Source organism: Humulus lupulus, chromosome 3, assembly GCF_963169125.1.
Source record: "Humulus lupulus chromosome 3, drHumLupu1.1, whole genome shotgun sequence".
Classification (NCBI taxonomy): domain Eukaryota; kingdom Viridiplantae; phylum Streptophyta; class Magnoliopsida; order Rosales; family Cannabaceae; genus Humulus; species Humulus lupulus.
Genome location: NC_084795.1, coordinates 235,851,650 through 235,923,738, shown reverse-complemented (window position 1 = coordinate 235,923,738; position 72,089 = coordinate 235,851,650). Strand labels below are relative to the sequence as shown.

General features: G+C 38.0%; 2 protein-coding genes and 1 long non-coding RNA gene across 4 annotated transcripts; 2 read left to right on the top strand and 1 right to left on the bottom strand.

The window, feature by feature from the left end:
* Positions 1-43,953: 43,953 nt before the first annotated feature.
* Positions 43,954-46,083, top strand: LOC133823491 (uncharacterized). Its single transcript, XR_009888364.1, has 2 exons — positions 43,954-44,235; positions 45,853-46,083. It is a non-coding gene; the product is annotated as an uncharacterized LOC133823491 (long non-coding RNA).
* A 3,842-nt stretch (positions 46,084-49,925) lies between these two features.
* Positions 49,926-52,798, top strand: LOC133823489 (lipid phosphate phosphatase delta). Of its 2 annotated transcripts, XM_062256293.1 has the most exons (8): positions 49,926-50,367; positions 50,498-50,593; positions 50,709-50,783; positions 50,890-51,020; positions 51,369-51,472; positions 51,555-51,683; positions 51,868-51,983; positions 52,243-52,798. In XM_062256293.1, the coding sequence occupies exons 1-8, from the start codon at positions 50,206-50,208 to the stop codon at positions 52,660-52,662; spliced, it is 1,233 nt and encodes a 410-aa protein (XP_062112277.1). In that variant the 5' UTR covers positions 49,926-50,205; the 3' UTR covers positions 52,663-52,798. The 2 variants fall into 2 exon arrangements, with proteins under 2 accessions (XP_062112277.1, XP_062112278.1); XM_062256294.1 differs by lacking the exon at positions 49,926-50,367 and having other exon boundaries at positions 50,508-50,593; positions 50,723-50,783.
* A 778-nt stretch (positions 52,799-53,576) lies between these two features.
* On the bottom strand, positions 53,577-58,305 carry LOC133823490 (serine/threonine-protein phosphatase PP2A-4 catalytic subunit). The gene is made up of 11 exons (XM_062256295.1): positions 57,983-58,305; positions 57,255-57,311; positions 56,835-56,918; positions 56,336-56,407; positions 56,011-56,082; positions 55,637-55,677; positions 55,221-55,287; positions 54,573-54,764; positions 54,387-54,476; positions 54,196-54,303; positions 53,577-54,090 (listed from the first exon to the last, which is right to left on the bottom strand). Exons 1-11 carry the CDS (start codon positions 58,073-58,075, stop codon positions 54,025-54,027), a joined length of 942 nt encoding a protein of 313 aa, XP_062112279.1. The 5' UTR covers positions 58,076-58,305; the 3' UTR covers positions 53,577-54,024.
* Positions 58,306-72,089: the final 13,784 nt, after the last annotated feature.

Here is a 72,089-nt window from a genome sequence, read left to right as displayed (position 1 = left end):
TCAGAGACTTAGACGGGCATGATGTCGATCGCTGATCTAGAGTCGCTTAATAGATCACTTGAAGGGACCCAGTCCATGCATTCAAGAAGTATTGTTGTTGTAACTTCCCTATAATAAATGGATATTTATTAGTCAGCTACATGCCCCCTGGTCTTCAGGGGACGTTTCCTTGCATATAGGAATTACAGGCGTTAAAGCCATTAAATTTATTTACATAAAGAATAACTTCCCAGAGACGTGTGGGAGAGTATTATGAAACTTCCTCTATAAATAGAGAAGTCCTGTACCTTTGAAAGGGACCGAAATTTTGTGATCTTGAGGGAAACTCTGGAGAATTCATTCTTAAAGAATTTCCAGAAATCATCTTAAGTCCTAATAACAAAGACTCGTGGACTAGGCAGAGTTAACTGCTGAACCACGTAAAAAATCATGTTTGTGTTATTATATTTTTCTGGCCATAACTAATTATTGTTTACGTGCTCTATATTCACTGTTGACGAAAAATGGCGTCAACAGTTTGGTGCTTTCATTGAGAGCCTTAAGCATTCAGTCCCTGAACAAGTTATGGCCGCTAACGATCAAAACGTTCCTGAAGAAAACTATCCGAGACGCCCTGGGAAACAGCCAATGGTAAACCCAGATGCTGAAGAGAGAAGGGAGTCCTCCGATTCTCAAGGACCACCCGCACCTCCAAGGGATGAGGACATGTATTACAATCCTGAGCGGTACGTTCCCATTGTGGAACTTGAAAACTGGCAGCTAAAACAGCAGTTGGCAGAAGCCAACAAGCGGAATGAGGAATTGGCTAGGATAGCCGCAGAGGCAGAGGCACAGGCGGCTCAGCCCTCGCCTCCGCGTGAAAACCAAGCCCCTCCTCCGAGGGACATGCATGTTCCTCCCCGCAGGCCTCGTGGGCGTCCACGAAAAAATGCTGCCACAAGAAGGCTGGAACAACCTCCGACACCAGCAAAGCCATCCGCTCCCCCGAGACCCCAGAGAAGTACCCAAGCTAGGGCCCCGGTTAATCCACCTGCGGAGGTACCAGCGGGAACTGAGAACAACCGAGCCCCTGCAGAGGCTCGGACTCAAGTCCCTGGAAACACGCCGAATGCAACCAACCCATCTCGAGCAAACTCCGAACCATGCAGGCCACGAAATGGGTGGCATCCACCGTCACCCATACGATTCCCTCCATTGCCTATAAGATATCCTTCACCTCCTCGCAGGAATTCTCAACTAGTTCGAGATGATGAGGAAAGATGTGCGGGGAGGAGACAAGGGAACAGGGAAGCTTTCTGGGAGCGGAGAGGCGCCCTATCTGAAAAAAGTCAAACGTTCCAGTCTCGCACTGCAGAAACGAGGCGGCATGAAAGAGACCCATCCTAAAATAATCATGCGACAAGTCTTACAAGTGATGACTCTGGAGATACCAGATCAGTCAGTATGCATGATCGAGGTCGAAAGAATACTGGGAGCCACAGGAATCGCTCCGACCTGTGGGAACACTTGAACCAGAATCGGGGTAATGTTAACCCGACAAACCCGGACCTGAGGGATCGCTTAAATAGGCGTAAAGACCCCCTGCGAAGGCGCGAACCTGGAATTATGATTGACGACAACCAATTTTAGGCAAGACCCCTCGCGGACCCAGTCCAGGAAAGAATTGATCAGTTAGAAAAGGCCTTCAGGCTTTTGAAAAATGAGTAAGGTCAGGGTCGATATGAAGATTCTGACTAGGAGCTTGAACCGTTTGCTCCCCATATTTCCAACACTCCATTTCCCCAAGGATTTCGGATCCCTCACGTCCCAACATTTGAGGGAAAGTCCGACCCGTACAGCCATTTGAGTACATTCAATACCATAATGAGAACAAGTAACGCGGGTTACGAGCTCAAATGCATGTTATTTCCAGCATCACTGACAGGACCAGCAAAAAGTTGGTTCGAAAAATATAGAAGACACTCAATAACTTCTTGGGATCAGCTGTCTAAAGACTTCAAGAAGCAGTTCAGAGCCATGATGGGGGTTAGACCTGAGGTATCAACTCTGACTAACGTTCGACAGCAGCCAGGTGAGACATTGAAAAGTTACCTTACAAGGTTTAACTTGGAAGTTGCCCGAGCTCAAAATGTGGATGACAGCGGTCATCTAATGGCTGTCCAAGCTGGAGTAATGCCAGGAAGTGCTCTCTGGGACGACATGTAGAGAAAATCGGTGAGGTCCCTAACTGAGTTTAACAAATGAGCACAGAGGTTTGTCAATGTAGAGGAAGCGAGGTCGACACTTAATGTGATTTCCCAGCCCGTAACTACAACAATAAACATAAACTCTGCCTCAACCTCGACGGATCCACCAGCTTCAAAACCTGCTGCGGAAAACCCTTCCAAGAGAAAAAAGAACGAAGGGAGTAACCCCGAGGCCGAGGGAGGAAAGAAAAAGAAGGGGGAAAGATATTTCTCCGTGTACAGAGTGTACACCGAGCTCAACGAGTCTCGGGAGAACATATACCTAGCTAATGAAAACCAGGTCCCCTTCAGGTGTCCAGACCCAATGAGAAATCAGAAGTCCAAGAGGGACTCCAGCAAATATTGCTGATTTCACAGAGACACCGGGCATACTACTGATGAATGTCGACAGCTGAAAGACGAGATCAAAGGATTGATCTCGAGAGGTTATTTTAGACAATATGCCAAAAACCAAAATATTAATCAAGCATCTGCGAGCCAGAGGGCAGCTGCGCCATAGCCCGCACAAAACAACAATTCTCGAGCTAGGGAAGAAGATAGGCCCCCTCCAATTGATGGAGAAGACGTGATAACCATCTCGGGAGGGTCCCATCTCGCGGGTATGGGCAGAAATGCCCAAAAAAGATATGTGAACGAGCTAAAAACTGGGGACAGGTCTCCTTATGAACCTGAACCTAGAGCTCCAAAAAATCAAAAGATTGAATCCCAGCTAATAACCTTCACTGAGGACGACGCGTCCCATGTTCAGTTTCCTCACCATGACCCACTGGTCATCACTCTCCAGCTCGCAAATAAGAGAGTTCACCGGGTTCTCATAGTCAATGGGAGCTCGGTTAACATTCTTTATAAAGCCACCTTGGAGAAAATGGGACTCACTCTTTGCGACCTGAAAGCATGTGCAACAACACTGTATGGCTTTTCAGGAGAAGGGACAGCTTGCATGGGGTCCATCAAACTCCACGTAACCTTGGGAGACTACCCAGTCTCAACAACCAAGATGATGGAGTTCGTAGTAGTAGACCTACCTTCGGCTTACAACGTGCTGCTCGGAAGACCCGCCCTGGTTGGGCTGGGGGTAGTCTCGTCTGTAAGGCATCTAGCCGTTAAGTTCCTGACCCCTAGTGGCATCGGGACATTGAAGGGAGATCAGTTGGCTAGAAGGGAATGCTACAGCATTTCCTTAAGAGGAAAGAAACAGACGAGCGCACAGGCACTCGTCATTGTCCAGAATAAAGATGGGACGGTCTTGGAGATTGATGAAGAAATCGATCCGAGGGTTGAGGAGAAAGTTGATCTCGAACCGTTAGAAGAGCTCGAAGAGATCCAGCTCGAAGAGTCCGATCCCTCGAAAAAGTTAAAGGTTGGGAAACACCTCCAGGAAGAGACCAAATAGCAACTAATTTGCTTTTTGAAGAGAAACCAAGATGTCTTCGCATGGTCACATCCGGACATGGTAGGAATAAGTCCGAACATAGCGAGCCATGCGCTAAATATTGATAAAATCTTCCCTCCGAAGCAACAAAAGCGAAGACAGCTGGATGACGACAGGAAAAAGGCACTGAAGGAGGAGGTCGACACGTTAAAAGAAAACCGATTCATTAGGGATGCTTTTTACCCTGACTGGGTAGCCAATCCAGTGTTGGTCCCAAAACCTAATGGGATGTGGTGAACCTGTATTGACTATTCAGACCTCAACAAAGCTTGCCCGAAGGACTGTTTTCCCTTACCGAGGATTGATCAGCTCGTGGATGCCACGGCGGGGCATGGACTGATGTCGTTCATGGATGCCTATTCTGGATATAACCAGATTCCCATGCATGCCCCCGACCAGGAACATACGAGCTTCATAACGGACAAGGGGCTATACTGTTATAATGTCATGCCATTCGGGCTCAAAAATGTTGGGGCCACATACCAGCGGCTCGTGAATATGATGTTTTCGGAACAAATAAGGAACAACATGGAAGTTTATGTTGATGACATGCTAGTCAAGTCTCAACTTAACGATAACCATGTTGACGACCTCGAAGAGTGCTTTGGCGTGCTCCAGAAGTATAACATGAAACTAAATCCTCAGAAGTGCTCCTTCGGGGTATCATCAGGAAAATTCCTGGGCTTTATTGTAAACGCTCGTGGAATAGAAGCCAACCCAGACAAGATCCAGGCCTTGATCGACATGCCCTCACCTAGAAGACACAAAGATGTCCAAAGTTTGACCAGGAGGATGGCAGCGCTAAGTAGGTTTATTTCGAAATCTACAGACCGTTGTCTTCCGTTTTTCAACCTTTTGAGGGGAGGCAAGAAATTTGAATGGACGGAAGAGTGCGAGCTGGCCTTCCAGGAGCTTAAAAAGCACCTCGCAGAACCCCCCATATTATCAAAACCTATTACGGGAGAAGTATTGTACTTATATCTTTCCACAACCGAACACGCAATAAGTGCAGTGCTCGTGCGAAAAGAAGAAAAGGTATAGAGGCCCGTATATTACATCAGCAAAAGATTGCTGGGGGCAGAGTCGAGATACCCCTTGATGGAGAAGCTAGCTCTCGGCTTAATTCATTCATCTCGTAAACTTCGACCCTACTTTCAGGCGCACCCCATCCATGTATTGACTGATCAACCACTTAGGCAACTCTTGTCTAAACCAGAGGCTTCAGGTCAACTTCTTAAATGGGCGGTTGAACTCGGACAATTCGAGATCACCTACCACCCGAGGACGACCATTAGGGCACAGGCATTGGCAGACTTTATAGTGGAATGTACTGGCATGACCAACAATGAAGTTATAACCCCGGCCCACGAGCTGTGGAAACTTTACGTCAATGGGTCATCTAATGAAAATGGATCGGGGGCAGGGGTTATTTTGATTACTCCCGCAGGGAGCAGATTTCATTCTACCTTAAGATTCGACTTCAATGTATCAAATAACGAGGCCGAATACGAGGCTTTACTGGCAGGACTTCGTATAGCCAAAGAGCTCAAAGCTAAAGCAATACATTGCTACAGCGACTCCCAGCTTGTGGTTAACCAAATCTTGGGAGAATACCAGGCTCGTGGCACAAAAATGGCAGCTTACTTAGAGAAGGCAAAATCCGCATTGGAACATTTTGAGTTTTATCCGATCAAACAGGTTCCCCGAGAGAAAAACTCAAATGCATATGCCTTAGCTCGGCTCGCTACTTCCGCCGAGAATGATGAGCTAAATGTTGTGCCAATAGAACACCTCTTGGCACCTAGCATTAACGAGCCGGAGGAGGAGACGTGTGTATGATTGAGTCCGAGCCTACCTGGATGACCCCGATAGTCGAATATCTCGAGACCAAAGTCCTTCCAAAAGATCGGAACCAGGCTCGAAGGTTAATATATCAACTTCCCCATTACACCATTTTGGACGGAAAGCTGTATAGAAGGGGATATTCCATGCCATTACTTCGGTGCGTGACTCCACCCGAAGCCAAGAAGATCATTGAAGAAATTCATGTAGGGTTCTGTGGAGACCATACTAGGGGGCATAGCCTATCCAAGAAAATCATACGCCAAGGTTATTTCTGGCCTACCATTAAATCGGATTCTTTTGAGTGTGTAAAGAAATGCAATAAATGCCAGAGGTTCGCCACGATTCCTCAAGCTCCACCATCCGAGGTGACCATGATGACTTCCCCATGGCCATTTGCGGTATGGGGAATCGACCTCATAGGCTCTCTCCCAACTGGCAAGGGCGGCGTGAAGTATGATGTAGTCGCCGTAGATTACTTCACAAAGTGGACAGAGGCTGAACCGTTAGCAACAATAACGTCCAAAAAGGTCCTTGACTTCATGGTAAAGAACATCGTATGCCGATATGGAATGCCGAGGAAAATTGTATCCGACAACGGAACCCAGTTCGATAGCGACTTGTTCACCAACTTTTGCGAGAAGAATGGAATAATAAAGAGTTTTTCGTCAATAGCTCATCCTCAAGCGAATGGCCAGGTCGAATCTGTAAACAAAACTCTCAAGAGTTCGCTAAAGAAAAAGTTGGAGGAAGCAAAGGGACGATGGCCTGAAGAATTGCCCCAAGTCCTATGGGGATATAGGACTACAGCTCGAACATCAACGGGACATACCCCGTTCTCTCTGGCATACGGTTGCGAAGCTATGTTGCCTATTGAGGTCGAAATCCCTATAATTCGAACCCACATTTATGACCAAAGCTCGAACCACACTCAGCTCAAAGAAACATTAGACCTGATCGAGGAAAGAAGAAACGAAGCTCAGCTAAGGAACGCTGCCTACCAACAGCGAGCTACAAGGTACTTCAACAATAGAGTTCGGGATCAAAAGTTCGGCATGGGAGATTTGGTGCTACGGCGTGTATTCTTGGGAACACGAGATCCAGCAGCTAGCGTGCTCGGGCCAAATTGGAAAGGACCATACCAGATAGAATCAGTCATCCGGCCCAGTGTTTACAAGTTAGCGAGATTGGATGGGAGCCTGGTACCGCGAGCATGGAATGGCGAACACCTAAGACCTTACTACCAATAGTATAGGAAGGATGTTGCCTGTAACCATGCTTGTTTATCTGTACTGTTTTGTCTACTTTTGGATTTCATCAAATAAAGATTTATTTCGTTCAATATGTTATGTTTTTCTTTATTTTTGCAATCTCTCTTAATTTAATAACCTATGGTCACACTCATAGGATATTAAGGGGCATCATTAGTATATATACCATCAGCTTGAAAAATAAAATAACATACACGAAATGCATGCAAGCGTTTGGAGATAACCAAATGCGCCAGTTGGGATGGTTTGGATATAACCAAGCTGTCAAAAACGTACAAGTGTTTGGATGTAACCAAATGCGCGAGCTAAGGTAATTTGGATATAACCAAATCATTAAAAACATATAAGTGTATGGATTACAAACCAATCACGACCTTAAAAGGTTTGGAGCAAACTAGCTAAAACTAATCGGTGATAAGTTGGAACATAAACCTACTTCGAGTTAAGTCGAGATCGGAGGGCTAACCGAGGACGAGAAAAAGTAACTAAAAAATGAGATATAACTAAACCGTTCGTATTACACACCATACAAGTACTTTCGAAGTTCATGGTTAAAGTAATATCTGATCTTGACGAATAACGAAATCAGAAGCAGGTAATTCGAGCAAACTGTGCATGAAGGCATTGAACCTCGAGCCTAAACCTAGACTATGTTTGTGCGAATAAACAAACATACGCGACTTTAATATAAAATGGGCAAAATATTTCAAAGCATATGTATTAAAATAAAAAGAAATTGTATCAGCCCTATGGGCATAAATTAAAGCAATTACAAAATTAAAGGGACGCAACCCCGAGGTGAGGTTCAAGAACGAGCAGTTCCCTTGGCCTTCTCAACATCAGCAGCGCTAGACCCCTCAGAACGAATAGCATGACTATCCTTCTGAGCAGCCTCCCGAGCAGCCTCATCCGCCTCAAGTCGGGCATTCCACCACTCTACAAACTTTTCCTCAAGAGAACCTAGGAAGCTGGTGTCGAGGTCGGCATTATCGACCCAAATCTTGTACATGGCTTGGTCGACCGCTTTTTCCTTCTTCTCTTTGAACTCATTAAGGAGGCGGGCCTTCTCATTTTCGATTATCTCGAAAGTGGCAGCTTTCTCCTCCTTGAGTTTGGCATTAGCCTTCTCCAGCTCCGCAAGACGAGTTTTCATCTTTTCAAGCTCGGCCTTCGAGTCTTTGAGTTCATCAGCCGTTTTAAGCTGGAGATCCCTCGACTCTTGGGCCAGAGACATGCTCGTGTGCACCTCATTGGTCAGCTTATAATTAAACTGTGCCGAGACGACAAGGGCCTGAAACACAAAGATTGAATTAGAGCACAAGCCAAGACATAAGCAATTAAAGGTGAGTGGCGAAATTTACCGCGACAGTAAGTTCAATACTCTTATCATAGAGAGTATTACAGTCTGGAGCCTTGTTCACAAAATCCCAGTGGTCTGCGCCGAATCCTGAAAGACTCTGACCCACTCGAGAAAGGACGTCCGAGCCAAGTACGGCTCTGTGGGTCCTAGCAGTACCATCAAGCACGAACTCTTCAACATGAGGTCGGGCCGACGGCAGGAGTGCCTTGGAGATTGAGGGTTTCTTCGGGGGTCGGCTGAGTGTTGGGAGAATTGTGGCTGGAGGAAGCGTGGCAGGCGCGGTCGAGACAGATGCATCGACCTAGGCATTCGGATCCTCAGCTGTGCTCGCAGCAGTTTGAGCCGATGGGGTCTTCTCAGTGCGCCTGGGGATTTTAGATGGCCGATCTGATTTCCGCGAGCCTCTCGGGCGCTTACTCTTTTGAGCTCCCTCATCGCTGAAGAGCACGGCGTCAAGGTCAGAATCCATAGCACCTACACAGTTCCAATCGAGGTTAAGCATAGTGCTAACAAACTTGGTAGATATATAAAAAAAAACAAAAAAAACCAAGTAGAGAAAGACCTAACTGGAACTCTCCCCTGAGCTTGAGCTCGGAGACCATGAAATTCCCCCATCTTCAGAAGAGGCGGGGGGAGTACCTTCCCTATATGTGGATGTCAACCTCGAAAGGTCCCTATAATCATTGGTCCCGTATTGGACGGCTATTCCGTTCCATACCTCGTTCAGGCTATACATAGTATCGTATTGCCCGAGCCAGCTATCGAACCTATGAACCTGTTCATCTACCCAAGTCCACACATAAAAGTGGTTCCTATCGTCTTCGCACAGATCTAGCCTATCGAGTTTGTGCTTTAACAGGGTGGGGGACCACATTTTCGAGCTTAGGATGACTGTACCTTGATCATCTGAGCCCAAGCTCGAGGCTTCGTCGTTGGCCTCGTTCCCTGATTGCGGGCTCCTTTGGCGAACTGGAGGCGGGGGCCTCACCTCTCTCCTCGGGGGGAGGACGCCTGTTGGCAAGGGCACAAGCTCCCAGTGGGCATATTTTTAGTTAGACCATTGGCCAGAATCCTTATTAAATCTTACGGTCAGGGACAAATGACAAGATGGTACCGAAAGGGTGGCAGGCGAACGATCGTGGGCAGATTCCCAAGGTACTCGAGTACCTTGGATGAGCAATACCCAACTGACGCATGTCCATACTCGAACATGTGTGACGGTGCAGTTCCCGAAGAAAGTAGTTCAAAAGTTTCCTTCTCATAGGATTCGAACAAATACTTTTGAGAGGGCAAAATGTTACACCCAGATTTCGAGCTCTGAGAATTGTGATCTCGAAAGCTGGATTCGTCAGGTGTGAGCTCACAATATTTAGAATATGTATTTGCAGCCTAGGCACTGAGTCTTCACAATGGTGGCAACCTCGAAGATAGGTAACCTCGAAGTTCTCATAAGCTCGAAAGACTGACATCGGAAGGCGTCCGTTTTCGAGGTTGACCTCGGATCAATTGGCCCGAGCCTGGGCATGAGTGTGAGCTTGGGGAAAGGCGGCCCCGGTGATATTCACCCTTTCTGAGTTGATCTTGAGAAAGCCAGGCAACTCATTCTTCATTCAGAGACTTAGATGGGCATGATGCCGATCGCTGGTCTCGAGTCGCTTAATAGATCACTTGAAGGGACCCAGTCCATGCATTCAAGAAGTATTGTTGTTGTAACTTCCCTATAATAAATGGATATTTATTAGTCAGCTACATGCCCCCTGGTCTTCAGGGGACGTTTCCTTGCATATAGGAGTTACAGGCGTTAAAGCCATTAAATTTATTTACATAAAGAATAACTTCCCAGAGACGTGTGGGAGAGTATTATGAAACTTCCTCTATAAATAGAGAAGTCCTGTACCTTTGAAAGGGACCGAAATTTTGTGATCTTGAGGGAAACTCTGGAGAATTCATTCTTAAAGAATTTCCAGAAATCATCTTAAGTCCTAATAACAAAGACTCGTGGACTAGGCAGAGTTAACTGCTGAACCACGTAAAAAATCATGTTTGTGTTATTATATTTTTCTGGCCATAAATAATTATTGTTTACGTGCTCTATATTCATTGTTGACGAAAAACGGCATCAACATCAATAATATGTTACAAGGTGTGACAAATCACATTTGTGTGAAAAATCACATTTTGTCACATTATTTAATGTAACATTATATTATATGAAATAATATATCAGTATGTTCTTGTCGAGAGGGTGCATACTTATTTTATTATACCCATAATACGCATCCACTAATGAGAGTATTCCATGTCCTGCTGTTGCATCAACCAGTTGGTCTATTTTGGGTAGTGGGAAGCAGTCTTTGGGACAGGCCTTGTTTAGATCTGTGAAGTCCATGCATGTTCTCCACTTCCCATTTGGCTTTGGGACCAGCACGGGGTTTGATACCCAATCTGGGTAGTAGGCCTCCTTTATAAAACAGCTTTCCTTGAGCTGCTCGACCTCCTCCTTCAGGGTTTGAGATCGGTCTTTGTCAAGCAGTCTCCTCTTTTGTTGCACTGGTGGGTAGTTCTTGTCCACATTGAGGACATGGCTTATCACGGATGGAGAAATTCCAACCATGTCCTTATGTGACCAGGCAAAGACGGCCTGATTCTTCTTAAAAAATTCTACCAATCGTGCCTTAATTTCCACCTTTAGCTCATTCCCAACTTTAATTACTCTAGTCGGGTCCTCCTCATCTAGTAGGACTTCGTTAAGATCTTCGACTGGTCCTACCCCCATGACGTCATCCCCAAAGTGAGGATCAATGTCCTTTCCCTCACTTTGGGAAACTTGCTATAATAACAAATCTTCGTTAATAAGAGCCCCCAGCTCTAGTAGAGTGTTTCTTCCAACGTCAACTTCCATGTTGATAACCTCATCGGTTCATTCCTTCTCTTCGCGACAGGTTACTACCATGTTGTTTATGCATGGTCCTTTCTTTTCCTTGACCACTGATGCATTATAGCATTCTCATGCCTCCCTTTGGTTACCTTGTATGCATCCTTGCCCTGCGCTTGTGGGGAACTTCAAAGATAGATGCCAAATAGATACTGTTGCGTGTAATGCCATCAGGAGGGGTCTCCTGAGCACTAAATTGTAAGCCGATGAGCAATCTACCACCAAGAATTATGTCATCACAGTCTCGTGCCTAGGGGCATCCCCCACCATGACCGATAGTCTAATAGTTCCTGCTGGTGCTAGGCATTCTCCTGTGAACCCATATATCACTTGGGAACACGGTGTCAGGTCCTTGACCATGAGCTTCATCTTCTCGAGGGATGATTTGTAGATGATATCTACTGAGCTTCCCGTATCCACCAAGCATCTCTTCACTCGAGCATTGGCGATTTTAATGGTAGGTACCAAAGGGTCATTTTGGGGGTACCTCACGTGCCTGGCGTCATCCTCGGTAAAAGTGAGAGTTTCACTTTCTTACTTTAGATTTTTTTGGAGACCGCTCCTCGACTGCCACGCACTGGGAAGACTCCCCTACCTCATGTCTGAGGGCCCTTGCATATCGCTCATGAGCATTGTTAATGTTACCTGCAATGTGGAGCCCCCCATATATGGTATCCAGTGTGAAGTCTACGGTCGCTGGCTCCAATGATGGACTCCTCTGCCTTCGGAATTATGGGTTCCTGCTCGGGGTTTCAGTCTTGACTCGATACCTCGAGAGTTTTCATGATCAGAGAAGAAACTCTATCTCATCCTTCAATTATTTTCACTCGTTTGTGTCGTGCCCATAATCATTATGGAAATGACAAAACTTATTCTTGTCTATCTTTCCTTCGGAACGCAAGGGTGGTGGCTTTTGGTATGGTACCTCTTGGTATGTTGCCAAGTAAATCTCATCCCTTGATGTAGTTAGGACGGTATAATTGGTGAACCTGGACCAGTAGGGTTGATGCTTAGGTTGTTTGTCAGCGGGTGCTGACTTAGCTTTCTTTTCTCCGCCCTGCTCAGCACCTGAGGTATTCCTCTTTTTACCATTGCCCCCACTGTTTCCCTAAGGGTTTACGCCATTCTTATCTACCTTGACAGTGGTTGGATGGTTTATGCCTTTTTCTTCATTCATGATCACATCATCTAGCTTCATGTATTTGTCGACTCGGTCCAGGAACTCCTGCAAGGTGTTGATGGGGTTCCTGTGTATGCTATCTCACAAGGGACTACAATAAATTATTCCCGCCAAGATGGAAATGAACTTCCCTTCATCTCCTACTGTGGACGCTCGGTTTGTCTCTCTCATGAATCTTTGGATGTATTCTTTGAGGGATTCATCTTTACCTTGCTTGATGCCAGCTACCTGATTGGCATAAACTGGTTGAATCCGTCCGGCACTGAAGACCTTGCAAAATTCCTTCCTGAACTGCTCCCAGGATGTGATGGATCCAGGTTTTAATTTCCAATACAATTCATGCTGCTTTGGCTTGAGCCTCCCTCACCGCCTGAGCAGCAGCTTTAGTGTTAGCTCGGGCTAACTGAGTAGCCGCCTCTAGGGCCACACTAGTCTTCTGGTGTCTTCGGTCAGCTTCCTGCTTCCTCTGGATCATCCTCTGGACCTTCTCATCCATCTCCCATTGTTGTCATTTCATAGTCACCCTCTAAATGGCAATTTCTGCAACAAAGGCCTCCTACCTCACCAGAAATTGCGCCATCTCCTCCTGGTGAGCATCCTATGGATCTTCTGCATCAGGTTGGTCTCCAACCTCAACCTGAGGTTTGTTAATGGGATCGATGGGATCCTGAATGTTGGAATCCATGGGAGTCATCTTCTTTGTCTGGTTGGGTTTTGGAGGCATCGTAAACTAATGAAAGTGTGTTTCTTGATTTGGTACTCAAAATGAAAGCACCAAAATGTTGACCTGTGAAATTGGCCAACGGTCGTATGTACAGCATACGACACCTTTTGAACAAAATAAATATAATAAAAGACAGAGTAGGAATATCTTAAACAAGCACTAGAAATTTTATAATGGTTCAGGCCTGTTCTGATGAACAGTAATAACCTAATCCATGTAGCTTTTAGTGTTGAATCACTCGACAATTACACCGATGAAAAAAAGTATTCACTCGTTCTAATTTGCCCAGAATTTCTCCCCAAATGTTCTTCAGATCTCAAAAATTCCAGAAAAAGCAATCCTTTGAAATGAAGCCCTGGGTCATTTATTTATAGTACCCAGGGGTTGTTACATGATCAGTAATACTGGGATCGTGGTTTGGTACACGATTATCAGGTAATGGAGATACGTGTCCACCTCCCCATGATTATGAGATCATGGGTTTCTTGTTGTTTCTCTAGATCGTGGTAGATAATGCACGGTTGAAACCTCTGGAAAAATGTTAAGTCTTGGTTGGTCTATGAGACCTAGGTGCTACGCCCGATGACCATCTGGGTGTTGGACCTGTGATCTTCTGGGTGTTGGACTTGTTTGATCTCAGTTTGAACGAGTGCGAGTATTTCTCAGTGAAGTGTACTTGGGATTTTAGGTCGACCACCCAATGAAGAATAGGTTAGGCCGACCACCCAGGTGGTTCTTAAGCATGTCAGGCCGACCACCCCTAGGGGCTCTTGGGCATACTGGGGCCAACCACCCTTAAGGGTTGGGGTCAGGCCAACCACCCCCGGAGGGTCCTTGGGCATGCTTGGGCCGACCACCCCTAGGGGCTTGGGCAAGGCCAACCACCCCTAGGGTGTTTAGGCCTGGTCGAATTCCCTATAGGTCCTGGACCTATCTTTTTTGCTCGTCGTTCTTTTATCAATACTTTGTCGTTTTTCCCTGATTTGTGATGCCACGTGCCGCATTCTCATTTTCCATGTCATCTTGGTATTTTTGAGGGATAACAATAGGTTTTTCAAATTATTAAAATAATAAATAAACCATAGTTTATAATTTTCCTATTAATTCTAAAATTACCATTGAAAATTAATCCAAAAAATTAGACGTGGATACCGGAATTTTAGTTGCACAAGGCTCCGCCTCATGACCCTCAAAATAAAGGCTCAGAATGAAAATAACCAAGACCAACCTTGCGCCCTGCACCAAAGGCCTCGCAAGGCACACACCTCTCTTGGCGAGCCTCTCCTCGTGCCCAAGCTCAGGTAGGATTACCCCTCAGAGATAACTACACATTTCGCACTAAGGGTCCCAAGCGGGTGGATATCTTGCTAATAATGGCCCACTTCGCACCAAGGCCTCGCGAGGCACAGCCTCCCGCCTGCACCACAGCTCTGTCTCCCGCGCAAGGGTCTCGCGCCATGGCCCCGTCTCACACGCAAGGGCCTCGCACCACGGCCCTATCTCCCCCGCAAAGGCCTCGCGCCACGACCCCGTCTCACGTGCAAGGGCCTCAAGCCATGGCCCCGTCTTGTGCACAAAGGCCTCGCGCCATAGCCCCGTCTCACGCTTAAGGGCCTCGCGCCACAGCCCCGTCTTGCCCGCAGGGGTCTTGCCTGCACGAGCTTGTCTCACTCCAAGGATCTCATGAGGCTCTTGCCTTCCACGCCCTTTGGGGCCATATCTTCCATGACAACCCATAAGTTCTACAACACTTAACAAAATGTAAGAAAGTTTGGTGAAAAGGCGTATCTTTGAAATAGGAAAAAGAACCATCAGGTACAAGGCATGCTCATGAGTACGGGATGTACGACCCTGAGGAGAACAAAGGCGCGACTCTGACATCCGTGCCTGGCAAGTAGTGGAAGTATGATGAGTAGTGGCATGACCTGCATGTATCTGACCACAAACAAGCACCGACACCACGATCCTTTGCACCACCACGACCTGTGCCACTACCATGATAGTGTACCCAAGTACCTTCTTGTCCCCTGGGACCACCTTGTATCAGAGGCCATTAGAGCCAAGCTATAAATAGACCTCCACCACTCAAACTAAGGGGTTGGAAAATTCTTGTAATGCCAGGCTATTCAAAGAGCAATATACATGTTTTCTTTCATTACTCTACTAACGTTGTTCACTGAGTCTCCATAAGTTTTCCTAAGTTTATAAGTTCCTGGTTAAGTCATTGAATTTTCTGACCTTATTTCGTTGACAAGTTCTCACCGTCAACATTAGAATTAATTTGCTTCTAATTAATTATTAGGTGCAACTAAAAAGATTAACCTAATACAATTAAGTCCAACTTAGGTAAATGAGTCTTAAAAATTCGAGCTTGCATGGAGGAGAGTTGGGTTCAATATATTGTACCCACTACGAAGGCTCCCTAACTTCCACACAAAGCCCTAAAAGACAGGAATTTGAACCTTCGTTTTATTAATTGTTATTCAATTGATTAGACTCAATCTAGTAATGCAAATAATATGGGTCTTCACAAGTGGAACGACCCATAAGAGGGAAATTTAAACTTTAAATGTTCAATTGGGCCCAAATAAAACCTATCAAGATTATGAGTCATTTTATTTGATATTTTTCCCATTATCTAAAATAATGGGTCATCACTATAAGCTCATCATCTAAGCACAAATTTGCAAAAATGATAATTATAATGATGCATGACATGTTAATTAATTGGATGGGTCTAGCATACAATCTGTTGACCCACGATTTAGCCAACTGACACGGAGTCAAAATATGAATGATATAGACGAATATGTATAGATAATAACGTAATGACAAAAGTAAAGAAAACACAGTAATTTATAGTGGTTCGGCCCCAGAATCTGGTAATGACCTACGTCCACTTAGAATGATATTGATATGGGATCAAAAGTGTGATTAGAGAACTTGGGTTCAATGAGTTTCAACACTCCTCATAAGCAATACAAGTTTTCACAGATAATTTCTATAATCTCTATGATTTCCGGGCTCCAAAAATCCCTTCCCATGAGCCATCTCTTGCTTTTTATAGGCTCATGGAGGGTTGCCCAATATTGTTACAGATATTATCCCCTGAATCATCGGATATTCAGAAGATTGCATGAAATAAATTTGGGATTCATAAGATCTTTCCGTAAATGTTGCTTTGCCAGCGGAACCACCGACCAGTCTGGTCGTGGTAAAGACAGGTCTGTTCTGCTTCTGGTGTGTTTCCTGGTCGATACTCTAGCAGACGCTCCAGGTGTCAGCCACATGTCATGAGATTATTCGCCACGTCACAAATGCTAATTTATTGAATAACATTTGCCCCCCAAAGTTTATTTACTACGAACAGTAAATAAACTTTGAGCGAACGACCCTTCGGTAACCCCTCCTGACGTGTCAGAGCCCTTCATGTGTTTTTGAAAAAAGCAAACCACTCCTGTCTAATCAAGGCTTTTCAGTTTCCCAGAAACAATTTTGACGGCCATTACGCTTCCCCATACTTCGAAAATGGAAAAATAATGATCACGCCTTTTGAATACCAAAGACAAACTTATATAAGGTTACTTGAGCCATTTCTTTCCTTTTTACGCACGTCATCTCTTTGTCGAAAAACCCTAAAAACCAGAGCTTTACTCTCTCCGGCAAACCTTCCTTTGTGCTGTAGGATCAGACGGTGGGCTCATTGACTCCCGAAACTCTCACTTCCATCTTCACGACCACTTTCCTTGGTAAGTTACTCTGAAACTCCATGCTTCTAACCTTTCGTGGTGCATGCTTTTAAATGGTGTACTGTTTGAATCTATTGGTTTCTGGTTTTTTGAACGCCTGTAGATAAGATATTTTTGTAGGCAAAGTAGGCTTTTGAGTAGGTTTAAAACCCATGGTTAGTGCTTTTTAGGACGTAGGATCGAAGTAGCATTTCGATTTTTTAAACCAGTTAGAAATAATTTCTTCCCGTTGTAAGGGGAGTCGAAAAAGCTTTTCAGGAAAACTTTTCACCTTCACCCTTTTGGTCCGTTTTTTAAACTGTTTGCATAGAGAGACTTAGTTAGAATGCTGCTATATAAAGGCTTAGCTTTTATACTCGACCAGCGTTACTTTAAGAATCTCCTAGATTCCTCTGACCTCGCCTCCCCATTCTTCTGTTTGCAGATTTTGATGCCAGATTTGTGGGGAGGCGAGAGACCCATCGACGACGACCTCCTCGCCCAACTGCTCGAGGGAGAAGAACGACCAGCCGATCGCATCCACCAGATACCTTTCTCACGAGCCTCATCCAGACCGCACCCTTCTCCTTCAATGGCCCGTTCAAAATCTTCTGGCAAGAAAAGGCCCGAATCTGAAAGTAACCCTTCTTCATCTGCCCAGCCTGATTCGCAGGCGGGGGCTCCCTCGACCAGCGGTCGAGAGAATCTTATTCCTGACCCCAATATCCAAACCAGGGCTCGTCCTCGTCATCCCAATTCGCCTGATGTCGAGTGGTACACTCCTCCAGCCAGTTCGATGACCCTTCGGATGGTCGCGAACTGCTTCAGAAAATACCCCCTAACGGGGGTAACCATTACACGTCCTACTGCGGAGCAGAGGGCCAACCGTCCAGGAGGAGCAAACAGCGCCTGGTCCCGGTATCACATTGAAGCGGGGGCTTATCTCCCTCTTCATCCTTTCTTTGTGGGGGTGGCCAATTATTTCGGCGTCGCTCCCTTTCAAATAACCCCCAACGGATATAGGATGTTGGCTGCACTCTATGTCCTGTACAAACTTAACAAATGGCCAGAACCTTCACCTCATGAGGTTAACTACCTCTTTGACCTCAAGTCCAATCCTCAACACAACGGGACGGGCTTTTTCCACTTCTGTCATCAGGAAACTGGCCGGACGTTTTTGAGTGGCACCACCCACATATCAAACGTGGGACATTACAACAAGGAGTACTTCTTTACTCCGGATATATCCAGTGACAACTTGGCTTTCGCGAGAGGAGGTACAAATTTGTCTTTGCCTTGGTCGATACTTTATCATATAGTATTTCCTTTCGTCATTTCTCAAACTCAATCTGCTTTTCAGGCCCCTGGTTGCGCCCGACCCCAACACCAGACATGGTGTCGAGGTCTGACACTCTGGCCAAGATGTCTGCCGCAACCAAATGTGTCAAGACCTTGACACTAGAAAAGAATTTGAGGTCGTCTGGCCTTCTGGCTCCTCGCCATGACAATAGAGGGTCCGAAACGGACGAACCCACTGCTGGGGGGGTTCCCGAGCAGCAACTTCCTGTGCCCTCTCCAAGGAGGAGGCCAACAGGAGTTACGATCAGGGAACCCACGGGCAGCCCTTCTGCAGAAAGGCCTTCTACTCCCCAAGGCAAGGGGAAAGAAAAGGCCCCAGAACCAGTTGTTGACTTGGAAGAGTCTTCTGATGACAATGGTAACGTTATTTCGCTTTTAAATGGTCTGCCAATCCCCTGTCACATGTTTGACGGGGATGGCAACTTTACATATGCTCCAAATCTAGGGCCAAACTTCTTCATGCCAGAAAATGAGTATATGATTAACAGAGTCAATAGTATAGCGACCAGTAGTTGTAGCTCGGGTATTCACTTTATTATCTTCTTTCTGTTGTATTACTTACTTTCACCTTTTTCTTCCCTTACTAACCTCTTGTGTTTATTTTCATGCAGATATGTCGACTCCCAATATCTTTGACATGTACCAGGCCGAAGAGGAAGAGGAAGTCCCTCAACTTCAACGGAGGTCAAAGAAACGTACTGGTGAAACCAGTCAAGGCCCTTCAGCCAAGAAGAGTCGACCAGAAGACCTTCCTCAGGGCACACCAACTGGGCAAAGTCCTGCGCCAACTGGGCGAACTCCTACCCCTCCTCCAGCTCCTTCTGAACAGCAAAACACCCCTACTCGGTCCAACCCTCCACCTGCGCCTGCTAGGGAGCATCTTTCTCGCGAAGAGGCTCATGAGGCCAGGCTCGTGAGCCTTACCATTCGATCCGCTAAGGATCGAATTGAACGCATAGGCAAAGGTGAGCGTGTTGGGGCTGCTATGATCCAAGCTGTAGAGCTACCAGTCGATCAGATCCTGAACAGGACTCTGAACGAGATCTCCAGCGTAAGTATTTCTTTATTCCTTGAGTCTTTGTTTTTTTTTTTTTTTTTCAGTTCTCGTGATAAGTCTTGACTTCTTTTTCTTTCGTTTACAGGCCTTACTTTCGGCCATTACTGCTCGTACCCGAGCCCAGGCCTACTTTGAGCAGATTGAGGCTAAAGTTCTCGAGAAACATCAGGTGAAGGCGGTTGAGGAGCTTTCGGCTGCTGAGGCCAAACATGCTAAGGAGTTGGAGGCGGTGGTCCGAGAGAGGGATGTAGCGGTGACCAAACTGTCCGCGGCTGAAGCTGCAAAAGATGCAGCGGTTAAGCTGAGGGAAGAGTACCGGTCGTACAACAAAACTCATCTCCGCGAAATCAAGCATCTGGAGGGGGTAGTCAAGTCTAAGGATGAGACTATTGCCACTCTCGAGGGCAAGGTGCAGCAGTCGGAGCTTGACAACTCCAAGAATCTGGAAAAGTACAAGAGGACGACACTCCGATGTTTCTATAACTTCTGGAAACACAATCAGGGTGCTGACTTTAGCTACCTTTCAAAGGAAGTCAGAGTTGCGGAGTTGGCTCGATGCGCTGCTCAACTGGCTGAAGAGGAGGCAAGAGCCGCGATTCCTGCAACCCCAAGCGTCGTTGGTTTGGACGAAGAAGCCATCGAGGAAGAGACTGACCAGGTTGTTGCCCAGGATCCTCCTGCCCCCCATGCCTCTTAATTTATTTAACTGTCTTTCTTTCTTTTTGAACATGTGACCCACGGGTCGCAATGTAAAAACAACAGTTTCTTTTTAAACTTTGCTGCACGGGCAGTAAATCTTTTTGTTTGAACAATTACATTCAAGCAGTAATGCTTGCGGTGTAAAGGCTTAACTCTTGGTGTTATAATATTTTTACTTATTATAACGTTTGTCCGTATGACCGAACTCAGCATAGTACTTTGTCATGATTTATCAAAACATATATTTTGAAAAAATACTCTAAGTACTTGAAGCATGCTTTCACTCATTTTGTTCATGTGTTTACATACCTTGAGAGTATGCTTTGCTATCGATGTGCCTTATATGCCCCCCAAGTGATCGAGGAGCTTTAGGTCCTTGGTCACTTGCCTTGACCATGGCCTGTCCGAACATTCCTGTTCGTGCGGAAAAATGATACTTGTAATACAGCAAAACAACACACGTAATGAACAAATACTTGTAAATGTAAATTCACAAAGGTTGGCAAGAACGACTGGCTGAGCACAGTCCCTTATAATTTCGTATTAAAAATGGACTAATCATGTCTTTACGAATGATTCTGAAACAGAATCTTACATATACGAGCAGTTAGCCATACACCGTGGCTAACCCTCTTTGCAAAACTTGTAAAAATTAATAGAAAAATTTGAACAAGCCAGTCCTTTAAGAAGGGCTGTTTATTGGTAATACTTGCGCAGGTGTTCTCCATTCCAGTAACGTGGAACGAGATCTCCGTTTAAGCGTGCAAGTTTGTAGGTGCCTGGGTGAAGGACTTCTTCAATCTGGTAAGGTCCTTCCCAGTTAGGTCCGAGCACGCCAGCAGTGGGGTCGCGGGTATTCAAGAAAACTCGTCGTAACACCAAGTCTCCGACGTTGAATCTTCTTTCTTTAACTTTGGAGTTAAAGTACCGGGCGACTTTTTGTTGATAAGCAGCAACTCGGAGTTGAGATTTTTCTCGTATCTCATCAATTGAGTCTAAGGACTCCAGCATTAGCTGGCTGTTTTGCTCTTGATCGTACGTTAAATGCCGATGTGAGGGGGGATTTATCTCGACGGGTAACATGGCCTCATACCCATAAGCTAAGGAAAATGGGGTACGTCCTGTGGCTGTTCGATGAGATGTTCTATACGACCAGAGGACTTCAGGTAGTTGTTCTGGCCATGCCCCCTTCGCTTCTTCAAGTCTTTTCTTCAGGGTGTCCTTGAGGGTTTTGTTTACAGCTTCGACTTGCCCATTTTCTTGGGGGTGTGCGACTGAAGAAAAGCTCTTAATTATCCCATGCCTTCCACAGAAATCGGTGAATAGGTCGCTGTCAAATTGGGTACCGTTGTCTGATACTATTTTTCTGGGCAAACCATACCGGCACACAATGTTCTTGATGACAAAGTCGAGAACTTTCTTGGTTGTGATGGTTGCGAGTGGTTCAGCTTCGACCCATTTTGTGAAGTAATCGACTGCCACAACTGCGTACTTTACTCCTCCTTTTCCTGTTGGCAGTGATCCAATTAAATCTATCCCCCATATTGCGAAAGGCCACGGGCTCTGCATCTGCTTTAGCTCGTTTGGAGCTGCTCGTGGGATTTTGGAGAACCTCTGACATTTGTCACACCTTCGTACGTACTCCATTGAATCCTCGTTCATCGTTGGCCAAAAATAGCCCTGTCGGAGAATTTTTTTCGCCAAACTCTGCCCCCCAGCGTGATCTCCGCAGAAGCCTTCATGCACTTCTTTCATGAGTTCCTTAGCTTTTTCTGACGTGATACACCTGAGCAGTGGCATTGAGTATCCTCTTCGGTACATAACACCGTCGAGCAGTATGTACCTAGCAGCTTGTCTTTGCAGAGTTCTGGCCTTGTTTCTATCTGCTGGCAATGTCCCATTTGTCAGATACTCCAGGTAAGGCGCCATCCATGTATCTTCTATTCGAATTTCCATGCTGGCTTCGGCCGCATCAATGCTTGGTTCACTTAATCTCTCTACTGGGACTATGTTCAAGGTGTCAGCATCTTTAGCACTTGCAAGTTTGGCCAAGGCGTCTGTATTCGAATTTTGGTCTCGCGGAATCTGCTGGAGGGTGTATTTTGTAAACTGCACTAGCAAATCTTTTGTTTTGTTAAGGTAGGCCATCATTTTTAACCCTCGCGCTTGATATTCTCCCAGGACTTGATTCACGACCAGCTGGGAGTCGCTGTAAATATCGAGTGCTTTTATATTCATTTCCCTGGCCATTCTCAGTCCAGCGAGGAGTGCTTCGTATTCCGCTTCATTGTTTGACGCTGCGAAGTCAAACCTGATTGCGCAGTGAAATCGATGCCCATCGGGCGTTATCAATATCACTCCCGCTCCAGCGTGAGATTCATTAGATGATCCATCTGTGAATAGCTTCCACGAAGGAGTCTTGTCTTGAGGCATGGGCGCCTCAGGCTGTTCGCACAACTCGTTGCTGGGGAGTTCGGTGAACTCCGCAATAAAATCGGCTAAAGCTTGCCCTTTTATTGCTGCTCGCGGTGAATAAGTTACGTCGAACTGTCCCAATTCGACTGCCCATTTTAACAGTCGTCCAGCCGCTTCAGGTTTTTGGAGGACTTGCCGAAGGGGCTGGTCGGTCAGAACCATGATAGGATGGGCTTGGAAGTACGGTCGCAACTTTCGGGAGGCCAAAATTAGGCAATATGCTAATCTTTCGATCGGCGGATATTTCAATTCTGCACCGATAAGCCTTTTGCTGACGTAGTAAACAGCTTTCTGCACGCCTTCTTCTTCCCGTATCAGTACAGCACTAGCAGCAACTTCGGTAATCGCCAGATAAATATACAAAGTCTCTCCTTCGATTGGTTTTGATAGGATGGGAGGTTGCGACATATGAGCCTTTATTGTCTGGAATGCTTGCTCGCAGTCTTCCGTCCATTCAAACTTCTTATTTCCCCTAAGTAGATTGAAGAATGGAACGCACTTGTCAGTTGATTTTGAGATGAATCTACTAAGGGCAGCTATCCTTCCGGTCAGACTTTGGACATCCTTGATCTTTTCTGGCGACTTCATATCGATCAGGGCTTTTATCTTGTCGGGGTTGGCCTCGATGCCCCTTGAATTCACTATAAACCTTAAAAACTTTCCTGACCCGACTCCAAAGGAACATTTGAGGGGATTCAACTTCATATGGTACTTGTTTAACACATCAAAGCACCTTCGCAAATCCCTCACATGTCCTTCAGCCTTCTTGGACTTTACCAGCATGTCATCCACATATACCTCCATGCTTACTCCGATCAGCTCCTTGAACATGTGGTTGACTAGTCGTTGGTAAGTCGCACCTGCGTTTTTTAGTCCAAAAGGCATTACCTTGTAACAATATAAGCCCGTATCGGTCCGAAAGCTGGTATGATCCTCATCAGGTGGATGCATGCTGATCTGATTGTAGCCTGAATACGCATCCATGAACGAAAGGATCTCATGCCCAGCAGTTGCATCGACTAGCTGGTCGATCCTCGGGAGTGGGAAGCAGTCTTTTGGGCAGGCTTTATTGAGGTCTGTAAAATCCACACAGGTCCGCCATTTGCCGTTAGGCTTGGGGACCAGCACCGGATTGGAGACCCATGATGGATAAAACGCCACCCTGATGAACCCATTCTCTTTAAGTCTTTCGACTTCTTCTTTCAAGGCTCTTGATCTGTCTTTATCGAGCAGCCTTCTTTTCTGTTGCACCGGTGGAAAGACTTTGTTTATGTTCAGGACATGGCTGATCACTGTAGGATCTATTCCGACCATGTCTTTATGTGACCAGGCGAAAACTTCCTGGTTCTCTTGCAAGAATTCCACCAGCGCCTGCTTTGCGGTAGGTTCTAAATTCCTCCCAACCCTTACGATTCGGGTCGGGTCTTTTTCATCGAGCTGGACCTCCTCCAGGTCCTCGACGGGTCCAACATTTTCTTCAAAATCCCCAAAGCGAGGATCCAAATCTATATCCTCACTTTGGGCAACACCCTATTTGGTGACTTTTCCACCTGATTGGGTTTGTCTGTTTTCCGTCATCTGCAATCGTTCTGGGGTAGCGCCCCTCGATGCTCCACTTTTTGCCTTTGTGATCGAGGCGTTATAGCACTCCCTGGCTTCCCTTTGGTTTCCCAAAACGCATCCTTCCCTTGTGTCCGTTGGGAATTTCATGGCTAGATGCCACATGGAGATGATGGCCCTCAGTTCAACCAGTATGGGTTGTCCAATAACTGCGTTATACGCTGAAGGACAATCGACCACTACAAAAGTGGCGAGTAATGTCCTTGAGGCAGGCGCTGTACCCGTTGTCACTGGGAGTTTGATCATTCCGGCTGGTGCGAGTCCTTCTCCAGAGAAGCCGTATATGGTTTGATTGCAGGGCTCCAAGTCCTTCACGGACAGCTTCATGCGTTCCAGCGTTGATTTATACAGGATGTTCACTGAACTTCCTGTATCGACCAGTACTCTTTTTACCATCATATTGGCCATTTGGATGTCCACGACCAGCGGATCGGAATGTGGGAACCGGACGTGTTGGGCATCACCCTCAGAGAAGGTTATCCCGCATTCCTCTGAGCGGGCCTTTTTCGGCGCTCGGTCCTCCACAGTCATCATCTCGATGTCCTGGTCGTGGCGTAGAGTTCGAGCATATCGTTCTCTAGCCTTTCCGCTGTTTCCTGCGAGGTGCGGGCCTCCACAGATGGTTAAAAGTGTTCCGGCTACGGGGGCAGGCTGTAATGGTGGCGAGCGTTGGCGTGTGGACGTCTGCTCGTTGCCACCTGGAGCTTCTTGTTGGGAAGTTCCCGAGGCCCGTACGTACCTTCTCAATTGTCCTTGTCTAATGAGGAACTCAATTTCATCTTTTAGATGGTTGCATTCATTGGTGTCATGTCCGTAGTCGTTATGGTAACGACAGAATTTGGTAGTGTCTCTTTTTGAAATGTCTTTTCGAATGGGCCCAGGCTTCTTGTAGGGCACACTAGAGCTTGTGGCCTGGTAAACCTCTCCTCGAGACTCAACGAGGGCAGTGTAGTTAGTGAACCTAGGTTCATAACGATTACCCTTGGCTCGTTTATTGTCGGAGGTGGAAGGCTCATTGTGTGGCCGTTTCCCACCATTCTTGCCATTACCGTTGCCGTTTCCGTTGCCCTTGCCGTTGCCATTTGGTTTGGTGCCATTGGCGGCTTTGGCGGGTTCGGCAGCCTTCTTACCCTTGTTCGAGGGTTTTCCATCATCGACAATGGCTTCTTCGAGCTTGATATACCGATCAGCTCGGTCTAAGAACTCCTGGGTGGTTCTGACCCCATCCTTTCGAAGACTTTTCCATAGGGGCGAACGGCGCCTCACTCCCGCGGTTATAGTCATCATTTTTCCTTCGTCCCCGACTGTCTTTGCTCCGGCTGCCGCTCGCATAAAGCGCTGGATGTAATCTTTTAGTGATTCTCCATCTTGCTGGCGGATCTCAACCAGTTGGTTTGCTTCGGTCGGGTGGACACGACCTGCGTAGAACTGTCCGTAGAACTCCCTTACGAACATTTCCCAGGAAACTATGCTTGCTGGTGGGAACTTAAAGAACCATTCCTGCGCAGCTTCAGAAAGTGTTGCAGGAAAGATCCTGCACCGAGCGTCTTCGGACACTTTCTGAATGTCCATCTGGATTTCAAACTTATTCACATGCGATACGGGATCCCCGTATCCATCAAAGTTTGGGAGCGTAGGCATCTTGAACTTGCCGGGAGTCTCTGCATTGGCTATTCTTTGGATAAATGGAGTGCCTTTTCTCCTATCGTGATCGATGTAAGAGGTCCTTCCTCCGACCAGCTGTTGCACAGCCTGATTCAGTGCGTCTATCTGGGCTTGCAACGCAGTAGGAATAGCTACGGTCTCTGCTGTTGGGGGGATGTTCTCACCATGCTTCTCTCGACGATCATTGAGTATGTCTCTTAGATCTTCCTCTCTTCTCCGTTGCTCGCTACCTCCGAGTCGGTTGAAGACATTATTTTGCCTGGGTTGCCCCCCAGCATCTTCTCTATTTGGTTGATCATCTTGAGGTATTTGGCTCCTGCTCTTACCTCTATTTCCGTTCCTCCCATCAGCATTGTCCTTGCCTGAGTCAGCCTCGTTGTAGCCGTGGCCATCTTTGAACTTTGACTGGCTGTGGTAAGACTGGTTGTTCCCTCTATTCCCGTCTCTGGCAGAAACACCCCAAGCGTTAGAGGGTGGCCTGCGCTGGTCGCGATGTCCCCGTGCATTATCATGCCGTTGGGATCCACGGACCGCAGAGCCTAACTCCGAGTCTCTCCTGTTACCAGGAGGGTAGTGACCCCTGTTCGCTTGGTGTGGCCCATCATTCTCGCGGCGTCTAGGACTACGAGGCTGTCGCTCGGCCCTATTTTGCCTTTGCTGCGGGGGATTACCTCGAGCAGCGTGGGATGGTGGATCTGCCTCGGGGTCCAGTGGGACGTCGTCATGGGGCATCTGGGGCTGTTCAGGCCTTTGCGGATTTGCAGGATGGACTGGTGGGCTAGGATTGGGACCTCCCTGGGGTGGCCCAGTTTCAGGTTGATTAGGCTGTGAGGCAGGCGTGGCCTGATTTCTGGCCAACAGCAAGGCCGCTTCAAGGGCTGCCATGGCCTCAGTCTGGCGGCGATCCACCTCCGCTTGTCTCTCGCTTAACTCCGCCCGCTGACGATCAAGTTCCTGCTGCTGCCTGGCCATAGCTTCTGCGGCAGTCTCTTGATTGGCTCTCAGGCTAGCCAACTCTTCCTGCAACGTGCCCAAGGTGCTCCTCAAAGTCGCATCGTCCATTTCCTCCTCTTCAAAATCTAGTTGTGGCTCATCTTCCGCCATGCTTGCAGGGGGAGGAGGAGGTGGCGGATTCGACGGTGCAGCGGCGGCGGTCTGAGCAGCTTTCTTCCCTGCTTTCGCCATTAGTTTTATCAACAACGATGAATCGTCCTCTCAATGAAAGCACCAGAATGTTGACCCACGATTTAGCCAACTGACACAGAGTCAAAATATGAATGATATAGACGAATATGTATAGATAATAACGTAATGACAAAAGTAAAGAAAACACAGTAATTTATAGTGGTTCGGCCCCAGAATCTGGTAATGACCTACGTCCACTTAGAATGATATTGATATGGGATCAAAAGTGTGATCAGAGAACTTGGGTTCAATGAGTTTCAACACTCCTCATAAACAATACAAGTTTTCACAGATAATTTCTATAATCTCTATGATTTCCGGGCTCCAAAAATCCCTTCCCATGAGCCATCTCTTGCTTTTTATAGGCTCATGGAGGGTTGCCCAATATTGTTACAGATATTATCCCCTGAATCATCGGATATTCAGAAGATTGCATGAGATAAATTTGGGATTCATAAGATCTTTCCGTAAATGTTGCTTTGCCAGCGGAACCACCGACCAGTCTGGTCGTGGTAAAGACAGGTCTGTTCTGCTTCTGGTGTGTTTCCTAGTCGATACTCTAGCAGACGCTCCAGGTGTCAGCCACGTGTCATGAGATTATTCGCCACGTCACAAATGCTAATTTATTGAATAACACAATCTATATGGCATGTTACTAATTTATGCATGTACACATTTATTACAAAAAAATGAACAGCTAAAAAAAATAATTAATCAATCATTTTCATGAAATAAATCATTTAATTAATCACAATTAATTTTAATTCAATCAATCTTCAAAATATTAATCAAATAAAAATTAATTCAATTGTTCTCATTTGAGAAAAAATATCATTATTTTCTTTTTAGAAAAAAAATTATCAAAATGACATTTACTTGCACAAAAATATACAATTCATTAAGGAATTAAAGATATAAATCCAACATAAATGATTTTGTTGATTGTCTCACATATATAAATATATATTTGTTTTCCAAAAAAAATATTTCCAAAAAAAAATCGGTATATCACTTAAAATATTATATATATATATATAAATGAAAAACTTCTCAATGGTTACTACCCATAGATGGGGTACTAACAATTATGATGATGTGGCAATATAGTGACTTGGTATAGCAAGTCACCAACAGGTAAATATTTTTTTTCTACATTAATTTCGAATTTAGTTATTATTATTTTTTTGCCATAATTAATATTATTTCCAACGAATGAGAAACACTAGCTATATTTAGAAATTGACATACATTTGAAAAATAAAAAGTTTACAATATTATATTTTCATAATAAATACACGTTTTTCATCAGGTGACCCTTCTAAAAATTTGAAAAATCAAAATTTATTTTTAAAAATATTAATCAACAACTATCAATATGGTTCATTGATCTTAATCCAATGGTTAATATTAAAGTAACAATCCATGGGTAGTAATCATTAAGAGTGCACCCATACATATATGGAAGACTTCTAAAAATAAAACTTACCTAAAAAAAATTTCAGCCATTAACGTGAGCTAAAAAAGATTCTCAAAATAATTATTTTTGTGCAATTTTCAAACTTTGATTTCATGTATAGAGTTTATGGGTTTTATACAACAAAATAAAACACACATAAACAATCATAAACATACAAAAATCATGAACAATATTCTATTAGCATCACACTTACATAAAACTTAAACATCCAAACAATTATGCTACCATCTAATTAACCTATCTAACATGTCAAAAAATCACATACATTTATATAAACATATAAACTAGCAACTTGGCGTTGAAGCCAGTTGTAGGATCTCGTTTATATAATCTATATGCATGCTCCCTATTGCCCAAAATAACATAAAATAGAAAAGATAAATATATGCATAGAAGTGATTTTCATACAGAGACAAGTAAATACAATAATAGAACAATTAGAGTACTTACGAGATGCATAGCGGAACAATGGTTACACCCTTTGGATTCTAACATTTTGTCCTTGTTGAATGCTAGGTATTGCAAGGAATCCAAACCGCTTTGAAACAAGACCATGGTCTTCGAAGTCTTTCTCGAAAACAACCCAGTGTTTGTGTGGGAAAGTCTCAACACATGAGAAGAGAATTGCTAGAGAGAAAACTACGAGAGAGTGGACGGCTAGGTATAGAATATTAGTAGTGAATTTTTACCTTGTCAAATTCATCTTACCTAATGCATTCAATAACACTAGTATATATAGGCAATTAGCCAGGACATAAAATAGGTTTAGTTACCCATTTTATTTTAATTATTTAATTATTACAATTAATTAAATACTTGTCAAAATTAACCAATTATAATTTTGACCTTTATTTAATTTATTTTATTAATATTAATACAAATTTATCAATATTAACAATTGTCTCAATTGGCTATAATACTCTCTTTTTGAGACTTCGCAATAAAAACCTCAAATTTTCTTCTATTTCTTTTCTCTCAAAATATCAATAAATAATTTAACATTATTTATTTTCATTGACCTAGTCAATATGATATTTTTATAATTAATAATTAAATTAATTATTCAAGACTATTATTTTCATTTTGATAAGAGATGACACAGGGACCATGGATCCATGAACTCAAGCTCCAATAAGTTACCGTGAGTTTATTTATAACAAATAAACTCACTACCTTATTAATTTCTCGTGACTCCACTATAGACTCAGAATTGCACTCTTGAATTCATAGAACGCTTTACACCAAATGTAAATACGTTATTCATTGTTATAACCATAATCGTCATTCAATCCTCTATAGATGATCTACTAATGAGACACGTGCAAATTACTGTTTTACCTCTCATTGGTATTGTATCTTTAAGTCCCACTAAGTTCCTTGTAAATGATATCTCCGTAAACTTAATTACAGAAATGAGTACTCTATCATTTAACACTTGAACCAAGCTATAAGGAAATCATTGTTTCACTTCTTAAACAGAAGCTATACATTTCATGTCTATGATAAATACTCTCACTCAATTATTCTACCAAATCTCCAATATGTAAGTATGAGCTAGTCCGTACGGTAAGCTGGTAATGAACAAATCAAAAGACTTGAATAATACAATTAGCTGAATATTAATCACTCAAAATTAAGATTGAATTGACATATGGTCAACATTGTGATATGATTAGATTAGGTAATAACGATACTTACTTATCTTATCAATAATCAATATCGGTCCAATCCAATGTAACAAAATACGTGTGATCTTATCTACTTTGTTAATGTCTTGGATAAGACATCACACCCCGAATGTGTAAGTAGATTATATCGTAGATTACTATATCAGTGAAAATCCAATGAACTGACTTAATCTTAGAACTTGTTCTTTTGAACAAATAATTAAAATTATAATCCACCGTGACTTATTCACTATAATTGTAATTATTTATATGTTCGAGATTTTATAAATGTTTGTATTATTCCAATAATTATGTAATAAAACAAGCAAACAACATTATTGTCAAACTAAATAATTTATACTTCTTTTATTGACAATATAAAATCGCATTACATATTTGATATGGTTTTATAAAGACATAAAACCCAACATAAGGTTCCATCCAATTGCATCCAATTAACATAAAGAAAAAAAAAAAAGACAAACACGATAATAAAAATTCATTAAGAATTGTTCAATTTATAATTATTTATATTTTAAATCTATACTAATAAATAAGTCATAAAAGAAATACTTATGCAGGATTTCTCTCTTACTTTTTTGAACAAATCTATGTAAAAACGTTTTTATTTCTTGGGACAAAAACAAAAAAATAACACTTTCCTTTAGTTTATAATGATAAAATCTGCTTTATTATTTGACCATAAAAATTCAAAAAAACAAAGAGTGTGAGATTTCTATGAGAGAGAGAGTAAGACAAGAGAGATGGAAAATGTTTTTATTAGAGTTATTTTTGTTCATTTCACCATTCAAAAGCATAGTTTTCTTTTTTTTTAAATAAAATCAAATCAAATCAAAGCATTAGCATAAAATATTTATAGAGGGTCTATTCAAACTTTCTGTCAAATTTTCCATTTAAAATTATAAACAAAAATTGAGTATATAACCTTTCAAATTAAGAGCAGTCCTAACAACAACTTCTTATTTTAACCTCTTAGTTAACCTCTTCTTCTGAAAATACATGTCGAAGTATTTTTTTTCAATTTTTTTACGGTAGTGTTCAATGTAGTTACAATATATATCTTGCAATTTTTTTGAAAAATTCTTAATAGTTTACAGTATCGAAAATAAGTTTGTATTTTTTCAAACACGTGTGGTAGACCAGAATATCAAAAAATATCAGGAACTCTGTTTTCGTCATTGTAAACTATTTGGAAATTTTTTAAAATTCACAAGAAGGATGTTGTAACTACAACAAACACTGCTATGATGAGAAAAAAACTCCAACATGTATTTTTGGAGACGGAGGTTCACTGAGGTTGACCATAACACTCCTCTTCAAATTAATAGATAAGAAAACATCTTCAATTAATGATGTAAATATAATGCTAAATCATCACGAAAAATAAATAAATGATATATTTGACACAAAATTTATAATTATGCTTAATGCACATAGATGCAAATTAAACATGGGAAAAGTTGAGAACTGCCCACTTTTAGGAGTAGTTAACTAAAACTATACACTAAATATATTTAGGTGAACTTTACCCATTATTATCATGAAACTTCTCAAATTATCCTTATTTGAGCACATAGTTCTAAGTGTTTTTGTAATGTGTATTATATGTGTCATATTATAGTTAAATTAGAAATGCATTCTAATTGTAGTGTGTCATATATATGTGTGACAACTATATTTATAGGAATGTATTCAATCTATGAAAAATTATTATTTAAAATATAAAAATCAAGGCTTAAAATGTAAACCATAAATCTTAAAATGTAAACAACAATCATTTAAAATATAAACCTCAAGACATAAAATATAAACCATGACCCTTTAAAAATTTAACCTCAAGACTTAAAATCTAAACCACAACTCTTCAAAATGTAAACCACAAAGCTTAAAATATAAATCATCATTCTTTAAAATTTAAACTACAAGCCTTAAAATTTAAACCACGACTTTTAAAAATTTAAACCATAAAACTTAAAGTTAAACCACTAGACTTAAAATCTAAATCACGTCCATATAAAATATAAATCATAATCTTTTAAAATCTAAGGCACGATTCTTTAAAATTTAAATCACTAGTCTTTAAATTTTAAACCACAAGACTTAAAATTTAAACAACGTCTCTTTAAAATTTAAACCACAAGGCTTAAAATTTAAACCACGAGGTTTGAATTTAAGCCACAACTCTTTAAAATTTAAATCACGATGCTTAAAAGTAAACCTACTTGGCTTAAAATTTAAAGAACAACTATATAAAATTAAACCATGATCATTTAAAATCTAAATCATGACTTTTTAAAATTTAAACCACTAGTCCTTAATTTAAACCACGACTCTTTAAAATTTAAAACCACAAGGCTTGAATTTAAACTACGACTCTTTAAAATTTAAACTATTAGGCTTAAAATTTAAACTATGGTCATATAAAATATAAATCATGATCATTTAAAATCTAAATCACCACTCTTTAAAATTTAAACCACGACTCTTTAAAATTTAAACCACAACTTTTTAAAATTTAAACCACAATGTTTAAAAGTTAAACCACTAGGCTTAAAATCTAAACCACGATCGTTTAAAATATAAACCATGATCCTTAAAAATATAAAACACGACTTTTTAAAATTTAAACAAGGCTTAAAATTTAAATCACGACTCTTTAAAATTTAAACTGCAAGGCTTAAAATTTAAACAACAACTCTTTAAAATTTAAACCACAAGGCTTAAAAGTTAAACTACACGATTAAAATCTAAACGCAACCATATAAGATATAAATCATGATCTTTTAAAATCTAAACCACAGATCCTTAAAATTTAAACCCCTAGTCTTTAAAATTTAAACTACAAGACCTAAAATTTAAACCACAAGGCTTAAAATTTAAACTACGACTCTTTAAAATTTAAACCACAAAGCTTAAAAGTTAAACCACAAGAATAAAATCTAAATCCCAACCATATAAAATATAAACCATGATTCTTTAAAATATAAACCACGACTCCTTAAAATTTAAAACTAGTCTTTAAAATTTAAACTACAAGAGTTGAAATTTAAACCACAACTTTTTAAAATTTAAACCACAAGACTTAAAATTTAAATTACGGCTCTTTAAAATTTAAACACAAGGCTTAAAAGTTATACTACTAGGCTTAACAAAATAAAATGTATAGATTTTTAGCTATTAATTTAACTATGTATTTGTTGTGTTTATTTGTTATTAAATATTATTCAAAGCTATTAACTAATAGTAAAAAGAGTTGGATATGATGGTTATGTTGCTTCTTATGCTATTCTAAGGGCATGTGTTTGACTCTTGGCAACTACAATTGATACAAAAAATAATTGTATAGCATGCTTGGACACCTTGTGTAGAGAAAGGGTAGAATGGGAACATTCATTATAAATCTGGGTATAAAAGTAATAAGATTAATAAATTGGTAAAAATTAAAATGGTTATCTAAGAATGTACACCTAATCTAATTTCTTCATTAAACATAAATATAAAACTATAATTAAATTCCATTTAACGTTTATTTCTGAAAAAAAGAATTTATTGAAAACATATCAATAAATATATTTTTTAAACTAATTTTGTCTTTTAAATAAATAATTTTTTTTTTAAATATTATCTATTGATATGTCAAATTTAACACATGTTATACTTTGTGTTAAATTTGGTACAACTTTTAGCATTTGTCAAATTTGACGTAAGTTTTAGCACACTATTGAAGAAACATTTTTTTAAACAATATTAAAATATAATATTATATCAATGATTTTGTACTCTATTAGAGATGCTCTATACAATTGCTAAGTAATAAAATTTAAAGAGATATTGGACTTTAAATTTAATACAGATATATATGTAATTTAAAATTTAATACACATGTATATGTAATTATTGCACTTAAATACTTAACTTTTAATTTTGATAGCATAAATCCCTTCTGTCCATTTTTAGTTCCGTTAGATGATGCAATATTAATGAGACATTGGTTGTATAAACATTGCACTTAAATACCAAACTTTAATTTTTATAAATATTAAAATAAAAAATCTAAATTTTAAAAAATAATTAAACCCTAAATCTAATTAATACAAAATTAACACCTAAAACATTAAATTAAAAAAAATAAAAATCAATTTAACATCTACTTTAAAAATTAAAAACTTTATACAAAATTCAAATTTTTGTAAAACAAAATTATTTCTAATTTTAATATATATATATATAACTCCAAACTAAAACTAAAATAAGAAAACAAAAATTAGAAATAATTTTGTTTTACGAAATTTTGATTTTTTTTTTAAGATTTTAATTTTTAAAACATTTTTTATTTTTAATTTAATGTTTTAATATTAATTTTTTATTAATTGAATTTAGAGTTAATTATTATTTTTTATATAGCAATTATTATCTTTTTTTAAATTATATTTTATTTATTTTAATATTTATGTCATAAATATTAAAAGTTAGTATTTAAGTACAACTACTGCATAAACGTATGTATATGTGCTACCAATATCTCATAAATATTGCATTGTCTAACGAAGGCACTAACGACAAGTACCTGGATGTAATTAAACATGGACGGAAAGTATTTATGCTCTCAAAATTAAACATTAAGTATTTAAGTATAACTGTTACATTAACATAGATATTTATGCCATTATTATTATTTTCAAGGTTTTTCCATCCAATTATTCCCTTAATCTTTACATCTTATCTTTGTTGGAACAAAATAATGAACAAATATAATTAGTTATTATTATAATAATTATTAGTTATTATTATTTTGTCAATATTATAATAACTAATTTAAATAAGAAGTTAGTGTTGATTTGAATGGGCAAATCTCTTTCTACAATTAAAATGAGTTTTGTGGTCAACTTTGATAAACGCGTATAATGTGTGGGCCAATAACCATTCTCTAATCAACTAAATTTGCAACGGTCACTCTTTCATTTTTCTATTAAATTAATGATAATAATAAACAAAACTATTAATATATGATCAGTTTTTAAGAAAATTGTTATGTACTACGTATATTTTTTTATTTAAAAAATACACATACAGATTTGAAATGTATTTTCAACTAAAGATGAAACTACACTATTTTTTATATATGTGGTTTAAACATATATCATATCAATGTATATATTTTTGTGTATAAAAAATATGTCTTACGGGCAATTTGTGTTATTGTATCGTGTTCATGTCGACACGAATATAACATGATATGATTAAGACTAACATGAACACAACACAATTATTAAACGAGTTAAAAACCTAAGCACAATTACGATATATTTAGTTAGTAGGTCACACAACACGACACGTTTAATAAATGATTCATGTGACCAAGACACAAACACGACATGGTTAGTACACAATTAAATATGTAATATGATATTGACACAAAATAGACACAATTAATATAATTATACAAAATTTATAAAAAAAACCTACCACACATACATAATTTAAAGGAATATTTACACAAAATACTCATTCTGTTAAAAAAAATTAATTTTTACGGTCCCGCGGAAATTGTTTCTTTTTTATGTTTTCACATTTCATTTTTACTTTTATGCAGTTTGTGATGCACGAGATTGAGTAGATGATGAAGGACTGCTCCAACAACAGTTTCTTCTAATTCGACGGTATCCATGGCTTTAAGGGTGATATGGAGCAAATGCAGGGGTGCTTGCATCCGTCAGCCATGACTAGGCAGAGGTTCACAAAAGATTGGGTGTGGTGTGTGTGTGTGCATGAGATCCCTTTCTCCCACGGTGCGGGTTGGGATGGGATCTTGCTCGCATAGGTCTGATGCTCTTGATCCGTCGATTTTGTAACGAGAATATGGGTCGTAGAGATGATGTCGTTTTAGGGGTTGCTACTGTTTTTCATTAAATCTCAGTGTTGTATTTATGTTTTTTTAACGACTTTCTATATCTTTTTTTTTGTATCTTTGTTAAGGGGTTGCTACGTTTGTGTAACATCCTCCTAATCTAGGACCGTTACACCGTGTACTTTAAATTGTGTCAGATTTGCTCACCAAGTCATTTGGTTTAAAATGTGTAACTAAGATTAACGTCAAGAGTTAGGGTTAAAAATTTCGGTCAAAAAAATTGTTGACTTTTATTTAAAAAGTTTCATTCTGACATGGGATCCCAAAATATAACAACTAAACTTTTAAAAAGGTATATATATACATCAAAAGTTACATTCAGCCGGCCTAAGCGGAAAAACAAGGCTACAACCCTAGTTCCTTTGAGATATTCCTGGCCGTGGTGGTTGAGCAGCCGTGTATGTATACGCCACCATTGAAGCTCTCCAACTCATGGCTGGTCAAGCTTTCTTTTCCCCTTACCTGCACCACAAAGCACCTGTGATCCAAGGCTCAGCAAGAAAACTCAACATGCACATAAACAGAAAATATAAACTTCTAGATACTTATCTAGCTTGCCCAGCTATAATAATAACCTACATAAACAGTCATTCAATTACAAAAAAGTAGTCATTGGACCAATTAGGGGCCGCTGCCCTGAACAGTTGGCCATAGAGCCAACCCCGGGGCCTATGCCCTAGCTATGTGACCATAGAGTCACTTGGGGCCCTCGCCCTTAGCTTTGAGTAACTAGCCATAGAGCTACCCCAACCCCTTTGGTTTACCAATGACCATAGAGTCTGCCAACGTAATAATACGTTGCTGATTTAGGCCTAAGCCTTTCGACCAACGCACATTGCGCTATTGTCGTCCTTGACTAATAAGTCAAACCTTGATCCAGGAATAGAAACCTCAATACCGAAACAGATATGGATAGTCATATCCCAACAAAATATGCACGCATGCATGTTAATTACATAACACCATCGAATAATCATTCTCACAATACTATTCATACATATTTAAGGGGGCCTCATGCCTTAACCACAGAATTCATACAACAATCATAAAGCACTTAAGCAAGTATCATCCAGCATGTGAAGCGATAGCTTAAATATAATTGTCCTCGGGGCCCAAGTCCTAGTCATGATAATTGACAACAGTTAGGTCAAGCCCTAATCACATATAATACGTATTAGGTGCAGTTTTCTTACCTCATGTCCAAGCAAAGCATAAATAAGAACGACCCTCGAGCATGATCCCAGTTTTGAGTCCCTAGCGATAACCTAGTCACAACCATAATATAGGATTCCATCAATAACCAACAAATAAAGGCTTCCAGACTAAGTCTTAACCTCTGGGGCCTCGAGTTCCACTAAACCAGGTAGTGGAATCGATCCCGAGCCCTAAGGAAAAGGTTCCCATTTTAAAAAGCTTCCCATGGTCAAAAATGCCCAAGCAGGCTGCAACCTAGCCCTGAGGGTCGCGACGCGCCCCTCCTATCCGAGAGTCTTCCCCCTCTGTCAAGGGACGCGGGTTGCGACTTGCCCTTGTAAGTCACAGCGCGCCTCCCAGACAGAGACCTCCCAAGGCCTGGGTTCAAGCTGAGTCGCGGCCCCTCAAGAACAAGGTCGCGACTTGGCCCCACGAACCCAGATTTCTCACACTTTTTAGCAGCCAAAATCAATCCAAACTAACCCAATTTCACCCCAAAACCATAATTCAATCCCCACAATAGTTCTAACATCTTTCCAGCAACAAAACCCAACAAAATTCTAGCCCTAAAACTCATCAATACACCAAGCCAAATCTCAAGCTTAAAGGTTCAAAAACACTCTCTAAAACAGCCAAGCAAACACATAATTTCAATGGTAAAAACACGGTATAGAGCTTACCTCAACTGATGATTAATCTCACAAACTGCAGCATAACTAATTCCCCAATTTTTAGGCTTCAATTCCCTGATTTCTAGCCAAAATCCTCTTTAGTTCTTCAATGGTTAGCTCAAAGAAGCTTAGAGAAGAAGAGAGTGAGGTGAGAGAGAAGGAGTCGGTTAGTGTTTAGGTGTTTTTGTGTTTTGTCTTTAGTTTCCTAAGGTTAAATGACTTAAGCTAATCCCGAGGTTCGGGGTACCAAAAACGTCCATGAGAGAAAAATGGTCAAATTCCCCAATATTCCCTCCTAAACTCACTAACTTCAAATATATCTCCAATTATTCATTTCCATTACCCGATAACCTAATTAAATACCTAACACCCAAAATATCCCTTGACACACCCCGAGTCGGGTATTGGGTCCCGTTGTGACTTTCCCGCTAACTTGCTCCCTAGGATCGTCTCGTGCCGAGTAACCCAAATAAATTCATATAATAATGTAGTCTCCTACATATATCACATATATGCACATAAATACACAATTATGCCCGCAATAGGCCAAATTATTATAATTGCCCTTCTTATAAGAAGCGGGCCTACATGCATATTTAATATCTCTAAACATGCACAACTAACCATATTATCACATAATCCACATAATTACAATTAAATATAACACTTAAGCATATAATTTTATATATTGCATGGCCCTCTAATCAATGTCCTAATCCTTATTAGGTAATTTTAGGACGTTGCAGTTTGAGTCACATAGTTAGCTTGGAGTGTCACTGGTTGTCCGAGCTAAACTAGCCCATGTTGTGCATATCACATCTACTCTTTGCTCATTGTGCAATCTTGAGGAGGAATCGGTTGAAATATCTTCCTTTTATGTGATTTTGCTAAGCGTCTCTGGTTTAGCTCACTGTGGACACTCTTACCCAACCAATCGTTCTAAGTCCAGCAAGGATTGGCTTCAACAAGTTTGGAACCTCAAAGATCAAGATGTTGATAAGAAGTGTGTCGTGCTTTTTGCTTCATTGACCAGATTTGGAGGTCTATAAATGATGTTGTTCACAATAAATCCAATCATAATCTTGTGATCTGCATCATGAATGTGATATCCTCTTCTGAAGCTTTCAATGGCACTCTTGATTTGTATATTTATATATAAGACGGACGCATACCATTCTCGTAGGGAAGGATTAAATATACAAGTTATATATTCATATATAATCAATTAGACATGTGCTTTTTGTTGTGTACACCATATATTAGCAAGAACTATATATATATATATATATATGACAATTTTTTTACAGGAACTTTACTTTAAGCCCTATCGGTAGGGCTTCTAGTGTTTTTCGACCCGTTAACAATTTTCGGCGTGACCTTTTTTTATGACCGTGTATATTGTAGTTATTTAGAGCATCCTGCAAATTTTCAGAAAATTCCGAATAGTTTACAGTACTGAAAACTAGGTTCAAACATGTTGTTTTCCACGCGCATAAAAAAAATTAGTCACGCGTGCAACAACATGTTTGAACCTAGTTTTTGGTACTGTAAACTATTCAGAATTTTCTGAAAATTTGCAGGATGCTCTAAATAGCTACAATATACACGGTCATAAAAAAAAATCTCGCTGAAAACTGTTCACGGGTTGTAAACACTGAGAGCTTTATCGGTAGGGCTTAAAGTGAAGCCCCTACAGGAGAATTCCCATATATATATATATATATGGGAATTCTCCTATAAGGGCTTCACTTTAAGCCCCCGTGAACAGTTTTCGGCGTGATTTTTTTTATGACCGTGTATATTGTAGCTATTTAGAGCATCCTGCAAATTTTCAGAAAATTCTGAATAGTTTATAGTACCGAAAACTAGGTTCAAACATGTTGTTGCACGCGTGACTAATTTTTTTTATGCGCGTGGAAATCAACATGTTTGAACCTAGTTTTCGGTACTGTAAACTATTCAGAATTTTCTGAAAGTTTGCAGGATGCTCTAAATAGCTACAATATACACGGTCATAAAAAAAAGTTGCGCTGAATATATAGGACAATTCTTCTACATAGGCTTCACTTTAAGCCCTACCGGTAGGGCTTTCAGTGTTTTTCGACCCGTGAACAGTTTTTGGAGCGACTTTTTTTTATGACCGTGTATATTGTAGCTATTTAGAGCATCCTGCAAACTTTCAGAAAATTCCAAATAGTTTACAGTACTGAAAACTAGGTTCAAACATGTTGATTTCCACGCGCATAAAAAAATTAGTCATGCGTGCAATAACATGTTTGAACCTAGTTTTCGGTACTGTAAACTATTCGGAATTTTCTGAAAATTTGCAGGATGCTCTAAATAGCTACAATATACATGGTCATAAAAAAAAATAGCGCCAAAAACTGTTCACGAGTTGTATACACTGAGAGTCCTACCAATAGGGCTTAAAATAAAGCCCATATAAAAGAATTCTCATATAAATGATGTCAACACAACATAAAATATACAATATAAGTATATGGGACTAACGAAAAGTATAATAATTTTTCAAGATATATTTATTTATTTACTTTTGTTGTTTTTGGTTGATTTTTTATTTTATTTTGGGTAAATATTTAGTTTGTCATATGTAAAATTTGGGATGATGTTTAGTTAATTTCTAATTGAGTATACATACATATATATATATATATTAGGTATATTTTTAGTTTATTATGGATATACTTTAGGCATATATATTTTTAAAAATGTAATTTTGTGTTTTTTGACAATTTTTTTTAGGTTATTTTTCTTTTTATATATATATATAATATCGGGTTGAATTTTAGTTATTTTTACATTGTATAGCAGTGAGTTGATGTGTAGTTAATATTTAGTTACTTTTTTCACATTTTATTATAGTGTGTTGATGTCTAGTTACTTTTTTGACACCTTATTTCAGTAGATTAATGTCTAGTTATTTCTAGTCGAGAATATTTTTAATTTAATTTTAGTTTATTTTAGGCATACCTTGGGTTTAAATATATATATATATTTTTTAAATTAATCTTTGTGTTTAATAGTAATGTTTTTCAAGTTGTTTTTAGTTTATTTTTTTGTATATATTTAGTTATTTAGAAATATATTTTGAGTTTATTTTTAACATATTTTAAAATGCAGGAATAAGTTTTTCAATGTTTTTTTTTTGTTATTTTTTAGTTTATTTGTGGTTGATGCAATGAGTTTGTACGCCCTAAATATTCACGGGTTATTAGCGAGCTGGAAAATGGCATAATTATATCAGCCGCGTGGAAGCCACCTACCCGGAGCTGCTGTTACAAGGCTCTGCCTCTTTAGTTCGAGGTAACCAAAGGTTTAGTGCGATTACTAAGGCATCGGGTCAGCAGTGTGGACACCACGAGCTGAGACTACATCAAGCTCGGGGTACGAGCTTGAGATGACACCTCTGACCTTTTATAAAGTCAAGCACGCAATGTAAACGTGCATATATCAGACATCACGTGTCTACTCCATTCCTGAATTCTCGGACACGCAGCATAAACGTGCGTGTTCAGGCACCCACGACTGGGTTGAGCCATGCGGCCCATTATCCCCCTTACCTATTGATTAGATCACATTTTATTGTCAGGTTTTAGGAATTAATCATGAATGTCATAGAAGTGACATGATGGGTAAGAAGATCACGGGATGACCTCCTTTGCCAACACTTAGGTGCCCTCTCCCTATAAATATGGAGACTCTGGGAGTTACAAAAGGTTGGCTTCTAATTTGTAAAGAAATACCCTGTAAAGAATATTAGAGATATATCAATAATATTGGCTGGTGGACTAGAATGATTTTAACCTTTGAATCACCTAAAAAATTATTCGAGTTATAATTTTCCTTTGAGATCATTCATCTATTACGGTTCATTATTTAGCACTAATCCCTCTCCTTATTCATATAATTATCTGTTGCCGAAGAACTGCGTCAACAGAGTTCATGTCTAATTAATTTGTAATTGACTTTTCAACACTGTATTGTTGCGGGGTTGCTGTCTAGTTGATTTTAAGTTATTTTTTCAACATTGTATTGTTGTGGGATTAATGTCTAGTTAAAACTGTATTTTTGGAATTATGAAACTTTAAAATCGTATTTTTTAAAACTTGAGTTAGTAAAGTTGAACAAAAAAAATTAGGAGTCGTAAAAATGTTAAAAAAACATTAAAAAAAAATGTATATTTATGAAAAAACTCCTAATTTAAACGCAATATAACACAAATATCACATATGTGGGAGAAAAGTTAGAAGGTGTTTGACTTCTTAACTAAAAAATTATTTTTTGTTTTTAAAAGTTAAAAATTGTTTTTTGAAAACAAGTTGGGGGTGTTTGACGTTGTTTTCAGAAAACAATTTTTAAAAACAAAGTTACAAAAAATAGAAAATTTTGAGAACAACAAAAAATTATTTTCTATTGTTCTCAAAAAAATTTTATTTATCTTTTTTAATTATTATTATCTAACATCATTTATTGTCACATCATTTTATCTCTCATTAGTTTCTCTCTCTTCACTTTCTCTCACATCATTTTCCCTCTCATCACCTTCTATCCCCTTATTTTCTCTCTCATCAATTTCTCTCTCCTTACCTTTTCTCTCATCACTTTCTCTCTCGCTATTTTCTTTCTTCTCACTTTCTATTTTTTCATTTTCTCTTTCATCATTTTCTATCTCCTTATTTTCTCTTGTATCACTTATAATATCATCATTTTTTCTTTCATCATTTACTATATCATCACTTTCTCTCATCACTTAATATATTCTCATTTTCTCTCTCATCATCTTTTCTCTCTCGTCATTTCCTCTCTCATCACTTTCTCTCTACTCATTTCTCTCTCTTCACTTTCTTTCTCATCACCTTCTCTCTCATTTTTTTCTTGAATCAATTTCTCTATTCCCAATTTCTATTTCTTCAAATTTTCTCTCTTTACTTTCTCACTCCTTATTTTTCATCATTTTTCTTTCAAATTATTTTATCTCATTATTTATTACAAACTTTTAAAAGATTTTTCTCTTTGTAAATATATTTGTTAATTTTTTATTTAAGATTTTAATAAAATAAAACTAAAAAATTGTTTTTAGAAAACATTAACCAAAACCTCTTGTTTTTTGAAAACTATAAAAATTATTTTTTGTTTTCATTTCTGAGAATACAACTTTGAAAACAAAAAACAGAAAACAATGTCAAACAAGTTCTTAGTCTTTAAGATTATTTATTTATTACATGTAAGCGTATAAAAATTATAAAATACAAAAAATATATTTACATTATTATTTTCTCAAATTGGTTTGGTGAGTCATTTTCGAGTTAAGCGAGTTAACCCGAAAACGACCTATTTATTATACATGTTATACGAGTCAATACGATTATGATACAAAAAATAAATATGTCATCCGAACTCATTTATTTTATGTTGTTTTCAAGTCGTATCATCGTATCGCATAAAAAATTGATTGCCTCAACAAGCATTTACTCATTAAAACATGCCTACTAGGGCAATGCTAGTGTGGGGGTATGAGTTTTGCCTCTACTTGTAGGGGCGTCACTATTTTTCATCATGTGGATAATTTATAATCCATAATTTTATTATATGGCAATATATATTAAAGTTGTAGTAGGCATCCCACCAGCTTTCAGAAAATTTTGAATAATTTACATTGTCGAAATCAAGGTTCAAAAAATCGATTTTACATACTTATAAAAACAAAACAAAAAACAGTCACGCTTGCAACAGTCTTTTTAATCCCTAATTTAGACATAGTAAATTATTCAAAAAAATTCAAAATCTTAAAAATATCTGCTATAACTACAATCTACATGATCATATAAAAAAAATTAGGTTGCAAAGAAAAAAACAATTAAACTCTTAACAATAGAGGCAAAACCCGTGCATCTACCTTAAATTTTCCAATAAACATACATATGGTGATGTAATAGACTATTCTATTTATCAAATTCACATCTGCATTTAATTTATCTTTATTTATATTAAAAAAAACTATATTAGAGTAGCACAGTGCTAATAAATAAATAAAAAAGTTAAAAGCTCTATTACTTTACTTTAGATTAAACAATAAAGTAACTTCATATTTGTAATCATAAATAATTAATTTTCGGTGGTTACTACTAGGCCGTTTGGTTGATGGTAATGGGCAGAAAAGAAAAGAATAGAATGTTAATGGGCTGTATTCTTTTGTTTGGTTGGAAATAACAAATTTGGAAAAGAATTCCATAGTAATAGTAATGCTTATTCCCCGTACTAACGGAATAACTTTTCCACTTTTCAGTCAGTGGAATTATAATTCCATTCCACTGCCCCTTTTTTATTCATAAGTCACATATAGACAAAAATGGTTCTCTCTTCCACTCTAGCCGAAGATCTTCCTCACTCATTTTTGAGATTTCATTTTTGAGATTAGGTCTCTAAGATTAGTTTAACCGCATTTTTGGTTCCGCAGTTCGTCGCCATCGGTGCTAAGCTTTGCCCATTGCGAATCAGGTTGGCTATGCCTTTCTCACTCTAGCTTTTATTTAATAGTTTCTGCAATTTCTGCCATTTTTGTATCAAAATTGGTTTTAGGGCACATTATTCTTCCATGCTTAGGTTCTCTCGCTCTCTTGTTTAAATTATTTGATTTGAGTTGAGTTTTGTGGCTTTGAACTTGTTTTGTTGCTGAGAAAATGAAATGAAAAGAAATGGCTAAACTATTGTCAGTCACTAGTATTCTACTTGCTTTGCAAGGCTAAAGGGTTCTCGATTGAAAATTTTATTAAGCGAATGTATTGGTAAAACAAAAAGGTTATCTAACAAGAAAAAAAGAGAAAGAAGGCGAGTAGAGGATCAAGCTCATCCATGAAGTCCTATTTCTCAACTTTCAAGTTTCTCATCTTTCAAATTAATAGGTACACTTTTTTATGGGGTTTGTTTCGATTTTCCTCTTTTAGTTTTAGGGTCTAGTATGGTGTTTGCCCTTGATAGGTCCTCATCGTTTGTATCTGGGGTCTCTCTTTGCACTTATATCTATACTGGGTTTTCCTTCAAACTTGTGTTTATATGATTTTAGTTTTGGTTTATTAAGGTGGTTGATAGTTCCAGAAATTTTACTATAAATGCTTGAATTTTTTTTCTTGTAAAAAGTGCATTTTTACTTGTTTCTTATTTTCTGGGCTTGAACATTTTTATTTTGGTGGTCTGTTATTCCTTTATATTTGTTCTGGACCTTTCACTTTTCTATTTGTTCTACCTGTCTCTTAGTTGTTCCATATTTCACCGATATGTATACATGTATATATATTTAAAATCTTTTGTTCAATGCTTGTATGCAGTTGAAGGGTTGAATTAGTGTATATAGAAGAAATTAATCCAATTTACTGATTAAGTGTTTTTTGTTATGTTACTGCTTAATGTTGAAAGTTGGCTATTGAGTTGTTTATACGAGAACTTCTAAGCAATCTATTGTCTTATTGAGGAATCAGTATGAATGTAGTATGAAAATTCATCAAAATGTTTGTGAATAATTTTCTGTATCTTATGAAAAATGTTTCTGATAGATAAAGCATTGGTGTTGGCAGAATTGATAGATAAGTTATTGTTTGATAATGGTTGATGACCAATGATTTCCAGTTTGATTAACAGTACAAACCAGTGAATCTAAAAGTTATAGAAATTGGCACATTTAGTTTTGTCCAATTGAGGTCTTATACTGTCACTTCCTATACCTGTTTAGTTTTGTCCAAAGCTGAGTAGATTTGATATGTAGATATGTAGGTTCTTTGTTTCTCTTCCCAATCCAAATTATAGTTTTCCCTTTTCTTTAAGACTATATTTAAACAAAACATTGGAATAATTTGTAGATTGTTTCATGGTTTTTTAGAAAACCCAAAACATAGGATGGCCTTGTTTTGTTTTTAATATCAAGTTCTACATATTTTAATTTAATAACTTTTATAGAAAAACTCTAACCACTCGTGAGTCCCCACCTCATGGTTGTGTTGGACACTAGTGGTGTCTAATAGCAATGCTTTTCGTTTCTGCAGAGTCCATGCAATCTAAATTTCTTTTCTGTCTGTCCTTTTCTTTTTATTCAAATGTAATATGAGTCTTGTTCATTTGCAGAGGAAGCATTGAAGGATGGACTTTTGGTACCGTACAACTCTCAACACAATACTTTCCAAATTGTTGTTTTGGTACCTAGACTAGAGGAAGCTTTAGGTGCTCTAGTCTGGGTTCTATTTTTTTTTGGGTCCAATTGTTGTTTTATTTATGACAGTAGCTGTTTAGTTTAAACACTGTAACTGGCATTTTTTGAGGTATAATACTATACTAGTTGCCATTCCTCATTCTAAATGATAGAAAGCAATCAAAGCATAGGAATTTTTGTCGTCTTTTTCTTTTTTGGTGAAGATTTTTTTGTCAATTTGGTGAAGATAATGCTCTGGTTTCTTACTTTTTCAGTGTCCCACATAATGAGAAGGATGAATGGGTGACACTTTTTCTTGATGGCTCTCTCTAAGATCATGTTTAGTCCACTTTGCTCTACTACAATTTGCAGGACAATTTATATTGCCTTTGACATTCAGTAGTATACAAATTATAATCTTTTGGATATGATGTAATGTTTTATGCTCATAATTTTGCAAACTAGATTGTCTTTGAGCATAGTTCTGAGTAATTGGACATGAATACTTATACTATTTCTAGTGATATTTCATGTGTATGTGTTGGTTTTTATTGATCAAATCAGAGATTATGCGCAGCGGAACAACAATCAAATTGTCAGATTAATCCCATAAGATTTCTAGATCTACTTCTTCACACTCATATATATATTGAATCAAGGACAAGAATAGAAACATTACCTCAGGTCCTTCCTTGCTGCTATCTTTTCGTATGGCTGAATCCTTGAGATCTCACACCAAGATCTTTCAAAATGTTCTCAGTCACCCAAAGAACGAGTGTGGGCTCGCTATACAAATAATAGGCAATAACTATTTATCAGATATTCTCAACACATGAGATCTGATAAAGTTTGGACCTAGGTTTTGTGAAGAACAATGACCTTTGTTTTTGTCACTGATCTTTTTCTCTGAGAGAATCCTAGATATTTTTCTATCCCTGAAAACTTACGTTCTGTGAAAACTGATATCCAATATTTAATAATATCCAATATATTAAAATATTTGTTATTTTAAACAAATTCAAAATAACTGATCAATTATCAGATTTTTATTTAAATAATAATATTTAAATCAAATCAAAATATCTCATTATTTATTTAATATTTAAATAACTAAAATTGTGGAATCAAGAGACTAAGTCTCTCTCTTATGCGTGTAGCACAGTGTCTGTGCACTGCACCACACGTGTACCACATGCATGTGCAGGCATGTGATTTTTCCCAATTTTATTATTATTTAAATACCAAAAATCCCAAAAAATAAATTAATTCAAAATTAATTATATTTTTGTTAAATCAAATAATTAATTAATTACACATAATTAATCAATAATTATGTTTGATACATAGAAAAATATTTTACTTATCACATAAGTCCTTTTTGCCCATTTTTGTATTTGCCTTTGACAGTGATTGTTTGAGCCATTTCGGGGACCATGGACCTATAACATTAAGCTCCACTAAATTGAAACTAAATAATTAAACTCTTTAATTATAATAGTTAATTTATTAATTCTGATATTACTCCACTATAAATTCAGAATTGCACTCTTTATGTTATAGATATACTTTTACAGAAATGTTTTTCTTAAGTCGTCCATAGATATAACCATCTTGCAATAATTCAACCCTCTAATTAATTAGTTCATAAATTAGAATGGAAGAATTACCATTTGACCTTTCTAATTTACTTCTTATTCCTTAAGTACCATTAATTCACTAGTGAATAATTAATCTATAATCTAATTATAGATTTGAGCTCAAAATCATTCAGTTACAGAATTAACCCTTAAGGGAACTAATATACAATCCGTTAAGAAAGATTAGATTCCGTATTTTTGATACATGTTCCCAGCCATCCATGATATTAAATCTCCAAAACAAAAGTCATTAGCCTCATTCTTTGAAAAGACCTTAACGAGTGAATCAAAAGATTTAATAAATATGAACAGGAGTTCATGAACACTCAGGATTTAGGTTGATCTATAAATGATCATCTGTTATGATATGAATTACAAGTCTTTATTGTTAAATGGTTTTTGGATAAAGACTTTAATTCATATCGGTCCATGTCATATATAATCATATTATATAAAGCACATTTACCGAGATGTCTTTACACATCAATAATCCAAATCTAGATTATTTGTATCATTATGATACTTAGTAAACCGTACTTACAACTCCAATTAAAGAATTCCATAACTTTAATTTGTTGTTGTTGACTATTTTTATTCATTCATGTGATCTTAATTCTCTCGTACTAATACAAGATCACATCCTCAATAATGAATATGGAATTTTTCTGAAATTTACAAAATTATTCAAACAATAATTTAATAATCTAAATATAACAATAATAATAAACCATTGTATTTATTTATTCACAGAAAAAACAAATGTCTTTACTTGCTTTTAGGACACACTCCTAACAGTATGGACAAAGTTTGATCTCAGTAATCAAAAACTCTTTTGATTATTAGAATATAAATATGTTATAATGTTTAGTTTAACATTTTTATGTTATTATATTGTTTTATTTTTAAAAAATATAAAATAGTGTTTAGTGATAATTAAAGTAAATTGCATTTGACATTAAAAAAATACTTCACAAAAATAAATTCTTATTGATAATTTTAATATTTTGTAGTGTTCAAAAGTGGAATTATTATGCTTAAAAAAAGTAGGATTATTAAATATTATTTTGTAAAAAAAGAATATGAAAAAAAAAGTAACTCATTGTTGGTTGTTATACCCAGATTTCGAGCCATGGTAAATGTGACATCGAAAGTTGGATTCGCAACAAATGGTCTCATAAGGATTAGAGTATGCTCAAGGATGGTATATCGAGCCTGCAAAGTACGATATATGACCTCGAATATGGTGACCTCGAAACGATCGCGATCTCGAAAGGTAGCTCCAAGAACACACTCATCTTAAGGGACGACTTCGGATCAGGGGTATCGAGCTCGATGTACGTACGATCTCGAAAGCCACGTGAACTCGGGAGATGTCATTAGCTCGGACGACGACGGGAAACCTGGGAAGCTAAAGCCTTAGAGATACGCGATAACCACCTTGAATATCTACAAGTATTATAAATATGAGATATAATCCTCATTTATTAATGTAAATCCTTTAGAATCGTGGGATATTATTTGGTCAGTTATGAGTTTTCTGGTCTTCAGGGACGTTTCCTTTTATATCTAATTATAGCCATTTGTTTTATTTACACAAAAATAGTAACTACCCAAAATATGTGGGATAGTATTCTGCATCCTTCTCTATAAATAGAGAAGCCATGCACCATTGTAAAGGACCGAAATTCTGATCCTTAAGAGAAAACTCTGAAGAATTCATGCTTAAGAATTTTTAGAGATAATCTTGAGATTAATAACAGAGACTCGTGGACTAGGCAGATTTAACTGCTGAACCACGTAAAAATCGGGTGTTTGATTTGTTTCATTTCATTTGGCCATTGTCATTCATTGTTTATGTGCTCTTCTTTTACTGTTTGACGAAAAACGGCGTCAACATTGGTAAATCTATATATATATATATATATTTAGTATGTTTATTTTAATTTATTAATCATATTTTAAGCACTTTGAGTATTTTTGTCCAAAATAAATTTATTCCATTCCATTCCATTCCATAATCAACCAAACATAAGAATAGGTATTCAATCATTGATTCAATTATTCTAACCAAACAACATAATAGCATTACTTTTCTTATTCCATTCCATTACTATTTCTATTCCATTATTTTCATTACGTCCAACCAAACGCCACCTAAGATTGTACCTATCCTTAAAAAATTAATTAATTTCATAAGACAATTTAATCTGTGGCAAATCCATGTTATTTAAGATTAATTACAACATAATGAAGTTTTTATAAGTGGAATGTACTCATTGCACATTTTAAATTAAATAAATATTTTTTTTTGTAGAGTTGATTTGAGGTTTGATTCGAGGTGCAGATATATAGAAAGTTGTTTCCAGAGTTGCTGGATTCTGATCCTACCCTCTCCGCCTGCCAAAATCCAGCAACACCAATACAAACTAACCTTAATTATTTATTACCCATAATACAATTTAATAATATTTATTTATATTATATATAAAGCTTTGTTTCCTCCCAAGTCTAAGTCATGCCACTGGTTTTTTGAGTTTGTCTTTTTTCATTCCATTCTTAGTTTTCTGCGTCCATATTTGTTTTCGTTCAGGTCCTCTCTCTGGGCAAAGGAAGAGAGAGAAAGTAAGGGGAGAGAGAGAGAGAGGGGAAGGAATGGAGAGTATAGCAGTATGGCAAACGGGGACTCTTTGTGGACTCGTTTCATGGATTGCCATAGCTTCGTACCTCAATGTTACCCAAAAGCTTAGATCTTTGATTCAACCATGGGTGACTCACCATGTCCTCGCAGGAACACCTCTCATTATCCAGATCCAGGTTCGAACGATTTAATTCAATTTAAACAAAAAGAAGAACCCAGATCATAATCTTATTCAATTTTCATTGTTCTGGTTGGATTTTATGTAATAAAGACGTTTTCTAATTTGAATTTGGTGGGTTTTTGCAGAATTACCAACATGGGTTATTGGATGCTCTCTTCTCTGGGTTGTCTTGTGTTGTTTCTGTACCTTTCTACACTGCCTTTCTTCCTTTGCTCTTCTGGGTAAACTTTCCTTTCTCTGAAACAGTCCAATTTTGTTGTTTTAAGTTTGGATTTGATGATCATTATTACTCTTTGAAGGATATTGCTCAAGTGGCTATTGCACAATTTTTTGTAGACCGGGCATGGAAAATTGGCACGGCAGATGACTCTTTTGATGGCGTTTTGTGATTATTTAGGAAACTGTATTAAGGTAGTTACTAATATTGATACAATCTCAGTCTTTAGTTTTGGTAAGTGGGTTTCTTGTTAAGCTACTTAGTTTTGTTTTTTGGTTTGTGCGTGTGTATATAATATAGGATGTTGTATCAGCTCCTAGACCAAGTTGCCCGCCTGTAAGAAGAGTTACTGCTACAAAGGATGAGGAGGAAAATGCAATGGAATACGGATTGCCATCTTCTCACACTCTTAACACGGTTTGCTTATCTGGGTATCGAGCTTTTTTTTTTCACTTTTCTCTTTCTTTTATGCGTAGCAGCCAAAAAGTAGGGGCATTTATGTAGATTATACGTTTACTGGAGTTCTTATATTTGAAGCATAAACTTAAGACTCGCCTAAAGATATAGCTGTCATGGAAAGCGGTTTGAAGTTATCTTATAAGCTAAAACCTTGTCCGAGGCAAAATGTGTGTAATGAGGGAGTAGACTTCACAATTTTAGAAAAGTGGTGGAAACGTTCAGTAGTCAAGCTTCATTTTACATGTTGAGGACTTTCCCTCAGCTTAGTACTTTAGCATGTCATTCATTTGAATTGAATTCTTTCCAATGGTGCTTTTTAGATACCTGTTGCACTATGTTCTATCTTATTCTCAACTCGAAGATGGTCCTTTAAAACTGGTTGGAGTATTCCTTGTATGCTTGATTGTGGGCCTCATTGGTTTTGGTAAGTTGGTCTCGTTAATTTCTGTGTTTCAGGCTGCTCGTCTAGTAAACTTCCTAACTTATATAATTATATTCCTTGGTAGGAAGAATTTACCTGGGCATGCACAGTTTGATTGATATCATAGGAGGACTTGCTCTGGCGTTGGTGATTCTTGCATTTTGGTTTGCAGTTCATGAATATATTGACAATTTTATTGTCTCAGGACAAAATGGTATGCCTACTTCTAGTTTGTGAATTCTCTTTTGTAATTGTTAAATTTTCAGTCATTTAACAATACCATATTTCCTTGATGATATCCCACTATTGTTGAAGATCTTGACTTTAAAATCTATAAATTGACAAAGCTTATTGCCTATTCCTAATTTTCTACTTCCATTATACTGTTCCTGTTGCAGTTACAACCTTCTGGGGCGCCTTAAGTGTTGTACTTCTTTTTGCATATCCAACCCCAGAGTTCCCAACTCCAAGTTTTGAGTTCCACACAGCTTTCAATGGTGTTGCATTGGGAATTGTAAGTGATATTCAACAAAGCTGATATTTTTGCTTCATTTTATATCATTCCTATAGACAAATTTAGCACAGATTATAAAGGATGGCATGTGTGTTTATTCTGGATATAGTAGAGGTAGAGGATTAGTAAATATATATTATCTATAATACAAGTTAGAGTAGAAAATTGGAGCATTTAGCATAAGAAGCCATGATCCACAAAGAGAACTATGTTTTCTTTCTTGTAACATTTACATTATCAAGCAGTGATGTCTCTTCAGGTAACTGGCGTCCAGCAAACATTCCACCAGTTTCACCACGAAGCTGTCCCACGCATATTCACTCCGCAACTTTCAATCCCTGCTTTTCTGGGAAGAATGCTCGTGGGAATACCAACAATACTTGTTGTGAAGTTTTGTAGCAAGGCTCTAGCGAAATGGATTCTTCCCATTGTGTCAAACACCCTTGGCATTCCAATTAGATCAACCACCTACATCCCAGCACTAACTAAAGCCAGCAATGGGACAAAACTAAAAAATCCAGACGAGTTCAAGCAATCAGGCAGCCTCCAGAAGTTGTTTTTCTTCTCCAATCAGGGTACATTTGATGTTGATACAGGTATAAGATTCCTCCAGTATGCTGGGCTTGCATGGTCTGTGGTGGATCTTGTTCCCTCCCTCTTCTCTCACCTGAGCTTGTAATGCTTGGTCATTCTTGTACAACATTAACTATTATGCGCTTTTAGCAAGTTCCTGTTGGAATATGATGTCCCTTCAATTTTGTAAATCGTATATAGTATTTATTGTTTAGCAAAACACAGCAATTTTTTTTTGCCTACGCAACATGGAGATCTATTGTGAATATTGTAAATGCCGTCGGTTAATAGCTAGCAAGTGCAAGCATGTTCTTTAGCCTTCGAAATATGGCCAGAACTCAAAGGCACTGCACCAAAATAAAAAGATTGTGATTAATTTGCCAAGAAAAAGAAAATATGGCTATTGTGCCAAGACACCAAAGTATGTGAACCTATTCTTCACCAACTTCCCCCTCTTTGTTTGGCGTGTAGAGACCTTAACACTGTTGATTTATACTCTTTTCATCTCTTTTCTCAAAACTTATGGATTTTTTGGTATGAGCTTTACCATGACGTTGGAAATGGATAGTAAATGCATTTGTAAATAGAATATGTGATTTTCCCGTGCTGCTGAGTAAAAGGTGTGTGGCATCATGATTCATGAAGCCATATACGTGCCTTGCAGCACAAGATAAAAAAGAGCAACCACACATGACTGCTGACAGCTGTCCATGTGAAAGAAAGTGAAATGCCCAACCATAACAGGCACTTGGTGGGGCTATAGACCATACTCGGGTAAAGATGGGTAGTCTTTATTTTCTTTTGGGAGTTGGGACCGTAATGATCATACAAGTTAGTATTATTGCTAAACTCAGTAATTTCAAATCTGGATGAATACGTGATCACAACAAAGTTCTCTATCAAAACCAGTAGAAAAAAATAATTGAAGAGTGGAAACAACATATCACAAAGCTATAAGAACCACGCAAGTAAAATGTACTGTCTTTCATGTGAGGGGGGAAACTATAGAAAAGTCAAAAATAACAACCAGAATGGTGCTGATCATGTAAATTACTGTTTAAGAAGACATTTAGAAAAGAGGGCAAAATATCCACTAATAAAATCCATTCACCCAAATTCAAACCCCATAAGAATGGGAAGGGTGAGAAGAGATTAGAAACAAAACAGAAAGTAAAAAATAAGGGGGGGGGAGGGGGACAAGAAAAGTGAATATCCACAAATTTCTGCTGGATATGATACAATCAGACTAAAACAATCAACTTTTGGCCATCTCTCAGATGCAAAATCCAGCGATGTTCAAGTGTAAGACAAACCAGTAGGCAGCGCATGTTCTATGACAGATCCTATATCCCACAAACCATCAGAAGGTAGAATTGTAAATTCTAAACCTGACAGTCATCTTGCACAAGCACCAGAGCATGAGTGGAACCAGTAGAAAGTAAATAGAATATCGAGAATTCCAGCTGCTTTATAAGAAGTAATCGGGTGTTCTACGAGTAACATCTGGCTCCCCTCTTCTAGGAGCTGGCTCAAACTGCAGCGTCAAGCATTTAATTTGAATTCAGTTTTCATGCATTTATAAATTGCAACCAGTCATGTTATTCAGCTTCTATAAATATATAATGCGATGGAAGTAGACCTGAATGAAAGTGTGGCTTTTACAGTCATCAACTTCCAAAATAGAGGCCATGTTGCCACAACGGTAGCAGTAATTAGGTGCACTAAATATAGTAACTACCTTTTGCTCCTGTTCCAACACAACACCGATTTACTTACTTTATGTTAAAAATAGCAACAAACATGTAAGAAAAACAATTATATGGCAATTACATGGGCCCAGTTGAATCCATCCATGACCAACTGATGAGCTCTGGCAATCAGTTTTAAGCTGTTTGTATGATTAAATTGCTCAGAAATATCCTGCACAATGAAATGTCAATCTTAAAATCATAAAAAATGAGCATGTGAAAGTGAGGAAAGTGTTTCATGAATATAGTAGGATTTATTTATAGTCACCTGGCCAAAAGTATATCCAGCACCTCGAGGAGAAATACCCCAACCACATCGATCATCTGGGTCAGACCATAACAGATCACACATTGGTCCTTCATGAGGAACCTCTTGAACACGATCAAAATTGCGTATGCTGTCAAGGGTTTCAATGGAAGGGGACAAACCACCATGCAGACAAAAAATTTCCGATTCAACCTAAAAAACAGAAGACTTGGGAGTGTAATTACTACCGGCAATGTGCAGTTAAATTGACCGCAATCATTTCGGTCCAGTTAAACATGTTGAAGGATTTCACATTTTCCCACTACTAGGAATTTCTTTTTTTTTTTTGAAACTTGGCTCCCTGCCTAACCCTACAATAATTGGGGACCAAGAAACAATAGCAATTGCTATGAAAGTACTCCAAGAGGGACTTGAACCTCAGACTTTGTGGGAACAAACCACATGCCTGACCATTTGAGCTATGCCTGACCATTTGACCACTACTAGGAATTGAGTAAATATTTATACTAATCTGAAACCAGGCACAGCACAGGAACGTCCAACAAAAAACTCTTTTTAAAAGTACCAACAGAAATAATTTAGACAAGAAATATTCACTGTTTGCATGCCATTTCCATCCATGTTTCAATTAGTTGTAAAAACACTAACCAATGCAGTCAACGGAAAATAGTCAAAGAGGTCTGTAAAGGTCTTCCAAACATTGGCATTTCCATACCTGTAAATAAATGATCAGATATGATGTCATTGATTTGCAGAACAGAAAGAATAAAGCATCACTAAGAACTGCATCAAGGCGACCCACATGATTCAATATTCTAATGTAGAATCAAGGCATCCATACACTATCCTTCCTTATGTCCACTGACATCAAATTTAAGTACCTAAAAAACAAAGATTTTCTATACATGCTTTCAAACTTCAGCAAATGCTGTCAAAATAAGCATAAAGGAACAATACGAATGCTTATGCAAGTAAAACAGTCATTATAAGTAACATTAAGTGCATTAATTTAAAATGATACTCTGATTAGCAATCTAAAGCAAAGTCATCTATAGAAAACTTACTTTCGAAGACATTCATCATAAAACCCATAAACTTGAGTAATCTGCCACAAAATAGTAATGATTAGCTCAATGTTCAATATAGAGGCTTCCAACAGCAAAAATAAACAAACAAAAAATCAAGGTAGATGTATTTTGTTCAAATTTGAGCAACTTAAATTTTAACTTCCACCAGGCCTATATGCTACATGAGGTCTAATTAGGCAAAAATAAACACATGATTCCAGCATACAAAAGAACTTCTGAATGTTCAATCAGATAGTTTAATGGTGAAAAAAAATGTCGAAAATCTTTACCTTCTTGTAACCATTATTATCCAAACCTCTTACTTTTAGAGGCAAAAGATAAATAGTTTAATGAAAATTAAAAATACAAACCTGACGACTTTCATGGTTTCCTCTAAGAATAGTGATGCGCTGTGGATAACGCACTTTTAGGGCCACCAGAAGCTGAAGAATGAAGCAAACACTGTATGGATGACAAGGTTTTTTTATAAAAGCATGAAAATTCAGAGAAAACCAATTGTGTTTTTCCGACTACGCCTGTACATTTACTTATTGATAATTGATATGCTTGCTGAATAGGTCATTCGACACTTGGCATCCAATTTCGTAAAGTAACAATGAAACCACCAATTTTACATTGATGTTTCTTTAACAATAGTATAAATTAAAGCAACTAATCCTGAGAACTTTCACATACCGTCACAGTTTCAACAGAATAGTATCCACGGTCCACATAGTCTCCCATAAACAAATAATTAGTATCCGGACACTGCCAATGAAAATTATAGCATAAAAATTAGTTGGAATAAATTTTACTCGAATGTGGACTTGAATAACTAAATAAACAGATAATAATCAGTGCATATAGATAAGCCAAATTCAAACCTGAATGTGGACTTTTTTTTTATTAACTTTCTACCTAAAACTATTTCTTTTCTTACCAAACTATTAGAAATGCAACTTGTACAGTTATAAGGGCCACTGTCACAAAGAAATATATTTAAAAACAATACTAACAAAAGAACATTTATTGAAGAAATTGACTTGCAAAAAAGTCAAAACAAAATGTAAATAATGAAGCCCATAGAGAAAACATGCCTCCCGGATATTAAAAATAAAAATAATAATTATTGTTATCATTAGTTCTTTTTGAAAACCAAAAAAAAGTACAATAATGGTCTGAATTTAACAGATACCTTCCCTCCAATTCGAAAAAGTTCAGCAAGATCATGAAACTGCCCATGAATATCACCACAAATGGTCACAGGACTTTTAACGGGCTGCATAACAGAAAACAAATAACTTAGTTTATTCCACTTAACTAAATTTTTACTGCTTTCTGCACTAATAAAACATATCTAACGACTTGACCAGAATATAAGAAACTAAAGAACCAAAAAAGAAAAAAAAAACCCTAAACAACAACAATAGACACATTTCCTACCAATCCAACACTGAAAATTTGCGAACAATGTTTTCTTTAACCGCATCAGCATGACAGGAGATCAAACTTACAGAAAAAACAGCAAAGCAGCTGACTTTTTGAACATTAAGCCCAAAAAAATGTTAATTAAAAGTAAACTAATTGAGTTTCAAGTGTGCAAAGCGTGCTGTACCTGAACGTTGCTTTCATCCATTAAGATTTCCTTGGCCTTGTCACATAAGGCTCTAACCTACAGACAAACAAAGGAAATAAGATTACATTAGCTTGTTGGTTTACAAATGCGTTCCCAAGTCCAAGAATCACACTGCTTAAAAAGATTCATAACAAAGAGACAATAGGAAGAGATTTGACCATGGTTTAAGATAAGTAATAAGAGAAATATTCCTATAATAAAAGAAGTAAAAACTTTATGGGTTGGAATTTGGCATTCAAATCTTGTCCCTATTCAAACAGCGTGCTAATTTAAACACGACATTCTTTATCCAAGCAGATCTCCTTATCCAATAAATGTTAAGGGAAAAAAATCTACTCTACCTGGGCAAAATCTTTCAATCTCTTGCTCCATAAACATTCAATTCGGTACACAAAATGCTGTCAAAAACCTCATACAAACCCAATGACGATAATACTCACGTATTCATTTCAAAAGCAGAAAAATCCCATTTCTCCGCATCTAGGAGCTGAATTAGCCCTAAATCAACTTATTACCCCGAAAAGACTAAACTTTACCCAGTTACCAATTTGATAGATATATATTAAAAAATCAGAACCCAGAAAACCCTTTCCTTAATTTTCTGGGTAACCAAACGGGATTTTAAGTTAATATTTAACTAGGAGGAGGGGGGAATCGTTCCAGAAAAAGAAAGAGGAAAAAGACAAGAAAGACAAGGACATCAAAACCTGTTGCTCGGAGAGTGGCTTGCACTCCATAAGCTGCGAGATCTGCTCATTGAGATCGATATTGGACTCTGAGGATATAGAATTCATGCCCATCTCGCTCGCTCGCTACCACCCTCTTCTCCCTGAATCCGCACCAGGATAACGCTGTTTCGATTAGGGATTTTACCCTAAATCACCCAAGCTTAGAGATCAGTCCTCGAAAACTGGTTCTGCTCAAGGAGAGTGGAACGAAGAAGAATGAGGTTGGAGTATAGAGCGAGAGACCAACTTTGGAACGGAGGAGCGCGTGGAGGAGAGCGAGTGGGATTTGTAGTTTTTGCAATAAACGCCTCAGCGCCCAGCTAGCCAGTGGTATTGTTTTGATTTTTTCTTTTTCTATTTTTGTTTTTGTTTTTGTTTTTTTACAATAATACTAATACCCTAATTTAATTATTGTCAACGTCACATCTAAAAAAAGATTATTAGATTTCATTTCAAAACATAATTATTAGATTACGTTTCTACTCATTCTATTTTTTTTTTCTAAAAAAAACCCACTAACCTTTCTTTCTTTTCTTTTTTTTTGGAATGAAACCACTCACCTTTCTATTACCATCAATTTCTCTCTCTTTTTTTTTTTAAGCAAATTAAATCTTTCATTACTTAACTAAAGAGTTTACAATCAAATAGGGCATTTCTTAGAGGAGTAATGATATGTGCTCCAAAATTGTGCCCTAAAAATTTAGGTAAAGTGGCTTGCCACTTTCATTTAATTAATTAAATTTATTTTAAGTAGGACCTACTTATTTAAAAAAATAGTTTCATGTCAGTTGGTGTTGATGTAATATTTTAGTGCATAATTTTAGTGCACATACCATTATTCTTCTTAGAGATAGAAACTTTTCTCATGGGGATTCCCTGCCTAAACGGGTAATGGAGCAGGAACGAGGCTATTTTCTATCCCCAAATATTATCCCCATCCCTGCCCCAATTGGCCCTGTTTAATTTTTTAAATTTATTTTATAATATTTTTTATTTATTTTACACACTTCTTTATGTGATTTTCTATCATATTCGTAACTTTTTGAAGATTTTTTATTTTATTTTGGATAATATTTAATACTTTGAACTATTAATATAGTGTAATATATATTAATTTTAGGTAATTTATATTATTTTTTAGTTTAATTTTTAATAAATGAGTACCCATTGGATTCGCCCTAATTGGAATTTCCCGCCCCGCTCTTGACGAGGAATATGCGGGGATGGAGGTGGAGACGAGAATTAAAATGGTTGACGAGTATGAGGGCGGGGGGAGCACCCTCCGCCAATTACCTACTCCATTTCTAACTCTAGCATTTCTTCTAATCAAACAATTAAAGAATAAGTTTGGATACAACCCAATTTGCAACATGATTATATGAAGGTGTGCCATGTCGTGAAGTAGACCAAGTCTTTGTTCTAGTGTGTGTGGAGTGAAATGAAGGGCCTTAGAATTACCAAATCTTTGGAAGAAAAGTAAGTGATTGTGAAGAAAGAATGGTCTTCTCTTTTAGGTTATACTCCTTCAAAATGCCTCTCCTGCCCATCACTTGTTATTTTCATGGCTAAAAGCTTGAATTTGAATATTTAAAAGCTATAGTAGTGTGATAGGTTGGGAAAAGGTTGGGGACCTTAGGTTTTTATGGGAAAAAAAAAAGACAATATAGATGAAGACAAAAACCAATACAAACATGAAAATGGTGGGCTATTAGTGAAGAAGACATAATAAAAATCAAGTGAGAAATAAAAAAATCTCAAGCAAGTCTAGCAAGACTATGGCAAGCAAATGGGCTGGTCGAGAATTAAATTAGGAAGAACATATTCTAAAATTGGCAACAAATACTTGATTTCATTAATTAGCACACCAACCATGCTATTGTTGCAATTTATATCATCCTTAAGCAATTAATTGCTGAAGAACAATAAGAAGAAATGAATATTGCTAATATTTAATGGCTTGCACTTCTGCTACAATAATAAAGATTAGAGCACCATCTTCGTTTCTATATACAAAAATAAATAAATTAAACCACGAGAGCACAATTATCAAACCATTTAAATAAATAAAATTTTGCGGTGGATCAGATTTTGCTATATGTACTCATTGATTAAAACATTATAATCTTATTTGAATACAAAAAGCTCATTGACACCTATTGAAGTCCATTATGATTATTTCTACAAAATCATCAGATTTCCTAATTGATGCGATTTCCAACTTTTTTTAGGTTATGGCTATCAATAACAATACTCGGTATCTTAATGAGTGGGGTGTTTTTGTTTTCCGATATTAGGGTTTTATTGCTTAATTTTTCGAGGTTGATTTATCCCATGTTAGTTGAATTGATAATAAAGTGACTCATGTTCTTGCTAAGCATATCTTCAGGCTAAACAATGAGCGAACTCACCAATCACTAATGTTTTCACCATGCAGTCTTAATGATGATTTCTATCACCTTTTTCAAACAAAAAATCTAACATTCAGATATAAGTAAAACTCATTTAGAGGATTGGTTCTCTTTGAAAAGAATCACTCCAATAATGATTGATATAATGTGTCACGTGTTATATTAGTTTAAATAATATAATGTTAGATTAAATAATGTGACAAAATGTGATTTGTCACACAAATATGATTTGTCACATCTTGTAACATATTATTGAGAGTCACAAAATTGGACACATGTGTGTGCCCAAATGTGACATATTTTAGAGTTACAAAATCAATTACAAATTTGTTACTTTAAAATATTACCCAATAATGTGTATATTTGATGTTATACATTTTGATTTGAATTTCTCAAATCCATAAGAGATAGGGTTGTTGGAGATGTGATTTTAACTTTCATAATGTGTATAGAAGTTACAGAATCAAGTGAGAATGAGTTTGAAACGTTTTGAAAAAGTTTGGAAATTTGGGTGGCTAAAATGCTCTGTGGCCGTAGCCAATGCTTGTCCCAGGCTGCGACCTTGAGAACAGAAGCCAACGGCCGCGGCCAGGCATACCCCAAGCCGCGGCCAGAGAGGCTGACAACATTCTCCTAGCTTCGGTTTTATTCAATTTTGAACGTTTCCAACAACCAAGTAACTCCAAAACTCAATTTTAATTCCATAAAACATCTGATTAAACATTGGTAACAACTATATGGGTTGGTGGAATTTGAAATTCAAAAGGTGTCTCAAAACTCTATAAATATGAGTCTATTGCTCACTTGTAAGACACACAATTTTCTATCCACAAAGCACTTGGCTGGAAAATACACCATAGAGGCTTGATAATTTCAAAGAGTTATTTCCTTAAGAGATCCCTTAGTGCTTAGACAATAGGGGGAAATAAGTTTTTGGACAAAGGTTTTGAACATTGTTCAAGTTGGTGATCCTCACTACTCTACACTTTGGTTGTGTGAGAGTTTGTGTTCTTATTATTGTTCTTTTCATTCTTTTATTTTTGTTGTTCTTATTTTACTTGTATTATCATTGTTTTGAGTTTGTAGTCTTCTTCTTCTACATCTTTCTATTTACTTGTATTTTGTGTAATTTAGTTGTAACATTTCTTTAATCAATATTACCTTGTCTATTGTAATTTTTTGCATAGAGCTGTATTTTGGTTTTCCATATTGTTGGGAATTGTGCCCTTAAAGCAATTGTAGTTGACAATAGTTTTAATGAAATGAATAAATTAATTGAATTATTGTGTATATGTAGCTTATGTACTATATTATTGTTAATAATATTAAGTAGATATCAGAAAATTTCCAAGTTCATCTATGTGGTCTCAATCTCATATTGGTATGAGAGGATCGAGATTGAGATAATGGACGTAAATAGTTCGCAGTAAAATAAAGTTGTGGAATCTTTAGATTAATTACTGCTAGTGCGGTTCACTAGTATTATGAATACATGTGACCTAGATCTAGGTTACTAGTGTAGTAGGACACTTTAGTGGAGGTACTTTGCATACTGAAAGTATGTAGAACTGAACCAAATGTGATTTGATAATACTTGTTTGAATACCGTTTCGTAGTATTATAAAGCACATCAACTGATGATAATTTACAAATTGATCTTAATCCTGAAGGTACTATGAACTCCTATATATATCATTTGATCCTTTGATTCATGCGTTACGGATTGACAGAATGATCAGGCTAAGAACTATTGTTTTAGGGACTCAATGATGTATATGGTTGGGGACGTAACTTAATAGATTTGGAATCTATACCTTCTTATAGATTGAATGATGGTTCCGTATTGGGTTGGCTTTTGGAATTGAAAAAGTTCCCAAGATGTAAGAATGGATACAAGGGTTAGAGAAACTGAAAGAATGACTCAATCATTCCGCTGCGTATAATGTAAGTGTTCTTATCATTATTTATGTTTGAATTCAATTTTAGAAACATGTGTCTAGGTTTTCTTATATTAATATGTTTAATATAATATTTACATGAAAATAAACAAGATCATGTATAAGTTTTCCTAACAACTAGCCTCAGAGCCTTTGGTAATCTTTATCTTCATGCATGAACATGGTAAAAATTGAATTATTTGATGTGTTGAATAATTGGATGAATTTCATGTTTTTTATTAAACATATTGATTATTATGTGATCATTAGCAAATTTTGATTATTTTGTTGTGTTTTCTATGCATTTAATTTTTATAAATATTTTATTTGATATAAAACATGGTTAAAATTATTTAGACAACGTTTTTTGATTGAAAAATTACACAAAATTTTATTAATTTTTTTTCAAGCTCTAGCCGCGGCCATTTTTTCACAGGTCGCGCCTTGTGATTAATTTTTCTTAAAATTTTGGGCTTAGGCCGTGGCCAGCGAATATATTTTTTTAAATTTTCAGGCTTTGGCCGCGACCATTTTTTTACTGGCCGCAGCCTGCGATGAATTTTTTTCTTAAAATTTGAATTTTGAATGTATTTTTTAATGGGTTAATACAAAAATATCACACCTTTTCTATTATTTAAAATTTTCTTTTTTCAAATATGATATTTTTGTTGTTTAATTTTTTAAAAAATAGATATTTTCTACAAAGACTCAAATTCAAATTTAAAAATAGGTTAACTTATTAATTTTAAATATTTAATATATTTTAGAAATAAGTTATTAGATATTTTTTAAATACTTGATATTTATTTTTTAAATCTTTTATTTGAAAATAATAATATCTGATTATTCTATAGATTTTAATATTTAAATAATTTGAAATTTAAAAATTTGTTGACTAGATATTTTTATAGATATTTAAATTTGTTTAACTGTTTAAGATATTTTTGCAAAAATAGCATATGATATTTATTTTAAAAATTTATAACTGGTTAAATTTTTAAAAATATCACGTTTTTCAAACCAATTAATAAATGGGATTTAAATTAACTTTGGTTAATTGTTGATAAAACCTATTTAAATTAAATTAATGTTTTTCAAAATGACCTAATCTAAGTTGATTGTTGATAAATGAGATTTAAATTAACTTTTGTTAATTGTTGATAAATTTCATTTAAATTAACTTATTTATTTTTTGCAAAATTTAATTAATTCGAATTTTGGATAAATTCTAGAAAATTAATTGTGGTATTTTTGCAAATGAAATAAATTTTGGTATTTTTGCATAAATTCATAGACTTGCTCATATAGTAACATGATTAGGCTCATCCAATTATAACATGTCTGTTTGCACTATATGTGGTATTTTTGCAATTGGGCTTAGATGCATATAGTGACTCATATGTTTGCTTAATATATGGATTTTTCCAAATAAAATATTAAAAAAATGATAGGTTTTATTTGGGCCCATTAGAAAATGTAAAGTTTAAATTCCTATCTTGTGGATGATTCCACTTGTGAAGGCTCATTTGCTTTGCATAACTATAGTTGGTCTAATAAATTAATAAAACGAATGTTTAAATTCCTATCTTTTGGACCTTGTATGGAAGTATGAGGGCCTTAGTAGTGGGAACAACATACTGGACCCAACCCTCCTCCATGCAAGCCCAATTGTTAAGACCCATTTGTCCAAGTTTGACTTAATTGTATAAGTTCACTATATTAGTTAAACCTAAATATTGATTAGCAACAAATTAATTATAAATTTATTGAATTTGTTTCAATGTCACACTTTAGAATCAATAAAAGATTATAGGACTTTGGTTTTAAAAATTTATTTTTACAATTTTTTGGAGAACCATAGTCATTAATTTTCAAAAATTAATAATAAAAGTATTATTTTAATAATGAGCTTATTTTAAGAATTATATTCGATCTCCACTGTTGGTTTAACAAAGTCAATAACTTAATGGGGTCTCGAGACGCTTTGATTCGTCCCTATACGGAAGGTGTTCATTAGTTATTTTGACAGTGTTAAATTTCGAAAGATAGATAATTATAAGTCAAATTCTACTAGACTCACTCCTACAGTGACTACTAGGACTAAATCTATTGATTATCGAAACCATGGGTCTAGGTCATAAAATAAGAGATTTTGTTTTCTTATTTTGATCGAATAGTAGGTTGTTAATAATGGTGTCTATTATTAAACGAGTTTACAACTCTATTTAACCAGTGGTATTTTTTTACTCTTGCCAACTGGAACAACAATATCATAGAATAGTTAAAAACCTAAAGAAATAGAGGTATGATTGATTTTGGTATTTTTTTCTCATATCTTACATATTTATGGTATATGTTGTGCTATTTCTTTAAATTAGAGTGAATATAAGTTTAATTGAGCAAAAGTGATTGATTTATATTTTATTGATAATTCGTAGTTTTAAGTATGGCTGTGTCTACTCCCATCCTTTCTCAACTTTCTATGGAGAAACTCACTGGAGAAAACTTCCTTAAGTGGAAGAAAAATATCAACACAGTGTTGATTGGTGACAACACCGAGTTTGTCATGATTGAGGAATCCCCAGAATGAGCACCGTCTTCGCACATTAGTGATGACACCGTCAATGCTCGGATGGCACCTTCTCAACATGTTCGCGATCATCTGATCAAAATGACAAACGACTTTCAAGAAGTTTATCTGCATGGAGCAACAATAGATGAGGAAACTCAAGTCAGCTTAATCCTCAATAATCTCTCTCCAGCTTTCCTTCAAACTTTTGAGTCTATCATGGGTGGACCAAGTAAGGGAGGAGAAAAGAAAACAACTAATACTACTACTGCTGATCCAACTAAGGCTGAAGCTAACCAAGCTTTGTCTTCGAAAGCTGGAAATAAGAGGAAAGATGGACAAAACAACAACCCCAAGCATGCAAAGGCTGCAAAGACAAGTGCACAATCAAATGCACAGACGCCTAAGGGGAAGAACAAGAAAAACAAGAAAGGTAAAGGTAAGTGTTTTCACTACAAAGAGAACGAGCATTGGAAACATGATTGTCCCAAGTTTCTAACAGCTAAAAACAAAGGTAATGATTATAGTTTATTTATCTTAGAAACATGTGTTGTAGAGAATGATAAATCCATTTGGATTATTGACTCTGGATCTACTAATCATGTTTATAACTCTTTACAACTTCTTGAATAGTGGGAGAAAGTGGATGAAGGCGGCTTAATGCTTAGAGTTGAGAACAGAGAGTTCGTTGCGGTCCAAGCTAGAGGAAGAGCTCACCTAAAGTTCAGAAATAAATATTTAATCTTGAAAGATGTATTTTTTATTCCGGATTTTAGTAGAAATTTAATTTTAGTTTCCATATTGCAATTAGAACAATTTGTTATGAGTTTCACAAGTTCTAATATATATATATATATTTCTTTCAATGGATCACAATTGTGTATTGCATGTTTGGAAAACAAGCTTTATATTCTACGACCTAACGAACCCCTCGCTCTTAACAATGATTTATTCAAAGTAGCTAAACCTAGGACTAATAAACGTCAAAAGACCGATAACGATAACATGACGTATTTATGGTATTTGAGACTAGGTCACATTGGTTATGATTGAATTCAAAGACTTACAAAGGATGGCATTTGAGACTAGGTCACATTGGCTATGATAGAATTCAAAGACTTACAAAGGACGGGCCTTTGAGGGAACTCACCTTAGGTGAATTACCTGTCTGTGAATCTCGTCTATAAGCCAAACTGACCAAGCGTCCATTCTCTGCAAAGGGTGATAGGGCCAAGGAACCACTTGGACTTGTTCATTAAGATGTTTGTGGACATTTTAATGTACAAGCCAGGGGTGGTTTTGAGTATTTCATCACTTTCATTGATGATTACTCTATATACTCATGTTTTTACCTAATGCATAAGAAATTAGAAACATTTTCAAAGTTTCAAGAATTCTTAGCTATGGCTCATAACCAATTAGGTAAAACGTTAAAGATCTTGTGACCTGATAGGGGTAGAGAATATTTGGATATGCAGTTCCAAGATCATTTAACTGAACTTGGGATTTTATCACAACTTACTATCCTGGATACTCCGCAACAAAATGGTGTAGTGGAACGCCGGAACAGAACTTTGTTGGAAATGGTTAGATGCATGCTTAGTTACTCAACTCTACGAACTTCGTTCTAGGGACATGAAATTGAAACCGCGAATGACATTCTCAATGCCGTGCCGTACAAATCAATCCCCAAAACACCTTTAGAACGCTGGAATAGTCGTGAACCTAATTTACGCCATTATAGAATCTGGGGTGTCTCGCCCATGTCCTGAGGAAAAATGAGGGAAAGCTAGAACCTCAAACTAAAGTTTGCATGTTTGTTGGCAATCCTAAAGGTACTTGGGGTGGACTTTTCTATAGTCATTCAGAAAAGAAAGTGTTTACTTCTCATATGCTACTTTTCTAGAAAATGACTATGTCCAAAACTTCAAACCACGCAACAAAGTAGTTTTAGAGGAGATGGTTGAAGAATTGACTCCAACCAACCAGATCAACCACCCAACTCTCACCCTCAACAAAATCCGCAGTCAGAGCGTCCCCAGTATCATCATGGTCCACCAAAACCAAGGAATCCTTAAGGACCAGAGCAACCTCTTGCTGCTCAACAAGAAAGACCAGTCCAAAATCCTGATAGAAACAATGAGCAGCAACCATCCTCACGAGCTGGTCAAGATAACGTTCAACAGAAAAGGCAGAATAGGGTCGAGCAGCATCCCAGAAGCCCTAGATGCCAGAAAACTGGGGAGCAAAACCCTCCTGACAAAGGACAACGTCCCTTAGGAAGTAGAAGACAAGTGGACTCAGGCTCTGCGGTCCGGGGTCCCCCACGATTTAGTAATGTCAGAGGACCTAACGACCAACACAAGGCTCCCCCTATTTATCGAGACATACCAGTAGGGAGAGAGGGGAACAGTGCGTACAATAGGTCACACACTCATAGGTCATAATTCAGAGATGGCCATGATTATAATGAGGCAAACTCTGGCAGGAGGAATGATGGTCGTCAGCAGGAGGAGAGAGGCGGACAACAAAATCCTCCGCCAATGGAGAACCGACCGACAACCAAAATGCTGGGGGCCAGCCTAAACAGCCCAATGTCTTTGACCAACTAGGTGCAAGCGAGCAAAGACGTAGGAATGAAGATTTTGAGGGATGTACTCAATAATCGAAGAGAAATACATGACGAGTACTTCCCCTAGCTCCGGTCGCTCCAGCAATACCAGATGTTGTACAGGCACAGATAGATGCCTTGAATTAGGCCGTGCAACAACTAGTTGGGAATAAAACGTCCCACATACAATTTGATCAGAGGAAGGGCACCCCATTTGTTCATAGGATTGTTGTGGCAGAAGTTCCAAGCAAATTCAAAATGCCAATTCTACCCAACTTCACAAGAGGGGAAGATCCAGTATCTCACGTGAACAAGTTTAAAATACAGATGGACATCTAAAATGTGTCAGATGATGCTAGGTGCAGGATTTTTCCTGCCACTTTATCTAAATCTGCTCAGGAATGGTATTTCAAATTCCTTACGGCCAGCATAGTTTCATGGGAGATGTTCGTGAAGGAGTTTTACGGATAGTTCTATGCTAGTCGAATACACCCAACATAGGCTAATCAGCTGGTCGACATTCAATAGAAGGAAGAAGAAACCCTAAAAGAGTATATCCAACAATTCATGCGAGCGGCTGCTTGGGCCAAAACTGTTGGAGACGAGGGAAAGATTATGGCGCTCACAGCCGGAGTGTGGCGCCATTCTCCCCTCTGGAGTAGTCTGTGAAAGAATGGAGTTAATAACACTCATGAATTTTTGGATCGAGCAGACAACTATATCAAACTTGAGGAGGCCATCGCCAATGAAGGAAAGTCTCTTAAGAATGACCAGGGTAAGAAAGAAAACCCTACCAAAGCCGCCAATGGATCTGGTAAGCCCAACGACAACGACAAAGGCAACAGTAAAAATGGGGGGAAAAGGGCGAACAACGAGCCGGCGACATCTGATAGCAAGCACCCCAAACAGAACAAATATGAACCAAGGTTCACCAATTACACTGCCTTGGTTGATATCCAAGTTGTAGTATATCAGACCAGTCATACCACCGCTCCTTTTAGGTGACCGACCCCGATTAGAAAAGACATATCCAAAAGGGATATGACCAAGTTTTGTCGTTTTCACAACGACTATGGCCATGATACCAATGAGTGTAACCAACTTAAGGATGAGATCGCATTCCTTATTCGACAAGGACACATGAGAAGATATGTACGAGCAAGTGGAGGTTCTCAGCAGGAGAATTACAGAGGTAACGAGCAGGCGCCTGCGAGCCAACGCTCGCCTCCTCTACAGCCAGCTCCGGTCCTTGGTACATTGTTGACCATCTGCGAAGGACCAAATATAGCAGGTTATAGTGGTAAGGCGATGGAGAGAAATGCTAGAACCCTACGTCACGATCAGGACATCAAACTGCTGAATGTTGAGGAGCGAACTCCCAAAAAAGCTCGAACAGAGGAAGAATTGATAACTTTCTTCGAGTTGGACGAACAACATGTCTGATTTCCCCACTCAGATCCTCTGGTCGTGGATGTTCAGATCGCCAAAATGATGGTAAAGTAAGTGATGGTAAATACAGGAAGCTCGGTCAATATTTTGTATAAGTCTTCACTGGAAAGAATGAAATTGTTAGTGCAAGATTTAAAGCCATGCAACCAAACCATCTATGATTTTTTCGGCGAAGGGCTAGCACCAACAGGGTCGAACAGACTCTCAGCCACAATAGGTACTGCACCTGCGAATAGGATATTACTCGCTACTTTCATAGTAGTTGATTGTCCGTCTGCATATAATGTTGTGATCGGAAGACCCATACTCATCGACCTGCGAGCCGTAACTTCAGTCTGGCATTTGGTGACGAAGTTTCCTACTGATGCAGGAGTTGGATGCATGTTGGGAAAACAACAAGAAGCTAGAGAATGCTACCATTCCTCAATCACAAAAGCAAAAAGAGGCGGATCGGGAAGTGGAGTTGAAAAAAGGTTGCTGGTAGTAAATGAAACGCAAGCCCAATTAGGTGAACAAGTCACTAAATAGGGCGTTGCCCAAAGTGAGGATAGGGACTTAGATCCTCGCTTTGGGGATTTTGAAGAAAACATTGGGCCTGTGGAGGACCTCAAGGAGGTCCAGTTAAAAGAGAAAGATCCAACCAGGGTTGTGAAAGTCGGTAAAAACTTAGAGACAACAACGAAAAACAAATTGGTGGAGTTTTTGAAGAAGCACCAAGACGTCTTTGCCTGGTCGCATAAAGATATGATTGGGATAGACCCAGAGGTGATCAGCCATGTCTTGAATATAGACAAAAAATATCCACCTGTACAACAAAAAAAAAGGCTGCTCGATAAAGATAGATCTAAGGCCCTAAAAGAAGAAGTCGAGAAGTTGAAGGAAAATGGATTCATCAGGGTAGCGTTTTATCCATCATGGGTCTCTAATCCTATACTAGTTCCCAAGCCAAATGGTAAGTGGAGGACGTGCGTGGATTTCACAGACCTTAATAAAGCTTGCGCAAAAGATTATTTCCCACTTCCAAGAATCGACTAGCTGGTCGATGCTACATGAGGACATGCAATTTTATCATTCATGGACGCATACTCCAGTTATAATCAAATTAGTATGCACCCACCTGATGAAGATCACACTAGCTTTCGAAAAGATACGTGACTTTACTGCTATAAAGTAATGCCCTTCAGTTTGAAAAATGCTGGTGCGGCTGACCAGCAACTAGTCAACCATATGTTCAAAGAACTGATCGGCAATAACATGGAAGTCTACGTCAACGATATGTTGGTCAAGTCGAGAAAGGCCGGAGAACACATCAAGGACCTACAAGAATGTTTCAACATCTTGAACAAATATCAAATGAAACCGAATCCTATAAAGTGTTCCTTTGGTGTTGGATCAGGGAAATTTTTGGGATTCATAGTAAACTCACGAGGAATCGAAGCAAATCTCGAAAAAATTCAAGCATTGATCGAGATGCAGTCTCCTGCCAAAGTTAAAGATGTTCAAAGCCTAACTGGAAGAATTGTTGCCCAAAGTAGATTCATATCTAAGTCAACGGACAAGTGTGTCCCATTTTTTAATCTACTCAGAGGAAAAAAAATATTTGAATGGACAGAGGACTGTGAACAGGCTTTTCAGGCACTCAAAGCCCACATGTCGCAACTGCCTATTTTTTCCAAGTCGGTCAAAGGAAAGACTTTGTACATCTACTTAGCAATAACGGAGTATGCTACTAGTTATGTTTTGATCAGAGAGGAAGACAACATTCAAAAAGCAGTATATTACGTAAGAAAAAGGCTAGTGGGAGCAGAACTATGATATCCGCCCATAGAGAAATTGGCCTACTGCTTGATACTGCCGTCCAGAAAATTGCGACCCTGCTTTCAGGCTCACCCCATAATAGTGCTTACTGACCAGCCACTACGGCAAGTCTTACAAAAACCAGAAGCCGCTGGTTGACTACTAAAATGGGCAGTTGAGTTGGGGCAGTTTGAAATTTCCTATGCACCACGAGCAGCTATAAAGGGACAAGCCCTAGCATATTTTGTTGTAGAATTTACTGGATTCCCTGCCATCGAGCTGGTAAAAGTGACCGATATTCAAAATCAAACCCCTACCTGGAAGATGTTCGTAGATGGATCCTCCAACAAGCACAACGCAGGGGCAGGTCTGATTTTAATCACACTCGAGGGACATCGGTTTCACTGTGCGATCAGATTCAACTTTAAGACCTCTAATAATGAATCTGAGTACGGGCTCTGCTCGCAGGATTAAGACTACCCAAGGATATGAACATAAAGTCACTAGAAATATATAGTGACTCCCAGCTAGTAGTTAATCATATTATTGGAGAATATCAGGCTAGGGGTTTCAAGATGATTGCTTATTTGAACAAGGCGAGGGATTTACTGACACAGCTTGAGAATTATACTTTGCGGCAAGTACCTCGAGATCAAAATTCAAACATCGATGCCTTAGCCAAGTTAACAAGCGCTAAAGATGCTGACACTTTGAGCATGGTACTGATTGAACGTTTGTTGGCACCAAGCATTCAAGTGGATGAATCCTCGCTAATTATACAAGTGTCAGACACATGGACGACTCCCATCATTAAATATCTCGAACAAGGATTATTACCAGCAGATAGGATTAAGGCGAGGGTGCTTCAAAGACAATCGGCTTGGTTCATTTTAGTCGATGGAGTCTTGTATAGATGAGGATACTCAATGCCTTTATTACAGCGTATCTCTAAGGAAAAAGCTAAGGAATTGTGTAAGAAGTACATGAAGGTTTCTGCGGAGATCACGCTGGGGGGCAAAGTTTGTCAAAGAAGATTCTCTAGCAAGGATATTTCTGGCTTACCACGATCAAAGACTCTATGGAATTTGTTAAGAAGTGTGATAAGTGCCAACGATTTTCCAAGATACCATGAGCAGCCCCAAATGAGCTTAAACAGATGCAAAGCCCATGGCCATTTGTGGTTTGGGGAATTGACCTGATCGGATCTTTGCCTACAGGAAAAAAGGAATGTCAAGTATGCAGTAGTTGCTGTTGACTACTTTACTAAGTGGGCCGAAGTTGAGCCACTCGCAACAACCACGACCATGAAAGTATT

Coding starts and splice junctions, on each gene's coding strand:
- LOC133823489 (XM_062256293.1), top strand. CDS start 50,206: ATGGAGAGTATAGCAGTATGGCAAACGGGGACTCTTTGTGGACTCGTT. Junction 51,021..51,368: donor AACACGGTTTGCTTATCTGG/GTATCGAGCTTT, acceptor GGTGCTTTTTAG/ATACCTGTTGCACTATGTTC. Junction 51,684..51,867: donor TATTGTCTCAGGACAAAATG/GTATGCCTACTT, acceptor TTCCTGTTGCAG/TTACAACCTTCTGGGGCGCC.
- LOC133823490 (XM_062256295.1), bottom strand. CDS start 58,075: ATGGGCATGAATTCTATATCCTCAGAGTCCAATATCGATCTCAATGAG. Junction 55,288..55,636: donor TATGATGAATGTCTTCGAAA/GTAAGTTTTCTA, acceptor ATTTATTTACAG/GTATGGAAATGCCAATGTTT. Junction 54,304..54,386: donor ATGGATTCAACTGGGCCCAT/GTAATTGCCATA, acceptor GTGTTGGAACAG/GAGCAAAAGGTAGTTACTAT.